General features: G+C 35.3%; 1 protein-coding gene across 1 annotated transcript; it reads left to right on the forward strand.

Annotated features, from left to right (window-relative positions):
• Positions 1-3,154: 3,154 nt before the first annotated feature.
• On the forward strand, positions 3,155-51,559 carry LOC107955617 (uncharacterized). The gene is made up of 6 exons (XM_041087301.1): positions 3,155-3,270; positions 48,581-48,602; positions 48,675-48,804; positions 48,892-49,001; positions 49,370-49,427; positions 50,185-51,559. The coding sequence occupies exons 1-6, from the start codon at positions 3,155-3,157 to the stop codon at positions 50,319-50,321; spliced, it is 573 nt and encodes a 190-aa protein (XP_040943235.1). The 3' UTR covers positions 50,322-51,559.
• The last annotated feature ends 20,530 nt before the right edge of the window (positions 51,560-72,089 follow it).

Here is a 72,089-nt window from a genome sequence, read left to right on the forward strand (position 1 = left end):
TATTGGGCATTTGGCCCGATGCCGATGATCCAGCCCTAACACTTCCGTGGCCTCAACCACGGCCTCTTGCACCCCTTCTAGCAATCATCGTTGATTTACGTATTATTTGGATTAGAAATTTTATGAAGTTCTTGTAAGAGTATGCCCAAATATCAATCATGAGATGGTTGTAATAACATACCTGATTCATCATGTTTTAATATAAGACGTTTCCATTATTAATCCAGTTTTTCTTTCTGTGTGTATAAATAAACTATTTTATAATAATGTCCTAAAGATCCTTAGTCAAGTATTATTGTTGACTAGGACAACAATAATGCATTGAGACTAACATGTAGTTGATTGATGATAAAGAGTTGTCATTGATATGGAGTGTCAAAATCAATGCATAAATATGTGTGTTAGAGAACAACATATTGGACTGACCCGCTATGAGTATGTTTCTTGGATTATTATGTAATTGTCACAACATTACTCATAGTGATTAATATGTATATGATCTTCAGACTTGAGATCATCTTTTTCCCAACATCGTAAGTTGTATATTTTGATAAAGTCAAATGTACACTGTAACTAGTTGTTCTATAAAGACTGATGTTGGATATACCACAATCTATGTAGAGGGATATGGTTGATCTATATAGAATAGGTCCCTCCTACATAATGGGAGTAATATCTTAGGCCACATGATTGAGTGAGACTAGAAATGCATAGCCATGCTTAAATAAGTTGATATGAGATGTCATACTTATTTGTATATCATAGTCTACTCAAGATATCAAGAAACATGAGATGGACTATGCAAGTGTGACTATTCCATGACTTGTGTTCATTCCAGAGATAAAAGACTTAAGGATTAATGCATGAAAGATAAATCACAAAAGGTTATGTCGAATCATGACTTCTTGTAACTTAGGTAGCAATATGCATTGTTATATGCCATTCATTGTATCTAACATTAGAATCATTCTAGCGTTACTGCTAACATTACAAGAGCCTAGAGGGTCACACCATATGGTTGAGATGATCAGAATAAAACATAGTTGGTATTGTTTTTGGTTGTCACATGAATTAAATTAATTATAGAATTAATTTAATTGGGACTCAAATATTGAACATATTATATGTACAAGAATGTTGTACACATAATGAGAACATAATTCTATCAATATATGAAGTTGGTTCGTATATAAATTTAAATAAATATAGTTTATCGAAATCTATTTTACAATTAATGTAATTATAATTTTCGGTTAAAACATCATTAAATTATTTATTTTAAAATATTCGATATAAATATACCAAATTTAAAAGGGGGTTATATATATAGATAATAACCCTAAAAAACCTAATTTTTTTTGAGTGGTCTAGCAGCCGTCAAAACAAAGAAATCTCTAAAACCATTTTGGAAACTTCTTCTATTGTTTGTCAACGAGGTGGAAAACGTAGAGGTCGGCATCTGAAAAGTTGTGACTTGGTTCGATAGTGGTTTGGAATTCTCATTGTCGAGGTGTCGCTGTCTGCTCAGATTGATGTTTCAGTAATTTCGAAACCATTTTCATTATTTTGAATTTCCCAATTTGTTCCTCGCACATGGATTCATGGTTGGATTGCCGAAATTTTATTTTTCAGCTGTGCCTTGGGGCCACCGCATTCCAGCAGTGGTATTAGAGCCACTTGTGTGATACGGACTCAGATTTAAATACTTGGGTGATACAATTGTATGCATGCTTTAATTTCATTACATTTTTTACTATTCAAATCGTCCAAGTATATTATGATATTTGTTCCTTTTGATAATTGATTAAATGTTAATCATGGTGTTATGGCCTATTCGTTTTATGTTAACTTTGACAAATCTGTAATGATGCAACGGTTGTATTTACAATGTTCAGTAAGAGTAAACAGGCTAGTGGAACAAGGGTTGTTCCAGTATGAAACCTCAATGATTAAAAGCCTGCGTGTCGTGCCTTATTATTATTCTTTTATATTTCTCTTCTCATCTTACTCCTTCGTATGTAAAACAAAGTTTCTGCATATTGTAATTTGCAAAAGTTTCTATGGGTTTGACGAGAAGGAAGATGGGCCAATCAGTGTGGATCAACAGCTTGTGAGACAGCTTTCACCTTTAGGTTTCCTTTTGGGTCTCCCATTGGCTTGGGATAAACCACCATAGTTTATGGGCTGTAACTATTGCATTTATTTATTGCTTTATTTATTCATGTATGAGATGCTATGGATGTCTGAAGCATGCAAATTAGGTAATAATAAGCCTCATTAATTGATGAGATTAATTAAAAGATTAAATGGACTGAAGTAGACATTAATTGGTGAGATGCAACATCTTTAATAAAATCCCTCTATTAAAATATTAAGTCCTCATGGCCTTCCAATTTTGCCTTCGTTAAGGCCTCGATCAATACTATGTAGGTCATGCCAAAGCAGAATACGAGTATTTATCTTGGTTAAACGCAAAGAATAAACAAGTGATATTTGCTGGTTAAAAATTGGTTAATGACTTAACTAGGTTACTCTAATAGGGTTAAAAAACTAGAGACAAGTAATTTGGATAAATCATAAGATGATTAGAACAAGAGTTGTTCACCAAATTGTAGGAGTTACATAAGATGTAATTAGCAAATGATCGCTTACCTAAATAACCATAATCTTGAGAGTAAAGCCAAAGCTGACTTAAGAAGAGGTGAAATATGGAACCTTAACCCACTAGAAATACTTTTAAGAAAGTTTTTCCAAAATTAATATATGAGGGTTATTAATTTTGAAATAAAATAGTGGGAACATGTTTAATAAAGTCCTTTTAATGATTGATATAAACATGGTAAATTTATTCACACGCATATTTTATTGTTATAGATATATTATGGCTGCAAATAATACACTCTCATTGCGATCGGTCCTTGAGAAGGACAAATTAAATGGTTTGAACTTTCTAGACTGGTTTCGTAACTTGAGGATTGTCTTCAAACAAGAACGGAAATTATATGTCATTGAACAACCACTTCCTATTGAACCATCCGGAAATGCCTCGAGAGCTGATAGAGATGCTCATAAGAATCATCTCAATGACATGGTAGACGTTGGATGTCTTATGCTTGCCACTATGAATCCTGAGCTTCAAAAGCAACATGAGGACATGGTTGCTTATGATATGATCGAGCACCTGAAGAACTTTATCAAGGGCAAGCACGGCAAGAGAGGTTCAATATCTCTAAGGCCCTATTCCAATGTAAGCTGGTTAAAGGAAGCCCAGTAAGACCTCATGTCCTTAAGATGATTGGCTATATTGAAAGCCTGTCTAAGCTTGGGTTTGCATTGGGCCAAGAGTTGGCCACTGATGTTATTCTGCAATTATTGCCGGATAGCTACAACCAGTTTGTCCTCAATTTCAATATGAATGAAATTGACAAGACTCTGCCACAGTTGCTCAGTATGTTACGAACTACTGAAGGCAACATGAAAATGGTTGGACCCAAGCCCATACTGATGGTCCGTAACAACAAAGGAAAGGGAAAGGCCAAAGTTCAAACAAAGCCTAAAAGGAAGGGTAGGCCCAAGCCTGGAAAAGGAAAGGTTGCACTGGAACCTAAAGGTGGGGTGTCTAAGGAAGGAAACTACTTTCATTATGGTGTGACTGGACATTGGAAGCGGAACTGCCCTATCTATCTTGAGGAAATCAAGAAGACCAAAACAAGCGGAACGTCTGCTTCAGGTATTTATTTTATTGATATTAATATATCAACTACTACTTCTTGGGTATTAGATACTAGTTGTGGTTCTCATATTTGTACTTCTGTACAGGGACTACAAAGGAGTAGGACTTTGGCTAGAGGAGATGTGGACCTGCGAGTTGGAAATAGAGCAAGAGTTACTGCATTAGCTGTGGGAACATGCATTTTATCTTTGCCTAGTGGATTTGATTTATGTTTAGAGGATTGTTATTTTGTGTCCAGTTGACTAAAAACATTATTTCAATTTCTTGTTTAGACAAAATTGGTTTTGAGATAATTATTAAGAATAATTGTTGTTCCTTTTATCTCAATAATGTTTTCTATGGTTCAGCACAATTGATAAATGGCCCCTATATTTTAGATCAAATGAATCCCATTTACAACATAAATACTAAAAGATCTAAAATAAATGACTCAAATCAAACTTATATTTGGCATTGTCGTTTGGGTCACATAAGTGAAAAATGCATATCCAAACTCCATAAAGATGGTCTCTTGGATTCATTTGTTTTTGAACAATTTGAAATATGTGAATCTTGCTTATTGGGAAAAATGACTAAATCTCCTTTTACTGGTAAAAGTGAACGAGCTAGTGATTTATTGGGCTTGATACATTCTGATGTATGTGGACCAGTAAATACACAGGCCAGAGGTGGTTTTCACTACTTCATTACTTTCACTGATGATTTCAGTAGATATGGGTATGTTTATCTCATGCGCCATAAGTCAAAGGCCCTTGAAAAGTTCAAGGAATTCAAAAATAAAGTACAAAATCAACTAGGCAAAACTATCAAGACACTTCGATCTGATCAAGGTGGAGAGTATTTGAGCCTAGAGTTTGATAATCTTTTGAAGAAATGTGGGATTGTCACACAACTTACTCCTCCTGGTACTCCTCAATGGAATGTAGTTTCTAAGAGAAGAAATCAAACTCTGTTAGACAACATTCGATCCCTGATGAGTCATACTGATCTATTGACTTCCTTTTGGGGAATGCACTTGAGACAGCTACTTTCACACTAAACCATGTTCCATCTAAATCAGTTCAAAAGACGCCATATAAGATGTGGACTGGGAAACGTCTCAATATGTCTTTTATGAAAATTTGGGGTTGCGAAGCTTATCTTAAATGTCAGACGTATACTAAGCTTGAACCCAAATCTGAAAAGTGTATTTTTATGGGGTATCCAAAAGAAACCAAAGGATATTATTTCTTTAATCCCATTAAGAACAAAGTGTTTTTTGCTCAGACTGGTGTCTTCCTAGAGAGAGAATTTCTTTCTAGAAATGAAAGTGAGAGAAAGATTGAACTTGAAGAAATTCGAGAATCACAAGATCCCAGAGATTGAAAAACAACAAATTCCATAAGAAATTGAGGAACAAGTAACTGCTGTAGAAACACAACTACCGTGCAAATCTTTAAGAGAACGGCATGCACCTAAGAAATATGGATTTCTCATTACAACGCATGGTGGCATTCTTATTTTAGATCAAGATGAGCCTAGGACTTATCAAGAAGCGGTGATGAGCCTAGACTCTGAGAAATGGCTTGAGGCCATGAGATCTGGATGGATTCCATGTATGAAAATCAAGTATGGACTTTGATTGACCAACCCGAAGGGGTTAAACCTATAGGGTGCAAGTGGGTTTTCAAAAGGAAAACTGACATGGATGGTAATGTACAAACATACAAGGGGCGATTAGTCGCTAAAGGGTTTCGCCAAATTTAAGGTGTTGACTATGATGAAACCTTTTCTCCTGTAGCTATGTTTAAATCCATCAGGATCTTGCTTGCCATAGCTTCATTTCATAATTATGAAATCTAGTAGATGGACGTCAAAACAGCTTTCCTTAATGGGAAACTTGAAGAGGATGTGTACATGACACAACTTGAAGGTTTTGTCAATCCAAAGGATGCTAGAAAGATATGTAAGCTACAAAGATCCATTTATGGATTAAAGTAAGCATCTCAAAGTTGGAATCTTCGTTTTAACGATGCAATCAAAGAGTTTGGTTTTATCAAAAATGAAGATGAGCCATGTGTTTACAAGAAAGTTAGTGGGAGCACTATCACATTCTTGGAACTATATGTGGATGACATACTTATCATGGGAAATGACATACCTACCTGGCAGTCTATTAAGACTTGGTTAGGAAGTTGTTTTTCTATAAAGGACTTGGGCAAAGCCACTTACATCTTAGGAGTCAAGATCTATAGAGATAGATCAAGACGACTACTAGGTCTAAGCCAAAGTACATATATAGATAAAGTACTGAAAAGGTTCAGTATGGAAGAATCTAAGAGAGGATTCCTACCTATGAGACATGGTATTTCACTCTCGAAGGAAATGTGTCCTTCAACTCTATAAGAGAGAGAACGCATGAGTAAAATTCCATATGCTTCCGCTATTGGATCTATCATGTATGCCATGTTATGTATCCATCCAGATGTTTCCTATGTATTAAGTATGACGAGCAGGTACTAAGTAGATCTCGGTGAAGGTCACTGGACCACAGTCATGAATATCCTTAAGTACTTAAGAAGAACTAAGGATATGTTCCTAATATATGGAAGTGAGGAAGAATTAAGTGTAAAAGGTTACACTGATGCTAGCTTCCAAACTAAGGGTTGTGCCTAGCATATCGATGCTATAGAACTTCGATGTGATAACAATGGAGCCATTGCACAAGCTAAAGAACCCAGATCTCACCAGCGATCCAAACATATACTTAGGCGCTACCATCTTATTCGAGAGATTATCGATCGAGGGGAAGTAGAGATATGCAAAGTACATACAGATGATAGCATTCCTGATCCCCTGACCAAGCCTCCGACACAGCAGAAGCATGATCGTCACACTAAGTCGCTTGGTATTAGATATATGAGTGATTGGTCTTAGTGCAAGTTGGAGATTGTAAGAGTATGCACAAAGAGCAATCATGAGATGGTTGTAATAACATACTTGATTTATCATGTTTTAATATAAGGCATTTCCATTATTATTTTAGTTTTTCTTTCTGTGTGTATAAATAAATTGTTTTATAATAATGTCCTGAGAATAATATGATTTTTCTTAAAAGATCCTTAGCCAAGTATTATTGTTGACTAGGACAACAATAATGCATTGAGACTAACATGTAGTTGATTGATAATAAAGAGTTGTCATTGATATGGAGTGTCAAAATCAATGCATGAATATGTGTGTTAGAGAATAAAATATTGGACTGACCCGCTATGAGTATGTTTCTTGGTTGAGATGATCGGAATAAAACATAGTTGGTATTGTTTTTGGTTGTCACATGAATTAAATTAATTATAGAATTAATTTAATTGGGCAATCAAATATCGAACATACTATATGTACAAGAATGGTGTACACATAATAAGAACATAATTCTATTAATATATGAAGTTGTTTCGTATATAAATTTAAATAAATATAGTTTACCGAAATCTTTGTTATAATTAATGTAATAATAATTTTCAGTTAAAACAACATTATATTTATTTATTTTAAAATATTCGATATAAATATACCAAATTTAAAAGGGGAGTTAAATATATAGATAATAACCCTAAAAGAAAACCTAGTTTTGTTTTTGAGTGGTCTAGCAGCAGTCAAAACAAATAAATTTCTAAAACCGTTTTGGGGACTTCTTCCATTCATTGTCAACTAGGTGGACTACGTAGAGGTTGGCATCTGAAAAGTTGCGACTTTGTTCGATAGTGGTTCAAAATTCTCGTTGCCGAGGCGTCGCTGTCTACTCAGATTGAAGTTTCAATAATTTCAAAACATTTTCATTATTTCGATTTTCCCGATTCGTTCCTCGCACATGGATCCATGGTTGGATTGCCAGAATTTTATTTTTCCACTGCGCCTTGGAGGCACTGGCATTCCAACAGTTTTAGCTAGTTTCAATAATTAAGCCGATGTTTTATGAAAGTATTAAAAAGAAAGTTGTTTTTGTAAATCCTCTACAGTTTCAAGGTCCTACGGGCTTGAGTTTCACTCCAATTAAAAGCCTCAGTATAATCATCTAAAGTAGCCCACTAACTATCTATAGTATATTAAATTAAACAAGCTTAATAATAAAAGAACTTACTTAGTTCGACATTGGAAACTCGGTGTGCCGCACAGCAAGATTTTTTTCCAAAACATTGTGATCCAATTTTTTTTTTAAAAAAAAACCCAAATAATAAGGCCCGCTTCATAGCCCAAGTTTTGCAACCCTGCTCTGATACCACTAAATGTAACACCCCAAGCCCAGCCCGGAAGTTATGACCAGATCCAACGTGTCACATTGAAGTGTTTTATCGAAAACCTTGTTTTCATTGAAAACCCTTCAAAAGAGAAAATTAAGTAACATTCAGTTTGTATTTAGTTTCAAAGCTTAGTAATGACAATGAAATAATACCTAGCGAATAGGTCTTATTGTAACACCCCTAACCTGTATCCGTCGCCGGACTAGGGTCATAAGGCATTACTGAACATAAGCACAGTTCTAAACATTCTCATATTATCACAAGTCATATTCTTATATACATGTAGAGCATATAATTAATTAAATATAAGCATATTACATATACAAATCACAAGTTAATCACTTTAATGATAAGTGAATACTAAAAAAAATTAAAGATTTTATTTCTTAATTTTATACATGCACAGGATTAACCAATTAAGTCATTTTACAAGGCATTATCAATTTCATAAATAATCAATAATATTTCACTAAACATTTAAGTAATATCAATTCCATCATTCAGCTTAGGTTAGACGTTTACCAAATGCACATCCGCATACAAATATATACATATATATGTTACTTATTAACTAACCATTTTACTATCAATACATTCCTAGCACATATTCAATATTTACCTTCATCAATTGTACCTATTTTACAAATCATATAAGCATGATATATGCATATGCATTTCCAAAACAAACCGAATCATAAGGACAAGTATTATTCGATTTTACACATATACCAACCATAGTATAAGTGCATTTATACATATACATTTATAAATTCAACTAACAAAGCATTTCTGATTAAATTAGCACATATCTTTTACCATAATAAACAATTCATAAATTATACATATCATCATTCCGAACCATAAGGAAACACCGAATATACCCTATGCATGTATCTTAATTGTCACCTAACTAGTAGGTGATATACGTAGCTCATTTAACAATCATTATATATCATGTAGCCGAAACACATAAACAACTTCATAAACATTATAATACCTTGGATATATATTTAACATAAGTTTAGTCCAAGACCAAATATTAACACATACCTTATCATATAAACTACCGCAATTCACATGAAAATATATATATGTGGCAAACTAATTATCAATTATAGTCAATATCTCTTACTATCATTTAACCAAATATATTAGTCAACTAAATGAGATAATTACTATCATTAAAAGTCATAACCGAAGCATTTCAACCAAAAGTAACATAAAAAATATACTTCATACTACCAGTATACCATGGCCGAATCATTCAAACCGCATCTAGCTCACCTGTAACATCCTGATTTTCGGGTTTTTCGCGATTCTTGATATTTTAAGTAAGTTTCTAAAATTTGGTATGTGATTATGGAATTCATAATTTGAGTATGTAAATAGGCTTATGGAAGGCCCATGTGTTGGCCAAAACACGGTAGAATTTTCAAAATTTGGACTTAAGAGTTAGGGGTTCTGGCTAGGTGACCTTATGTAAAGCTGTGGGAGAAATGTATCACAAAAAGAGCTGTAGTAAAGTGGCAAAGGTGACGCCACTAAGCTCCTAAAAAGGTGGCGTGTGGAGCATAGGGGAAGACATGGGATAGATTCCCTGTGTTGGCAAATAAGGTTATTTATTTTTATGAGCAGAAAGGGTAAGTGATGGAACCCAGGTGGATTCTGTTAGAGGAGTTTGAATTAGTCATGTGCATGGATTAAGGAGTGATAAGGGAAGAGATTTTAGGGATGATGGAGAGATAAGGGGGAGCGTATCTAGGAGAGATTTTAGGAGATTTGAAATGGGGGACGTAATGGCCGGCCAAGGGGGAAGGTTAGTGTAAATTCGGCTATTAGGTTTTAGGGTGGCATTTTCCTCTTTTGTTTTCTTTCTTTCTTCCCACTTGTGCCGATTTTTCTTAAGCAATTCCTCTCTTTTCTCTTCCATTATTTCGTCCATAAACTCTTTACCCCCATTCTTCCTCTCTTTCATTTATAGTAAAAGCCAAACTCATCCTTCTTTTCATTGTTAACCGAATAGCAACAAGCCAAATCCCGAAGGAGGCAAAAGAAGTCGATTTCTCCATAAAGGTATACAATTGTTCTTTTTTCCTTTTACCCAATTCATGTTATGTCAGAAGCCTTTCAACTCTTTTTTCAACACCCTTTTTGGTCCATAACCACTTCTTCTTCAGTAATCCAAACGCCGAAGGCACAGCATCCTGGGTGACTTGGTGGTCGATTCTTAGGATCCTTGTGGTGTGATTTTTGCTAGTGTTTTGAAGCCGGGACTGTGTTGAATCGGAGTTGACACAGGATTGGAACCGTTTGGGTAGGTGAACCTTGGTAAGTGCTCGTAGCTTTAATCAATTAGGTATTATGAAGGTTAAGAAAAGCCGAAACCCCTCTAGTTTAGGAAGGTGGCCGAATATGGGTATAGACTTTATGGGGTTCTTCTTTTAATATTTTTATGGTTTCTATAGTGGAGGAGCAGTAAGGCGTAGTGTCGATTTGGATTAGCTTGGATCACCGGAGTGGCTAGATCTCGTCATAAATCTCGGCAAAGGTAAGGTGCCTAAGGCCATTATGGATGGTGGCCGAATGTGTAAGTGTTAATATTAGATGGTTCTTGATTTGGTTCAATTATTGTTAGTTGATTTATTAACGGTTGATTATAGGAGAAATCGTGTAGGAGATCTCGTCGAGGAATATCACGAAACAGGTGTGTAATGAACCCTTTTTCATAGCTTAAAGCGATAAATGCCGAAAAGCCGAAATGCCAAAATTCTGGCATTTCGTGGACGTGTGAGCAAGCGAATGCTCATTAGTTAGGTAGATTTGTTGAGATGATAATCGAAAACATTGGAAACAGTAAGAGCATGATTTTTGGCTTTCACGGTAAGTTGGGCCTCGAGGGGCTGAAGTAGGGCCCAATGGGCTTTCGGGCCCATTTGGGTAAAATTGGTGGAAAATGAAAACCTGTTAAATTTCACATCCAGACTGATAAAACCGTTATGGAATATAGGCTAAATGGGCCTAGATGACAAAATCGGCTATGTAAGGCCGATTAGGGGTTTTAGGCCCAATAACTCGATTTCGCTAAAAATGGGCCAGAATCACTGTTTGCACCCATGAATTGTTAGTAACCGTTAATGAACATGGAAACCCTAATTTTTGGTAAAATTACAAGATTCCCTTTATAATATGAAAATGACCGTTTTGCCCTAGGTAAAACTGACCACTATACCCCTAGGGTTTATATATGAATTTAATACATGGGATTTTGATAAACATGGTATGTATGATATGCACATGACATGTATGATATGCACATGATATGTATGATATGCACATGATGTATTCATAAATGCATTGGGTTAGGTTTTTATATGGATGGAGGAAGTGCAAAAGGGCTTATGCCCCAATTATCAAAAGGGCTTATGCCCCAGTTATCAAAAGGGCTTATGCCCCAGTTATAAAAAGGGCTTATACCCCAGTTACTAAAAGGGCTTATGCCCCAGTTATTAAAAGGGCTTATGCCCCAGTTATTAAAAGGGCTTTTGCCCCAGTTATTAAAAGAGGCTAGGCCTCCAGTTATTTGATAAAGCAGCTATGCTGCTAGTGGAGAGTTATGGTTGGTTGGGTTGAGTTATTCCCCACATGGTGTGTTGGTTGGTACGGGTGGAGAGTAGCGAATGGTGGGTCGAGTAGTCTCCCCAAATGGGCTTGCATTCATTTGTTTTTCCTTTGACAATACGTGTGATATTGAAATAGGCCTATGGGCCATACCGTTTATAGTAAAGGCTTCGGCCCAGTTATATAATTTATGAAAAGGCTACGGCCCAGTATATACATATTGAGATTGGACTTGGGCTAAGGCCTAGCAGGCTGATATTGTTTTGGGCTCTGAAAGGGGCTTGTTGCACACTGAGTTTCCAAACTCACCCTCTTTCCTTAACCTTGCAGGTGAGCCTTGATGTGGGGACTTGGAGCCGGAGAGGATTCAGAGTGGCCACGGTGATCGCCTTTGGGCTTTTAAATAAGCATTGGTTTTTTTTTAATTTCCTTTAATTATTATTTATTCTTGGGTTGTAATAAGGCCATTTTAACTTTTCTTTTACTTCTTTTTGGGATTATTTTATTTTTAATAACTTGAAAATTGGTTGATAATTATTCAAATGGGCTAGACTTAGGACGTGATTTCAAAACGATACTTGATTTCAAAATATCACAACACCACGATTATTTGATTTATCAAAGAGGTCCACTTAAACAGATTTAAACTCGATAAAACAAAGTGTGGCAATGGTTGTGGGCATGTCTAGGATTGGATCCAACTGAAGAGCTTGGTACTTAAGCAGCCTTCATGGCTCACCTCCTTTGTCTCGGATACCTACTTGGTGCCCAGCTTCCGTTCACTTTGTTAACTCAACAAGATATATGGTTTTTTTTAAACACTAAAACGGAACATGGGTTTTCAACTCCAATGTGGCACGTCAGATTCGGCCATAACGTCTGGGCTGGGTTTGGGGTGTTACATTTAGTGGTACCAGAGCCTAGGTTGAAACAACTCGGTTGTGGACCGGGTCTGAAAATTTTTCGAAAACCTAAGCCTAAGAAGGGTATTTTTGGAAATGGTTTTTGAAAATTCTTTTCAAAGATGTTTTATAGAGTATACATGTTAAAATGGTACAAGTTTTTCTATTTTAAACAAGAGTGTCAAAATAAGGGTGCTTCCAAATCAAAATTTTTAAATTTTTACCTTCTATAAGCTAAAATATGGCTTTTTGAGTTTTAAATGGATTGGAGAAAGAAGTGGCACACTGAATCCCCGGCACCAAGTGTGTAAGTATATTTTCCTTACGATATATGGTAATGATATGATGCTATGAATAGAATTGAGACCCTACTATGATACTTTAGATAGGGTAGCGCTGTAAAATGGTAGGAATGAGACTATAGCTAGGCTACGGTGATACGAAAACAATTCTTGAACTGCTATATCTCCATAAGACACTTTGTTAATAAACAGTGGAACATTATACTAATATCATAAAACTCGTAATCAGATAATTCGATATGAGTACAAGAGGAGCTCGTGGACGAGGCCGCGGAAGGGTGCAAGCTGAATCTTCATCCTCAGGGCATAGGCCAGCTGTGGAGGCATCTATGCCACAAGCAACGAAGACTGGGTCTTATGATCGTGCTACGGGGGATGACGCTTTGTCTCAAGCCATGTTAAGGGTTTTGGAAAGGGTTGTTGGAGCTAGCACTGGGACAGTGAATAGGGGGTCCATATCGGAGCGGCTCAGGGCCAACGGAGCAGAAGTATTTAGGGGTGTATCTGGAGTAGCCCCAAATGTGGCAGAATATTGGCTAGAGGCAACAGAACGGATCATGGACGATCTAGACTACTCAGTGGAGTAGAAGCTGAAAGGAGTCGTGTCACTGCTACGTGACGAGGCATACCGATGGTGGATCACCATAAGGGAGAGTACCCCAATTGAGCAAGTAACCTGGGAATTGTTCAAAACTGCTTTTAAGGGGAGGTATGTTGGAGCTAGTTATGTGGATGCTCGTCGGAAGGAATTTTTGAATCTAACACAGGGTAATAAGACTGTAGCGGAGTATGAGGCAGAATTTTTTAGGCTGAGTCGATATGCCAACGGGATAGTGGCAACTGAATATGAGCGCAGTGTTCGATTTGAGGATGGCCTCTATGATGAGCTTAGGATATTGATATCTCCACAGAGGGAGCGAGGTTTTGCTGTATTGGTAGAGAAGGCTAAGATAGCCGAGGAGGTGAAGCTGACTGAGCTGCAGAATCGTGAGAAGGATTGACCCAGGTTTAAGAGGGATTTTAGACCCTCAAGTGCCACGGATCGAAATGTTAAAAGAGCAAGGATGGAGGAACCAGTTCGAGCAGTTCCAGTAAATACTTATAGACCGTAGGCTTGCAGGGACTGTGGTAAGGTGCATATGGGGGAGTGCTGGAAACGAACTGGAGCATGTTTTCGATGTGGGTCTAAGGAGCATAAGTTCAGGGAGTGTCCTCGGAGGATAGCTCAGGAGCTAGCTGCAGAGCAAAGGGATGTCCAACCACGGCGAGGAGGACCACCACCACAGAGGGGTCGTGGGCAAGGTAGAGGTGGTAATGGTAATGGACAAGGACGTGGGGCACCTGGCAGGGGTGCTGGACACGCTGAAGCTCGACAACCGGTGTTGGTTTATGCTGCACGACGTCGTGAGGAGGGTGACGCTCCTGATGTTATAACTGGTACATTCCTCATTCATAGCACGCCTTATGCTGCTTTGATTAATGTGGGTTCCACTCACTCGTATGTTGCTTGTGATGTATCTGGGGCTTTGGATGTGCTTCCTGAGGAGACTGTGAGTGGGGTATCGGTGATAAGCCCTTTCCGACATTCGGTTAAGGTAGATAAACTTTTTAGGGCAGTGCCTTTAATGACACAAGATAAAACTTTTGAAGGAGATTTGATGGAGCTACCATTTGGGGATTTTGATCTTATCTTGGGAATGGACTGGTTAACTAAACACAAGGCGACGTTGGATTGTGCTGCAAAGAGGATGGTACTAAGAACTGCCGAGGATGAGGAGATAATGGTCATAGGGGAACGAAGGGATTATTTGTCCAATGTTGTTTCGGCTTTAAGAGCCGAGAAGTTGATTCAGAAAGGTTGTGAGGCGTACTTGGCCTTTGTAAGTCAAACCGGACTTGAGGAAATAACGGTGGAGTCGGTTAGGACCATTAAGGAATTTGAGGATGTATTCCCAGATTAACTTCCTGGATTACCCCCCCGAACAGAGAAGTCGAGTTTGGAATCGACTTATTACCTAGAACAGCTCCTGTGTCCATTGCGCCTTATAGGATGGCACCAAAGGAGTTGGTAGAATTGAAAGCTCAGATACAAGAACTGTTGGATAGAGGGTTTATAAGACCAAGTGTTTCCCCGTGGGGTGCACCGGTACTGTTCGTAAAGAAGAAAGATGGGACTATGCGTATGTGTATTGACTATCGGCAGTTGAATAAACTGACTATCAAGAACAAGTATCCATTACCAAGAATCGACGATCTGTTCGACCAATTAAAAGGAGCCTCAGTATTTTCTAAGATCGACCTTCGGTCAGGATATCATCAATTAAGAGTTAAAGAAGTGGATATTTATAAGACGGCGTTCAGGATTCGATACGGTCATTACGAGTTTCTGGTAATGCCTTTTGGTTTGACTAATGCACCGGCAACATTCATGGATTTGATGAATCGGGTGTTCCAGCCATACTTGGATCGGTTCATAGTCGTTTTTATTGACGACATCTTGGTGTATTCGGAAACGGAAGAGAAGCATGATGAGCATCTTCGTGTAGTGCGGCAGGTGTTAAGGGAAAAGCAACTTTTAGTAAGTGCGAGTTTTGGCTGAAAGAAGTTACCTTCTTGGGGCATGTTATGTCTGCTGAGGGGATCAAGGTGGACCCTCGAAAGATTGAGGCAATTTTGGAATGGAAGCCACCAAAGTCGGTAACAGAGATCCGAAGTTTTCTGGGGTTGGCAGGTTATTATCAGAGATTCGTGGAAGGATTTTTTGTGTTGGCAGCACCGTTAACAAAAATTATAAGGAAGGGAGCACATTTTGTTTGGAAAAATAAGCAACAGGAGGCTTTTGAGAAGTTGAAGAAGGTTTTGACAGAAGCGCCAGTGTTGATTCAGCCAGAGTCTGGTAAGGATTTCACTGTGTACAGCGATGCGTCACATGTAGGTTTGGCTGCGTGTTGATGCAAGAGGGTAAAGTGGTCGCTTATGCTTCACGATAGCTTAAGCCGCACGAGGTGAACTACCCTATGCATGACTTGGAATTGGCAGCGGTAATCTTTGCACTTAAGATATGGAGGCATTACCTGTATGGGGAGAAATGCATCATCTATACGGATCACAAGAGTCTTAAGTACTTACTGACTCAAAAGGAGCTGAATCTTAGGCAACGAAGGTGGATAGAGTTGTTAAAGGACTATGACTGTTTGATTGAGTACCATCCAGGTAAGGCAAATGTCGTGGCTGATGCGCTAAGTCGAAGGGCTGTGGTGGAGTTGAAGGCGATGTTTGCTCGTCTAAGTTTGTATGACGACGGAAGTTTATTGGCTGAGTTACAAGTAAGACCGACTTAGGTAGAACAGATTAAGAAGCAACAGTTGGAAGACGAGTCATTGGTTCCTCGGTTTCAGCAAGTTGAAAAGGGGGAGAATCCAAATTTTGGGTTAAATAGTGAGGGAGTTCTTTGTTTTCGAGGGAGAATTTGTATGCCGAAGAACTCTGATTTGAGATTGATGATTTTGAAAGAGGCACATAATGGACCTTGTGCTATGCATCCAGGAGGGAGTTAGTTGTATCGAGACTTGCGAGAGCTATATATTGGTGGCCTGGGCTTAAGTGAGAAGTGACCGAATTTGTAAGGAGATGTTTGACATGTCAACAAGTGAAGGCCGAGCATCAACTACCTTCGGGATTGTTACAGCCGGTAAAGATACCACTTTGGAAGTGGGAAAGGGTAACTATGGACTTTGTGAGTGGGTTGCCGTTGACACCTTCTAAGAAGGATTCGGTTTGGGTGATTGTGGATAGGCTCACTAAATCTGCTCATTTCATACCTGTCTAAACTGATTACTCACTTCAGAAGTTGGCCAAGTTGTATGTGGCAGAGATAGTGCGGTTGCATGGTGTGCCAGTATCGATAATTTTGGATCGAGACCCAAGGTTTACATCTCGGTTTTGGCAGAAGTTGCATGAGGCATTGGGAACGCGATTGGATTTCAGTACAGCTTTTCACCCTCAGTCGGATGGGCAGTCAGAAAGGGTTATTCAGATTTTAGAGGATATGTTGAGGGGTTGTGCTATTGAGTTTAGGGGTAGCTGGGAGGACCACTTTCCATTGGCGGAGTTCGCGTATAACAACAGTTACCAAGCAAGTATTCAGATGGCTCCTTATGAGGCACTGTATGGGCGAAGGTTCCGTTCGCCTACTTGTTGGGCAGAAGTGGGGGAAAGGCAAATACTTGGGCCAGATTTGGTAGCAGATACTGAAGACAAGATTAAGGTGATCCAGAATCAGTTAAAGGAGGCAGCGGATCGACAAAAGTCTTATGCCGATCTGAAACATGAGGATATTGAATATGCTGTAGGGGACATGGTCTTTTTGAAAGTTTTGCCTTGGAAGAATATATTGAGATTTGGTAAGAAGGGTAAGTTGAGCCCACGGTTTATTGGGCCTTACCGAGTTATTAAGCGGATAGGGCCGGTGGCTTATCAGTTAGAGTTACCTCTAGAGCTGGATCGTATTCACGACGTTTTCCATCTGTCCATGCTAAGGCGATATCGTTCTGACCCAACTCATATCGTGCCAGTTGCAGAAATTGAAGTACGGTCGAATTTGACTTTCGAAGAGGAACCTGTGCAAATACTTGATCGCGATGTCAAGGTGTTGAGAAGGAGGCCAGTCCCATTAGTGAAGGTACTTTGGAGGAACCATAGCAAGGAAGAAGCTACTTGGGAGACCGAAGAGGCAATGCGTCAACAATACCCTCAACTGTTTGGATCAGGTAAATTTCGAGGACGAATTTTCTTTAAGGAGGGTAAAGTTGTAACATCCTGATTTTCGGGTTTTTTACGATTCTTGATATTTTAAGTAAGTTTCTAAAATTTGGTATGTGATTATGGATTTCATAATTTGAGTATGTAAATGGGCTTATGGAAGGCCCATGTGTTGGCCAAAACCTGGTAGAATTTTCAAAATTTGGACTTAAGAGTTAGGGTTTCTGGCTAGGTGACCTTATGTAAAGTTGTGGGAGAAATGTATCACAAAAAGAGCTTTAGTAAAGTGGCAAGGGTGACGCCACTAAGCTCCTAAAAAGGTGGCGTGTGGAGCATAGGGGAAGACATGGGATCGATTCCCTGTGTTGGCAAATAAGGTTATTTATTTTTATGAGCAGGAAGGGTAAGTGATGGAACCCAGGTGGGTTCTGTTGGAGGAGTTTTAATTAGTCAAGTGCATGGATTAAGGAGTGATAAGGGGAGAGATTTTAGGGATGATGGAGAGATAAGGGGGAGCGTATCTAGGAGAGATTTTAGGAGATTTGAAATGGGGGAAGTGATGGCCGGCCAAGGGGGAAGGTTAGTGTAAATTCGGCTATTGGGTTTTAGGGTGGCATTTTCCTCTTTTGTTTTCTTTCTTTCTTCCCACTTGTGCTGATTTTTCTTAAGCAATTCCTCTCTTTTCTCTTCCATTATTTCGTCCATAAACTCTTTACCCTCATTCTTCCTCTCTTTCATTTATAGTAAAAGCCGAACTCATCCTTATTTTCATTGCTAACCGAATAGCAACAAGCCAAATCCCGAAGGAGGCAAAGGAAGTCGATTTCTCCATAAAGGTATACACTTGTTCTTTTTTCCTTTTACCCAATTCATGTTATGTCAGAAGCCTTTCAACTCTCTTGTCAACACCCTTTTTGGTCCATAACCACTTCTTCTTCAGTGATCCAAAAGCCGAAAGCACAGCATCCTTGGGTGACTTGGTGGCCGATTCTTAGGATCCTTGTGGTGCGATTTTTGCTAGTGTTTTGAAACCGGGACTGCGTTGAATCAGATTTGACACAGGATTGGAACCGTTTGGGTAGGTGAACCTTGGTAAGTGCTCGTAGCTTTAATCAACTCGGTATTATGGAGGTTAAGAAAAGCCGAAACCCCTCTAGTTTAGGGAGGTGGCCGAATATGGGTATAGACTTAATGGGGTTCTTCTTTTAATATTTTTATGGTTTCTATAATGGAGGAGCGACAAGGCGTAGTGTCGATTTGGATTAGCTTGGATCACCGGAGTGGCTAGATCTCGTCATAAATCTCGGCAAAGGTAAGGTGCCGAAGGCCATTATGGATGGTGGCCGAATGTGTAAGTGTTAATATTATATGGTTCTTGATTTGGTTCAATTATTGTGAGCTGATTTATTAACGGTTGATTATAGGAGAAATCGTGTAGGAGATCTCGTCGAGGAATATCACGAAACAGGTGTATAAAGAACCCTTTTTCATAGCTTAAAGCGATAAATGCCGAAAACCCAAAATGCCGAAATTCTGGCATTTCGAGGACGTGTGAACAAGCGAACGCTCATTAGTTAGGTAGATTCGTTGAGATGATAATCGAAAACATTGGAAACAGTAAGAGCGTGATTTTTGGCTTTCACGGTAAGTTGGGCCTCGAGGGGCTGAAGTAGGGCCCAATGGGCTTTTGGGCCCATTTCGGTAAAATTGGTGGAAAATGAAAACCTGTTAAATTTCACATCGAGACTGATAAAACCGTTATGGAATATAGGCTAAATGGGCCTAGATGACAAAATCGGCTATGTAGGGCCCATTAGGGGTTTTAGGCCCAATAACTCGATTTCGCTAAAAATGGGCCAGAATCACTGTTTGTACCCATGAATTGTTAGTAACCGTTAATGAACATGGAAACCCTAATTTTTGGTAAAATTACAGGATTGCCCTTATAATATGAAAATGACCGTTTTGCCCTAGGTAAAAATGACCATTATACCCCTAGGGTTTATATATGAATTTAATACATGGGATTTTGATAAACATGGTATGTATGATATACACATGACATGTATGATATGCACATGATATGTATGATATGCACATGATGTATTCATAAATGCATTGGGTTGGGTTTTTATATGGATGGATGAAGTGCAAAAGGGCTTATACCCCAGTTATAAAAAGGGCTTATGCCCCAGTTACTAAAAGGGCTTATGCCCCAGTTATAAAAAGGGCTTATGCCCCAGTTACTAAAAGGGCTTATGCCCCAGTTATTAAAAGGGCTTATGCCCCAGTTATTAAAAGGGCTTTTGCCCCAGTTATTAAAAGAGGCTAGGCCTCCAGTTATTTGATAAAGCAACTATGCTGCCAGTGGAGAGTTATGGTTGGGTGGGTTGAGTTATTCTCCAGATGGTGTGTTGGTTGGTACGGGTGGAGAGTAGCGGATGGTGGGTTGAGTAGTCTCCCCAAATGGGCTTGCATTCATTTGTTTTTCCTTTGACGATACATGTGATATTGAAATGGGCCTATGGGCCATACCATTTACAGTAAAAGGCTTCAGCCCAGTTATATGATTTATGAAAAGGCTACCCAGTATATACATATTGAGATTGGACTTGGGCTAAGGCCCAACAGGCTGATATTGTTTTGGGCTCTGAAAGGGGCTTGTTGCACACTGAGTTTCCAAACTCACCCCCTTTCCTTAACCTTGTAGGTGAGCCTTGATGTGGGGACTTGGAGCCGGAGGGGATTCAGAGTGGCCAAAGTGATCGCCTTTGGGCTTTTAAATAAGCATTGGTTTTCTTTAAATTTCCTTTAATTATTATTTATTCTTGGGTTGTAATAAGGCCATTTTAACTTTTATTTTACTTCTTTTTGGGATTATTTTATTTTTAATAACTTTAAAATTGGTTGATAATTATTCAAATCGGCTAGACTTAGGACGTGATTTCAAAACGATACTTGATTTCAAAATATCACAACACCATGATTATTTGATTTATTATTTGATTTATCAAAGAGGTCCACTTAAACAAATTTAAACTCGATATAACAAAGTGTGGCAATGGTTGTGGGCATGTCTAGGATTGGATCCAACTGAATAGCTTGGTACTTAAGCAGCCTTCATGGCTCACCTCCTCTGTCTCGGATACCTAACTGGTGCCCAGCTTCCATTCATTTTGTTAACTCAACAAGATATATGGTTTTTTTTAAACACTAAAACGGAACATGGGTTTTCAACTCCAATGTGGCACGTCAGATTCGGCCATAATGTCTGGGCCGGGTTTGGGGTGTTACATCGCCAATCAACTTCAATGCACAAAAACACATATCAAAAATATTATTCAACCATAGCACCTAATATTATAACTAAAATGAACACAAACCATAATTTAACGTAACCGATTTCAAGCAAGGTAGTTAAGCCATTTTCGCATGGCTTTAATACATACTCAATCAAAACAATTAACTTTAAGACTAGCCTACATATGCCACATAACTGATTCTCAAAATATTATTTACTGAAATGATAACCATATAGTGTGATGTCATCTCCACCGACTTCCAACCCGAGCAGATCTCCAAAAATCTATAAACATAGGAAAAACACACAGAATAAGCTTTGAGAGCTTAGTAAGCTATAAGTAAATAAATAACTCATTGTCAATATCGATTTAATTACCAAACCAATTTATACTATCATAATCACATTTAAATTTAAACTTATAATTTCATATAATACATATACTTTCACTTTTACCAAATATCCATACAACGAATATTAATATATATCATTCAAATTTCAAAGCCACATTATCAATAATTAACTGAATATATATATAAACTCATATACATATATTCATGAATCACTTATAATTATTCTTTCTTTATATCATTTAGGCAGTATATAATCATTTATATAAGTTTGCACATAGGCCACAATATGATATCACTATACATAACCTTTGAACGAATGTACTATAACTATTATCAACGTAACATTCAATTTCAAAACCATAATACCATTATATAATCGAATATACACACCCACAAACATATATTCTTGAATCAAACTTTAATATCTCATACTTACACTTATCGTGTAACCAAATATACATGTATCTATGCCAAAATGTCATACACTATGAAAATCATATTATTAATGTATAAAGTCAAATCTTTAAACACTTGTTTACATAAACTGATGTCTCAAACCTTCATACCACATAATTATGCTTAACTCTGGCCGAATATATTTCACAATTGCTCACAAATTTCAGACTAACATCATACATATGTTTGTATCACATATCAAATAATCAGCTTACCTTATTTTCAAGTAAACAAAAAGTTAACTCATACCTGATCATTTAGCTCGTTTAACGTATTCAATTACCACATCAGCATAAAGTATCTTAGGCATAAACTTATAATAATTCATCGACATAAAGCCTGCTAGGCCTAAGCCTGAATCTCACACTGGCACAAGGCCTGCTAGACTCAAAGTCTGATTTTATACACCGGCAATAAGCCTGCTAGGCATAAGCCCGATTTAATTCACCAGCACAAGGCTTGCTAGGCTCAAAGCCCAAATATCACTATTATAAAGTTGTCTTATAAACAATTCATATATCAAAAATTCCAGATATTCCATATAGTTCATACGGACTTTCAAATGTTATAACTCAGTCAAAACGAATGCATGAACATAGTTACCATGCTTATACACATTTGGAATTAGCATATATTAATACATATATTTCATTTCAGCATATATACTTTGTATTTAATTAAAATTAAGTACGTTTATTTGCTTATAAACTTACCTTGGACAACGGTAATTGGGACGAGACAACTATGGACAACTTTGGTTTTTCCCCGGTCCAAATCTGATTTCTACATTTCTTGATCTAATTCAATACAAATTCAACTTATTTAATCAGATATTCAATCTAATTCATCCAAAAACACATAAATAGGCTAATTACAATTTTTCCCCTGACATTTCACATTTTTTGCAATTTAGTCCCTATTTCACAAAACACAAAATACACATAATTTCACTAAACTCTAGTATAGCCGAATTTTGCTAAGGTTCATAGCAGCCGACTTCTTTCATTTATTTCACATTTTGACCCCTTGATTTACAAAATCCACAATTTAATCCCAAATTTGGATTTTTATCAAAAACCACTTAATTAAACATAATAATCTATCAACAAATATTTATTTTCCATCATCAAACAATAAAAACATCAAGCTATCATCAATGGAAAATCTCCAATTCGATCAAATCCGAAAATTGAAGCATGGGTTTACTAGTATTCGAAGCAATGATCACAAAAACATAGAAATTATCAAAAACTGAACAAAATTCACTAACCAAATCAAGCTAACCATGGCCGAACGTTCAACAAGCTTTCATCCTTTCCTTTCTTTTGATTTTCGGCAAAAACAAAGGTGATAATGGCTTTATTTTCATTCATTTGATTTATTTTATTAACTTATTTTTCTAATTTACAAAACTAACCTTTAAAAATAATCCATTTAACAACTTTGCCAAACCATTAATTCCACTAACTTTATAATGGTCCAATTCATCATAAGGACCTCACCTTTATTTAATCAAAGCAAATAGGCACTTTTAACAAATGGCTAGCCACTTTTACATTTTACGCAATTAAGTTTTTTTTTTCAAATTAAGCACACAAATGATAAAATTTCCACACGAAACTTTCACATATATCAATTCACATATTATAAGCACGGAAAATAATATTAAAATATTTTTCTAACTCGAATTCGTGGTCCCAAAACCACCAGTCCGATTAGGGTCTAAATCGGGCTATTAAACTTATTACAATCCGGACTGAAATAACTTAAAATACAAGAAATTATATGCTTAAGAAAACAGGTTCATGTCATCTTACTAGCTGGCCACCTCGGAGTCCCTTCAACCATCAAACCACCTACTGAGGATCACCTGAGAAAAATAAAAGAGGGGGTGTGTAACAGCCCGATTTTGGGCCTAGTCAGAACAGTGGTTTCAGAACCACTATTCTGAGGCCTGAGAAAATTATTTTTATATTATTTAATGTGATATGACATGTTTATAAAGGTGCATGAAAATTTTGGTAAATTAATTTTAGCAATTTCTAGTCCAATTTCGAAAAAGGACTAAATCGCGTAAAAGGTAAAAGTTGTATTTTAGTACCCAAATGTGTCTAATAGCTAGAGTATTAAAATTGGGGGCATTTAAAGTGGAATTAGACCCCTAAATATGGCTTGGCCGGCCATGGAACAAGAAATTTCAAATGGTCAATGTATTTGGTAAGGTGATGTCATATTAGGTGATAAAATGGTACCCTAAGGACTTAGCTTTAGCTTTTTCATTTTCTTACTTCTTCTTTGACCGAAAATACCATCAAAGAAAAGGGTTTTGAAGCTTTGAACTTTCATCAAAGAAATTCCCTTGAAAGTAAGTGATTTTAATGCTCTTTCTTGAAGATTTTTACATTTTTGGAACCCTTAAAGCATGGGCTTTCATAATAAGGGACTATTTTGCAAAATGATTAAGAGTCTAGGGTTTTTCCATGAAAGCATATGTATTTTTTCTGAGTTTTTATGGAAGAAAATGAGTCTTGGTAGTGTTATAAACACTTTTTGTGAAGGAAGATTGCATGAAAACTCCTAAAAAGGGGATTTTTACAAAGTAGTATAATAAGTGTAAGTGTATGAAATAGTTGATATTGTGAGTTGCTATAGTTATGAAAATGGTTCATCTAGTCTTAAAGAGTAAATAAATTGAATAAAAATCATTTTTCGAGCCTAGGGGTAATTTGGTAATTTTGGTAAAATATAGGGGCAAAATTGTAAAAATTATCCAAGTGTGTCGATGGACTAATTTGATTAGTACATTGTTTTAATTAGCTAAATGTTATGTTTTAGATGTTGAAAAATGCGATTTCAGCCTAGAACGGGGAAAAATCAATTTATAGACGATTACGTCTGTTTCACCTTTGTGGTATCGAGGTAAGTTCGTATGTAAATAATACCATGCTATACATGTATTTAAATGTTATCATCACATTAATTGTACCAATATTAATGTGTATGTCATTAATATAAATATGATGAGACAAAGCCTTGATAAGGGAGGAAAAATCCCGTTTGAACCTTAGGAATAAAATAGGATACGAGTGACATGTCACTAGGAATTATGAGTCTAGATGACTAGCTCGAGAGTGAGCATTTAAATGTCATGAGATATGAGGTAGCTTTAGCTACAGTTGAGGCACTTATGTGCAAAGGTTTTTCCAAGTATCCAATTAATATTCCAAGTGTTCAACGGGTAATTCGAGGAAAGAGTTGATGATGGTCCCAATGAGGTAAGTCATTGGTGAGTATGCACTTGAGTTGTGTTACGAGTTGTGCAGGTATGTACACTAAGCCTATGAGAATGCCTTTGTATGTGATGATCTATGATGCATAAATATGTGTTCTTACCATGATGGATGAAATGATGTTGTATTAAATTTGTGAACAATGATCATGAATGAGTAACTTAGCCTTGACAGATTTGAGTTACTGCGGTAGTGTAACTTTGAAAATACACTAAAAATAGTGGAAAAATGAGTTAGAAGCTGAATAAAATACAGAAATAAATATTATTGAGTCTAGTTTCTTATAAAAGAAACCGTGTAAGCAAAAGAATTTCCTATAATGGGATATTTGAAGTTGCGTGGGACAGTGTCAAAATGACTTTGAAATCCCCTATTCTGATTTGAGAAAATCATTATAACTTGTACAAAAATGGTTATGAGTTATGATTTATATTCTTAGAATATCTAATGAGTCTAGTTTCAAGAGAAATAGACGAGAACAATATTCAAGTCCTATGCTATGAGATAATTGAACTTTAGTACAAAAGGGTTTGAACTATCAGACATTGAATCAGGGGTAAATTTCAGAAATAAAATGTACTAATTGGCAAAACCAAAAATTCTGTAAAATATATGGTAGAACGGTACGTGAGTCTAGTTTCAATAAAAATTAACGAAACTTAATTTGGAGTTTCGTAGCTCCAGATATAAATAATTTAGTGACTGTTTCTCAGGAAGACAGCTTGTCGTGAATTTGAGAATATGTTGTAAACATTGATAAAACATGTTAATGAATTGCTTATTGTTTTCATATGAACTTACTAAGCATAAAGCTTACCCCCCCCTTTCTTTCCCATGTTCCCTAGGGTTTCTAGGTTAGCTCGGGTTGGAGGCGTCAGAGATATTATCACACTGTCGAGTTAACGCTATCGGCGTAAGTAAATCCTAGTGTTTTGAGTCTATGGCATGTATAAGGTTTTAATGTTGAGTATGTGATATTATGATACAGCCAAAGGCATTGGCTTGTTCTTAAGTTAGTATATAGACATGTGAATGGGCCTTTGTCGGCTAATGACGTTATGGGCTTATATGATTATTCTTTTGCGTGTATGTTATTATCTCTTGTGATGTGGCTTACAGCATGTATGCCTAGAGATTGAATTGAGATTCATTGATGAGTTAGTAACTGATGCAAGATTAAGTGATTGGTAAATAGTTAATAATACCTCATAAATGGTTTGTGGATATGACTATGCATGCCTAGTGATGCACATGAGGTTTGTGACGTAATGATACTTATGACAAGTATGTGGTACTGATGTGAGTAAATTCTATGATATTTATTGCATAAGAAATTGACATGAGCATAACATGTTTGTAGATGTTTAAGATCTCATTTATGTCATGTTGTATATTATTGGATAAGTATGTGTGCATAAGTTGTGAGGGTGACAAATGGCTTGGAAAATAGCCTTGTAATTGTCTACACAGGTAGACACACGGGCGCGTGTCTAGACCGTGTGTGACACACGGTCTGCCCCCAGGGCATGTGCCATGGCCTTGTTTTAAAGTCAGTTTTGCACACGGGCTAAGGGCACGGGCGTGTGTGACTACACGGCCTATATCCACACGGGCGTGTGGAGCCTTAAAGCATAAAATTTTTCAAGTTTTTCTTAAGTTCTCGTTTTAGTCCCGAACCGCCTCTAATCATGTTTTTGGGCCTCGTGAGCCCGTTTAAGAGACAAAATGAATGTGAAATGAAAAGTTTTAAATTGATAAAATAGTTACGACCTGATTTTTGTGTGATTGGTTGAGTTTAAGTCAGGTAACACCTCGAACCCTGTCCCAGCGTCGGATACGAGCGAGGGGTGTTACAGGGTGAGTTTTCAAAAACTCAGTGTGTACAACCCTCGGAAAATAGTAAAGCATGCAATAGTAAATCTTTTTGGGCCTGAGCCCCACTCAATATCAGAACAGATGTAAAGCAATCAAATATGCACGAATCCTACCCATCCAATCACTACACACCATCTCCATCCCCCGATTCACACCATGTGGGGATATAAATATCGACCCACCCATCCGATACACTCCAATGGTAGCCCGGTTGCGGTACTACCTAACGTTGCAGCAAGCTGCTTCTCATATATTGGGCTTAAAAAGCCATCGGTGGATCCACGGTCGTCAATCAACCACGCGATCGTTATATTCTTCCTCCGTTCCATAATTCCCAACCCATATGCAACCTAATCAGACTGTCATATGAATGCAGCAGGTATACATGTAACATCCATAAATCTTACATTCCACACATAGGGATATTTTAGTCATTTTTGCCCTTAGGGTCATTTCGGTAATTTTCTCTTTATTATGGGTTTATTACTTACCTTGGCCCGTTAACAAGTCCTCGTTGGCTAAAGTGAATAGATACTATGCACTAGGTAGGATTCTAGAGAAGAGGAGGTGAGTCATTAAGACCGCTTAAGTACCAAGCTCTCCCTAGATCCAATCCTAGACATACATATACCCATTGGCACACCTTAACCTTATGACTCGTCCACGATCGCAATTAATTAATTATTTAATTTTTATGTTTGATTGAGTAGTTACCAAAAACTAGGTTCACAACCCCTTACTAAACACTAACAGATCCACACTTATTCATTTAGCCCCTGTAACACCCTTAACCCGTAACCGACATCGGATTAGGGTTACAAGGCATTACCAGACAGACAGAACATTTCGGACCAATTCAGTATCACAGATATCATATATCAATAACACAGAAGCATTCAACACCAATTCATTCATCACAGTGGTCTACGAGACCTAAAACATACATTTAAGGAAAGGTCGAAACTAAACCGAACCTATTCAGAATTTTCAGAACTTAACCAATTCTTCCAAACTGTTAAAGTCACACGCCCGTGTGAATAGGCCGTGCGGCACACATGGGCACTAGACACGCCCATATAAGCCAACCGTGCCAAAAATAGGTCTTATACTGACTTTTTCACACGGCCAATAGGCACACCCGTGTACTACGGCAGTCTGATACTTAGCTAGCTACTGAATTTAGCCCACGGCCATATGCCATGCCCGTGTGTCAAGACCGTGTGATTTTTAGGTGAATATTGTTTTTCTTACACGGCCACAAGGCATGCCCGTGTCCCCTGACCGTGTGGCACCAAGTAGGCTTGGTTTAAGCCAAATTTGCCACCCCTTTTTGAGTCCAATCCTACAAGCAATATTATAAAACATTCATACCAAAATTTCCAACCAATTTCATGCTTAAAACATGCTTCATTATAACTATTTCATCATCATTCAACAACTCATTCAAACCATACCAAAACTTAACACAAACAAGCCATTTGATAGCCAACTTTCATTATATAACCTATATTTACAATTCAAAAATTAATACATAAACCTTCTAGCCTATACATGCCATACTTTAAAATATGTACACTTTTAAAAGTACCAAAATGAGATCGATAGTGTGGTGACGATCCTCGACTATCCCCGAGCCTTCAATAGCTACGATAACTGTTAAACAGACAGTAATCACATAGAGCAAGCTACAAAGAGCTTAGTAAGCCAAATACAATTGGTATAATTACTAAAGCATATAAGTACCATTCAACCATCGAGATTCATAACCATTTCATAAAATAATTCATAAACTTAACCATGCTCCTTTGTTTGCATATATGTCATGCTTCATTTCCATACATATTTCACAAAGACAGAGTTTTTCATATTTAGAAAATTTAGTATGATACAAACGTACCTGCATAGGTTATACAATTCATATACTCAATCTCAGATTTCGTACGCTATAATCAGACGGGTCAGAAATGATACAGATGCTCATAATCAAGTACAATGTCGACGTCTCAGACCTGGTCTTACATGTAATTCAATATCGATGCCTCTGTCCTAGACAGGGTCTTACATGAAATCAGATAAGAAGTCGATGTCCCAGACATGGTCTTATACGTAAATCTCAATCGAGGCTTGTGTCCCAGACACGGTCTTACACGATGTCACAGATAGATGTCAACTTTGCTTAGGAACATACAGAGATTTTCAGATATTAACATATTATCATACTTTACTCCAAAGATATACATCAGGCACTCAAGGCCATCCAATACAGATTACATTTTATAAGTGCAGAATTTTATTTCAATTAACACTTAATTGTAATTTGACTTACCTCGGACGAATTTCAGATAAAACGAGTCGACTATTCAACTATTTTGGACTTCCCCCGATCTAAGTCCGATTTCTTTGTTCTTGATCTAATACAATACAAATTCAACCATTCAATCATTCATTTCATTCAATTTAATCCATATACACATATTTAGGGTATTTTACATTTTAGCCCTTACATTTTCACACTTTGACAATTTAGTCCATTTTCCACAAAATCACAATTACATAAAATTTGCTTGTACACAAGCTTATCCGAATTTTCATGACTCTCATACAAGTCCATACAATATGTTTAATTCAAAATTTAGTCCTTCAAAACCTCATTTTCACAATTTAGCTCAATTAGCTCTATTTCATCAAAATTCAAAGACAAAGCTTGATAATCTCACACATATGTTTCATAATCCATATAAAAACATCACAAAGCTCATATAATCATCAATGGCACATTTCATAATCTTCAACAAAAACAAAAATTCAGACATGGGTTTTGAAGAACACGAAGCAACGATCACAGAAACGTAGAAATTATCAAAAACAGAAAAAAAATTCTAACCTTAATCAAGCTTGGACAAGGCCGAACCTAGCTTGTTTTTTTTCTTTCTTTTTCCTTTGAATTTTTGGCCAAATATGAACTAATATGCATGGACATTTCATGTTTATTTTATTCAAAATATACATTAATATGCATTTTCCAAATTTTCCCTTTAATTAACAATTAAAAATTCCATCCACTAGTGTCCATACTTGTCCATGCATTAGTATAATGGTCCAATTGACATGCAAGGACCTTCATTTTAAAAGCCAAGCCAAATAGGCGCTTTAGCATCTAACATTCAACTTTTATACTTTACGCGATTTAATCCTTTTTCATAATTAATCACAGAAACAGACAAGTTAAATCACAGAAATTTCACAGATGTAAATTCACATATCACAGACACAGAAAATAATATTAAAATATTTTTTAGACTCAGGTTTGTGATCTCGAAACCACTATTCCGACTAGCGTCAAAACCAGACTATTACAGCCCCTTTAGGCCCAATCTCATTCATATGGCCCATCGGCCCCAATCATATTCATATGGCCCATCAGGCCCAATCACATTCATGGTCATGCAATCATATGATTTTTCATCGCATAGTATCAAATTTCCAATTTTGTCTATTATGGGCCCTACAGCCCATCGGGCCCATTTAGACCATTCTGGCCCGGTTGGCCAATACCCGGCCTAATTCCATGGAATCGCTCATCGGGCCTCTAATAACCTATCGATTTTCCCCCTTACGAGTGTCCGCGCAGTCACAAGACTATTGTAGCCAAACTTCCAGCTTTTCGACATTTCGACTTTTTGGCATTTCGGGATTTGCCAGTCTATTGTGTATGTGCAGTGGATGTACACACCTGGTACTAAAATGTGTCGTGATCTCCTTAGCCACGAACCTACAAACAATATCACTCAACGATTAATCACACACTTATCAAATATGATCACCAAAAATCGAAAATCTCACCTTTGCCTTACCTTGAACGACAAGCTTTAACAGCCCTTCCTTGATCACTAATCACGAGTATTTCTTAAATCTGCATCAATCTTAATCATTAATAACTAAACAACAAGTGACTCGCAATCATCTTAAGTCACTCTTAAATCATCCATTACAATTCGACCAACCTTAACCAATAAAAGAGGAATACTTACCCAAAACCCCAAAACGCCTAAGGAGTAATTCGACAGAGATCTGAAATCCGAGATTTGATACTAATCCCCTAAAAAAACTGATTTAGAAAGAGTGAGGGAGAGAAGAAATCGGTACTAGGAAGACCAACTAAAAGAAAGTAAAGCACTTACACAAGAACCGGTCGGCCAACGTTGAAGAAAAAGTGGCGGCACAACAGGATTTTGGTCAAAAGATATTCGGTTTTAGAGAAAGTAACTAGGAGCAAGAAAGAAAAGAGTTTGATGAGAACGAAGAGAAGAAATTGGCACAAAATAAAAGAGAAAGAATAAGGGATTTTGGCTTTTATTTATTTGGAGAGAAAAGTGTTTTCAGTAAAATAAAAAGGGAGAATTCGGCATTAGCCTAGAATCCCTAAAATCGGCACCTATATATACTATAGCTGAATTTACCTATCCCTAAATTCCCAATTCGGCTCCACTTCTCTACACCCCTCATCTCCTAACTTTTCTCCCTGATAACTCCTTAACCTTTCCTTAAATTTCTCCTCTGATCACTCCCTTCAAAGTTCAAATCCAACGCCACTACTGGCCATTTATTGAGCAAAAATAAATCCTTCTTTTGAGCAAAGAGGGATTCGAACCCCAAACCTCCTTGCCATGCATGTGACGCCACCTCTAAGCCCCACATGTGACGCTACTTGCCACTCCAATACAAGGCTCCTTGTGTCCAACTCCTCCTTCATTTATTTAAAAACCAAACTACTTGCCATCAAGGTTCTTTTAATTATCAAACTATAATTTCCTTCACCCTAAAGTTCGAACTCAAAACTTAACCAAGGCCTATTATCACATAAACAACACTTGACTAGGAATATTAAGCTCACCTTTTATCAAAACCAAAGAGAAAAAAAAAAGTTCAAGATTTTTGGGGCGTTACAGTTTCAAAGTGATCTTCCCAAGAATTATTGGACAAGAACAGATTGGGTTGCAGGAAGGAGCATTACAGACAACATCATTATTGTGTAGGAAGTGATTCACTCCATGAAGATTAAACACAAGAATAAGAATTGGCTGGCTATTAAAATTGATCTTGAAAAGGCCTATGATCGAGTGCGTTGGGACTTCATTTGTGCATCCCTTTAAGCCACATGTATTTCTAAATTTCTTTGAAATGTTATCATGTCTGCTATCACTAACTCTACTATACAGATCTTGTGGAATGGAACTCCAACATAGAAATTTAGACCAGCACGAGGTGTTCAATAAGGATGTCCATTGTCCCCTTATCTTTTCGTCTTATGTATGGAGTGTTTGGGGCATAGTATTCACTCAGCTATTAACTCTGGATTTTGGAATCCGGTCCATCTATCTTGCTCTAGTCCTTCTGTATCACCCCTCACCCATATTCAACGCTGGAATAGGATTATAGAGCATTACCGAACTTATCACACATTTAAACATACATTTCACATACAATTTAATCAATTCAAATACAATTCAATCACAACCAATCATATTGTCCCAAATACGAGCCTACAAGGCCCTAAACATGCGTTGGGAGTGATTCAGGACTAAACTGTTAACTTTGGAAACTCTTAGAACACTTAGAAAATTTTTCTCAAAAACAGGGGCACACACCGTGTCATAGGTCATGTGGATATTCGAAATGGAAGCACAAGGCCGTGTCTCATCCCGTGTTCTACCCTATGTAACTCTCTGAATTTTGGGTCACACAGCCAACACAAACGTCCGTGTGGCTAGCCCGTGTGCCCTAAAAATGGTCATACACGCCCATGCGTCAGGCCGTGTGTTAGACCGTGCCAAACCTGTAGGGTATACTGACTTATGTCACACTGCCATGTCATACGCCCATGTGTGAGGCCGTGTGGAGCATACTGACTTGATTTTAATTTCAACACCAGGGGACACACGGCCGTGTAACATAACTGTGTGTCACACACGGCTGAGACACACCCCCGTGTCTCTGCTTGTATGGACTAAAATAGGCTATTTACCAAGCCAAACTTATGCACACCTACGCCAAATTCAAATGGCACAAAATATAGCATATAATAGGCATTCAATCAACCTCTCTTAGGCATATTTCATACCATTTCCAACACCAACCAATACAAAACATATTAATATCACAATATGCCATCTAAATTTATACCAAACTTGTAACACCCCGAACCCGAGACCGTCACCGGAGTCGAACACGAGGTGTTAACAGACTTTAAACCACTTATAAAAAAATTTCCCAGACACTGCCAATCTGCGTACTAGTCGCTTAAAAAATCATATCTTGAGTTCAGAGACTCGGAATCTAGTTCTGTAAATTTCCCTGAAACTAGACTCATATGCCCATCTACATATTTTTTTCTAGAATTTTTGGTTGCGTCAATTAGTACAGTTTATTAGTCAAAGTCTCCCATGTTACAGGGATCGACTACACTGACCTTTGCGCATTACGACTTGGATATCTCCCTGTACAGGGCTTCAATACTGATGTCGTTTGTTTCTATAGAAACTAGACTCAAATAGGAATCTATACATATATGGCATGACTCCTAATTATCTCCGGTTAATTTATAATGAATTTCCAAAGTCGAAACAGGGAATCCAGAAACCGTTCTGGCCCTGTCTTACGAGAACCTGAATATCTCTTAACATACTATCCATATGATCATTTCGTTACTTTCCTATGAAAATAGATTCATCATGGTTCGTTTACATACTTTATTCACTATTTAATTCCCTTCCTACTATTTTTAGTGATTTTCCAAATCTACATCACTGCTGCTGTCAGCATCTGCCTTTAAGGTAGACTTTACCTATTTCATAGTTTCCATGATTCAACTAGCCCTTTTAGCATAAATAGCACAAATTATGATAGTGATTAACCATTCCCATGGCCAATCCTTGTTAAGCATATCCACACCTCTCAATAACCATATCCATACCAAATGATTATAACATTATACTCAAACATATATAAGCCATTTTCGCATGGCTATCCAAAATTATACAAGTCCAAAGGGTCCATGACCCCCAACAAAAAGGGTAGTCCTATACATGCCATTTCGAAGTTCAACCAAAATTGTACCAAAAGGGGGGGCTTTGATAGTGTGGGTGACTTCGACTTCAAAATCCCGAGTCCGATAGCTGGAGAACCAAAATCTATAAAACAGAGAATCAAGGAGACGGAGTAAGCAATTTATGCTTAGTAAGTTTTGAGCAAGGGATTCCAGCACAACAAAAGTATAGCATTCATGTAGCTAAACGGATAATTTCATATGCACAATTTTTCAATATCATACTTACTTCACATTACCAACCCTTTTATTCATACACAAAGATCAACTTAGCCAAAGGCCGGTAGCTCATTTATCAACTGAGCGAATACTTATTTGTAAGGGCTCAACTAATTCAAAGCACATACGAAACATACCTTAATGTTGGGATGTTTCAAGCGTATTAACTGAATTTTTACAGCAAGATCATTCATTCCCAAATCACGTACCTTCGGAATTTAACCGGATATAGCTACTCGTTCAAATGCCTTCGGGACATAGCCCGGTTATAGTAACTCTCACAAATGCCTTCGGGACTTAACCCGGATTTAGTAACTCGCACAAATGCCTTCGGGACTTAACCCGAATTTAGTAACTCGCACAAATGCCTTCGGATCTTAGTCCGGATATGGTCACCTAGCACAAAGCCTTCGGGACTTAGCCCGGAAATCATTCAAATAACCATGCACATTTAACAATAAATCATGGCACATTCGTATTTCGTTTTCGTTAGCGAAACTCAAACACAAGACACTTATCATTCTTGCAATTTCGGCTCAATAGCCACACACAAAGAGCATGATTTTGATTTGCTTAAAACATGATCTAATCAAATCATAATTTAAGCTCTTTTACTCAAGAACTTACCTCGGATGTTGTCGAACGATTCCGATAGCTATTCGACCACTTTTTCCTTCCCTTTATCGGATTTAGTTCCCTTTTGCTCTTGAGCTTAATTAAACAAATAAATTGATTTAATCATTTGAGCATCGAAAAGAGGAACACAAGGCACTTAGCCCATATTTATACATTAGACATTAAAGTCACATATGTACGGAAATCATGAATCAAACTCAACATTTTAGCTAATTTTCCCCCTTGGCCGAATTTTCTAAGCCAAGACAAAAGCATCAATATGCTTGCCTCTAACCGAATACATGCAACACCAATCTCCTTCCTATGGCCGAATATGCATGTCTATGTTGGGGCCGATTGCAACACTTAATACATTCTACAAGTATGGTCACTTGTATTGACTAAACACCATTTTGTTTCAAGTTCAAAACTTGGCTAATACACACATATATACACTAGTAAAGCATCCTCTCCCTTTCCATCAATTTAACACATGCATTACTCATTAATATACAAAAATTATATTCGGCCTTAGCACACAACTTGCTAGCCGATTTTTCTCCATCTAGCAACCAATGCACATATGTGCTCACTCAAAAATGCTAAAAAGAAGATTCAAGAATCATCAATCCACCATCACATGCATCATTAACAAGCTTCATATTTAGCATGCAATGGCATTAACACAAAATCCACCTAGGCTGAATATCATCCCCATGACATAGCAAAGATTTGAACCATGGGCTAATTAGAACTCAAGCTAGCAACTAAAAACATGCATGAATCTCATGGCACAACCTCAAACATACCTTGATCTAGATACAAGTATGGCCAAACCTCCTCCTAATCCTCTTCCAAACCAAACATGAAGCAAGAACTCCTTCCTCCTTCCTTAGAATTTTCGGCCAAAAGAAGATGAAAAAGGATGAACAAAATTTTTCTTTTCTTTTCTTTTACTCACGGCAATGGGGGGGCATGGATGAGACCATTCTTTTTTTTTTCATCACTCCTCCCTTTCATTATTTAATTACCATGCTCATTATTTTATTGTTTCCACCCATGATGCACCAACACAACATGTCTATGACATGTCTTGCCCATCACACTTGGTCTACCATACTTGTCATGGCCGGCCACTACTAATAGAGGGGGGGAAATTGACATGCAAGTCCCCTTTTTCAACATGCACTAATAGGTCCTTATGCTTTGACCTATCACATTTCAAAATTTTCTCACATAAGTCCTATTTACTAAAACTCACATGCAATCGACTAAATCGAAGCTTGAAATTTTCACACATTCATAATTACATATTTTAGACAATAAATATCACATTCGAACATTTCGGTGACTCGGTTTAGCGGTCCCGAAACCACTTCCCGACTAGGGTCAATTTTGGGCTGTCACAAAACTCAAATGTGCATTAATGCCTAGATTCACTAGCATACCGATATTCATAATTCAACCATTTGCTATCCATTATACTAATTATCCACAAGCATCACATATCCAACATTCAATAACATCACACAAGCCATATAAACACATATATATAGATACATGATTCAATCACCTAAAATAAGCCAACTTATATGGTAATATACAAAAACCAACCTTAGAACATTTACAAGCCAATTCAAATGGCTACATTCATCATCAACTTATAAACCAAAATGACCAAAGTCCCTATACATGCCATATACTCAAAACATAAGCTCAAAAAGTACCAAATTGATAGTAGAATAGTGTGACAAAATCTTCGACGATCCCCGAATCGGAGCTAGCCTACTTTCACTATAAAACACAGAAAAATAAATAAAGTACGCTTTATAGCTTAGTAAGCTCATTGAAAATAAGTATAAATGCCAATTCAATCACAATTTAAAGAACAAATAATACATTCAATTTAACAATTTTCACATTACCATGATTATTGATATCATGAATAAATGCATCAACTTACTTACTTTACAATTAACTTATCGATTATCACTTACTTGAGAAACTTATTACAAGTACCTGAGCTGATCCATATCATTGTTTTTATCCTCGAAACATAATCTTTTCTCGTTGAACCATTCGAAATAAATTTTGGATACTCGGAAGTCTCGCACACTAAGTGCCAATATCATGGCCCGAAGCCAAATCAATGTAACTCGCACCAAAAGTGCACATATCTAGCCGAAGCTATCTCATATCACAAATATGCTGACTCTCGAGCTATCAACGAGCCTGCTCATACAAGCTACGGGTCAAGACGTAGCAACACGGTGCTGCTCACATAAGCTGTCAAGTAACCACAACATATCCCAGTATACTCAGCCACCGGTAGGACATACAGGACTAGCACCCGAATCACATAATCACAATAACTCCTAATGACTTGTTATTCATATCTTAATATATTCCTAAGGTTCAACTGGGATTTCTAATGCCGAATCTTCATCGAAACATTGTTGAACATGTCCATAGTCTTGTATTCATAGTTTATGCAATATCAAAGCATTTAAAATACATTTATAATGAAACTTATTACATACGAACTTACATCGGATGTAAAAACAGCTAAACTAGTCCATTAGTCAAGAATTTTGTTTTTCCCTTGATCTAGATCCAAGTTTTGCTTTTCTTGATCTATATGTAATCAAAATTAACTTATTTAATTATCGCTCTATTCAATTTAGTCTAAAATTCACATTAAGGAACTTTTACACATTTGCCCCTAATGTTTCACATTTTTACAATTTAATCCTTATTTCATAAAAACACAAATTCATGCAGTTTAACCACAACCCATGCTAGAAAAATTATTATTATGTCCCTAACAGCCTATATTTTCCATTTATTTCACATTTTAACCAAAGTTTCCACATTTCAGAATTTAATCCCTAATTTGCATTTTCACTAAAAATCACTTAACAAAACTTGTATAACTAACATCAAACATTCATAATCTATCATTAAAAATCAAAATAATCATGTTTATATCAATGGAAACATCTAAAATCTTTAACAGTTTTGCAAAATAGTCCTTGGGCTAGCTAGACTAAGCTACAACGATCTCAAAAACACAAAAATCATTAAAAATGGGACAAAAATCGTACCTAATTGAGCATACAAAGCTTGGTCGAATATCAAGCCCTAAAAATGGCTATTCTTCATGTTAGAAATGGCTAAGGAATAAGATGAATGAAATTAATGGCTTTTGTTTTATTTAATTAACCATTAATTACTAAATGACAAGATTAACCTTATTATTAACTCAAATTTTCAATTATGTCAAGCCATTATCCTCCACTATCTAATTAATGGTCTATTTACCACATAAGGACTTTAAATTTAAGGTTATATTGCTATTTGACACCTTTACCTATTAGAATTCAAGTTTTACGCTTTACGCAATTTATTCCTTTTTATCAAATTAAGCACTCAAATGACAAAATTTCTTAACGAAAATTTCACACTATCATACTTTCATACTGTAGAAATTAAAATAACAATAAATTAAATATTTTTACTTTATATTTGTGGTCCCAAAACCACTATTCCAATTTGATTACAAATGGGCTGCTACACCTTCCCAATCTTACCTTTTCTTTGCAGATAATTTGATCAATTTTGGACATGTAGAAGAAAGTCAAGCTAGGGTTCTTAAAAGGGTGCTAGATAACTTCTATGATTATTCTGGGCATAAGATCAAAGCCCAGAAGACCAATATTTGTTTTTTAAGGCGTTAGTGACACCTTAAGGGAGAGCTTGTGTTCTATTCTTGGCTTTCGTAAAATACAAAATTTAGGAATCCATTTGGGATTGCCTTTTTGTCATGATAGAGTTACTAACAATACCTTCTGATTTGTTATGGATAAGGTTCGGAGTAAATTGCAAAGTTGGGATGCTAAGTCTCTATTAGAGTTGGGATGCTAAGTCTTTATCTTTAGCTGGTAAGGTAACTCTTGCTCAATTAGTATTGTTGGCAGTCCCAAGTTATTTCATGCAATTGATGATGATCCCAAAGGGGCTTTGTGACGAAATTGAACAGATGGCTAGACAATTTGTTTAGGGGTCTTCAAATAGTGGGAAAAAAGTGGCTCTGATCAATTGGGATAATATTTGCAAACTGAAGGAACATGGTGGTATTGGATTCTAAAATCTGTAGGATCATAATACGTCGTTCATGATGAAGTTATGGATTTAATCTTGTGTCGAAATCTAAGGCTCTTTGGGTTAAGGTCCTTCGAGGCAAGTATGGGGTTTCTAGGGGATTACCTGAGATAATATCCCATGGTAGATGTTCTTTCTTGTGGAGAGCCCTTGTGAAAGCTTGGCCGCTTATACGAGAGAATTTTCTTTGGTGAGTAGGACATAAGAGATTTATTAAATGTTAGCGTGACCCTTGGGTGCCGAATATAATTCCTCTAGTTAACTGGATTTCCAGACACTCTAGTTTGGATTTGGACTCCTTGTTAAATGACATGGTTACTGATGATAGTGTTTGGAATCTTGATCTTTTTCGGCTTTGGCTACCAAAAGAGGTGATAAACAAGATAGTAGGGATCCCCCACCCCACTTGGCAGCAAGGAATGATAGAATTCTTTAGGGGGCATTTTGACGGGGTCCTTTTCTATTAAGAGTGCATATTGAAACCTTCGAGATAGTTCTTGGAATCTGAAGGAGGCAAGGTGGTGATTACCATGGAAATTTCAAAGTCCTCAATGAGTTCGTTTCTTTCTTTGGCTCATTTTCAAATAGTGGCTATTAACTAATACGAAGAGAGTCTGAAAGGGTTTTAGACATAGTACGACCTGTGGTGTTTGTGGGCATAGTTCTGAAGATGTGTTACATGCTGTCAGAGACTATCAAGCAACGATGAGTGTTTGCAATCATTTAATTGCTCTTAAAAGGCATGATAGCTTTCATTGTAGGAATTTGCAAGAATAGCTTAATGACAACCCTCAGAATCATGGGGATAATTATGTGAGGGATGTGGATTGGCAATGCTTCTTCAAAATTATCATTAGGCATATTTGGAAAAATTGAAACATCTTTATTTTTCAAGCCACTTCCTAGAGTAGCAGCGATATAATTAAGAATTTCTACAATTGGGAAAAATAGTATTTATTGGCAACCAAAGGGCATGTGATTGAAACAAGTATAGCAATTCCTTACTCAAGTTTGGTTGGAAATTGAGTTCGTTTAGACACTGATGGTTCAGTAAATCATGACACTGGATTCACTGATAAAAGGAGGAACTGTGCGTGATCATAATGGAAAGTGGTTATTTGGTTTTAATAGGAACTTGGGGAGTTGTTCAGTGTTTAATGCGAAATTATGGCGTATCTTGGATAGGTTAACACTTTTAATTGACCGAGGATATGAAAAAAGTGTTTATTTAGTTAGATAGTCTTGAAGCAGTTAAGATAATTAATGAAAGATCTTCGGAGGGTTCCAACTCGACATTGGTTACGAGAATTCATCACTTGCTATCACGATTTTCCTATTGGAGTATTTGGCACATTTCTAGTGAATTCAACTAGGACGTGGATAGTTTAGTTAAGATGACTCACAAGAGAAGGCTTGGGTTGCAACTTCTAGAGAATTCCCCTTTTGGAGAGGGACTTTATGTAACACCCCTAACCCGTATCCAACACTGGAATAGGGTTACAGAGCATTACCAAAAATTTCAAAACATTTTCAAATAATTCATGATATTTACTGTTCATAGCAAAACTGTCTACTTGAGTCATAGTCACTAAATTATTTATATCTAGAGCTACAGAACTCCAAATTAAGATCTGCTAATTTTTCTTGAAACTAGACTCACATATATTCTTACCATAAAATTTCCAAAATTTATGGATTAGCCAATAAGTACAATCTTAGTCTTCAAAGTTACCCCTGTCCTGTTGTTTGACAGCTTCGACCTTTCTTTACTAAAAATTAATTATCTCCTCATATGGAATTCGGATGATGTTCCCGTTTGTTTCTTTTGAAATTATACTCATTAAGTATTTTTAATAATATAAATTATAACCCATAATTATTTTTTTACAATTTTTAATGATTTTCCCAAATCAAAACAGGGGATTCCGAAATTATTCTGACTCAATCTCAAAAAATTCAATTATCTCATAAAATAAGATTCTTTCACTTACACCGTTTCTTCTATGTAAAACTAGACTCAGTAGGCTTTAATTTCATATTTTATTCAACCTCTAAGTCGATTTACAAAATTTTTGGTAATTTTTCAAAGTTGGACTACTACTGCTATCCAAAACCATCCTAGTGAAAAATATTGATAAATAAGTTTATAACACCTTCACTTCCTTTCAATTAAACCCTATACATGCCATATAAACCTTAAAATGCACAATAAAATTTACTGAAGTAATCTAGACAGTGTGCCCTGATGTGTTGATCTGATCCACCAATTTCACGTCAATCTACGAAGAACATTTAACACACAGGAGTAAGCTTATGAAAGCTTAGTAAGTTATGGGCATAGAAAATAATTCTTACTGAAAATTTTATAACAATTATACAATATCTAAATTCACTAACTCCACCTTTCAATCACAAAATTAGTGATAAGTTCACTTGCTTGAATTCAATGTCACTTATTAACCAACTTTTAATCTCTCGGGCCCCTTTATCATTTACCTTTCTTAATCAAATTAGGGAACGATTACGAAATTGAGTACTTCGTTATCACAATTCCATAGTAAAACTATAGTCTTGCACATAGTCACATATCACACACTGAAGCCATAGCCCAGCCATGGTCTTACACGGATCACATATCACACTGATGCTATATCCCAGATATGGTCTTACACAGAAGCACATATCATACCGATGTCATATCCCAGATATGGTCTTATACGGAAGCTCATATCACACCGATGCCATAGCCTAGCTATGGTCTTATACGGAAATCACATATCACATGTTGCCATGGTCCAACCATGGTCTTTACTGTCAATTCGTCTTAGTCACTGAACGAAAGTACTAAATCCGTCGTTCCATCTAATTTGTACGTTCCATCTAATTTGTACTTTTACTCAAACATTATTTCACAATTATCACAATTTAATAGCATTCATATGCAATAATATACCATAACATTCATGAAATTTTCATATCAAAAAATTGAATTTAGCCATATGAACTTACCTGGGCAAATTCGCAAAAGTCAACAAGTTCAGGGACTAATCAGCTATTTTCTCTTTTCCACGATTCACTTCGGGTTCTTGATCTATAATTTTAAAATCATTAATTTATTAGCGTTCAATTAAATTTTACTCTAATTTACAGTTTATACCCTTTAATTCCCAAAATTACACTTTTTCCCCAAACTTTACAATTTTTACAATTTAGTGCCTGCTCAATTAACCCATCAATTGAGCTAATTTTTCTCAATTAACACTTTATTTATTCATTCTAAGCTACTACACAACCTTTAAAAATCATAATTTCAGTACCAAACCTTAATTCACAACTTTTTCACAATTAGGTCCTAAAATCAATTTCTATCAAAATCACTTAATAAAATCATCACATAATAAAATAAGAACTTCAATTCCATAATAATTCACCATAATCATACAGAAATTATTCTTGGTAACTTTTAAAGTCACCCATAAAATCAAAAACTAATGAATTAGATAGTTGGACCTAATTGTAAAAGTCACAAAAACATAAAAATTACTAAGAAAAAAGTAAAAATTAAACTCACATATGTCAAAATATGAAAAAACAGCAACTTCCAAACCTCTCATGGCATTTTTGCTGAAGAAAAATGATGATATATCTAGATTTTTCAATTTTGTCTTTATTTTATATGTTTTAATTTGCAAAATTTCCAATTTTGCCCTTGTTTCTCCTTGTCTTTTTGCTGATTTTCTTGCCCAAACCATCCGGCCCATATAATTTGGGTCTAATTGCCTTTCAAATCCCTCCTTATTAGTCACTTAAGCTATTTAATCACTTTACCAAACTTTGCACTATTTTCAATTTAGTCCTTTTTAATTAATTGACTAACCAAACGTTAAAATTTTCTAACTAAACTTTAATACTAACTTAATAACACTCCATAAATATTTATAACTTGGTTTATAAATCTGAGGTCTCGATACCTCATTTTCAACTCGATTTTACCTAATTAATTCTTTTAAATCACAAAATTCACTAATTAAAAAAATACTTCTATAATCACACTTGACTCATAGGTATAATTTATTAAATTTTCAAACTTACTTGTCGGATTTAGTAATCCCTAAATCACTGTTTTCGACACCACTGAAAATTGGACTGTTACGCTTTAAGTTCTTGTAACTAGTTTTTCCTACTTTTGTTACCAATAAAAAAAAGAAATTAATGTTAACTTATTTAAAATTTAAATATTATAATAATAATAAATCGAAATCATAATTAAATTTTTTTAAACATATTTAATGTACAATTTAATTTTACTTCATGTAATTAATGCAACACAACATTATTCAAAATAATAATTAATTAACATAATTAATATATATAAAAATTATGTCACGTGTATTACACATGAACATGTTGCAAATCAATATTTTCTACTATTCAGTTTTTATTATTTTAATTCATGAAAATTTAATATAAATAAAATAAATAATTAAACATTAAAAAATTTAGAACTATATAAGTAAATTATAATATTAAATTAAAAATAAAAACAGATAAAACAACATGTAACAATTTTAATAACTCATGATAAGTAACAAAATATTTATACTAAAATAATAAACACATTAAACATATTCATGATTAAAAATTTTTGTTGAAAAAGTTTCACGTACACCATACAAATAATAACAACAACAACAACAATAATGATAATAATAATAATAATTTAAAGAAGAAAGAATAAAGAAAGTGTGTATTTCATACAATATAAATAACTTTACAAAAGATTAAAAAAAGTAATATCATAATATTATATTACCTTATCATCGATTAAAATTAGGAGTGCTCAAACGGTCGATTTGGTTAATACTCTAACTGAATTACCATTAACCGAATTTCTCAAAATGTAAAATTTTTTTACCGTTAATAGAATCATGGTTTTTTTTTTCAAATACATTAACCAAATCAAAATATTTGGTTAATTAGGTTAACCAACCGAATTAATCGAAATATAATTTTTTTTGGTCTTTTGATTAAAATAAGTATAAAAAATATAAAAAATACATTTTTAATGTATATTTTCCTTTTTTTAATAGTTTAAAAAACTTTAAATGGAGGTGAAAATATCAAATAAAACATTAGAAATACTACTTAAATCTTGAAAGTTAACAACCAAACAAAAAGTTAACAAACGTATATAATATATTATTTATTTTGGTTAATTCAATTAATTACCCAATTTCGAACCGAATTAAAAGATACCAAAATTTTAAAAAATCATTAACCGACCTCTGATCCAACTAAATTCGACCACAGACCGATTAACTGAATTAGATTGATTCGGTCAATTAATTCGGTTTTAACCAAACTATAAACACCCCTAATTAAAATGATCTTCCAACTCTCTTCGAATAATCATAACTTTAATGTTGCATTCATTTGGAGATACTTCTAACTTATCAATACTATGAATCTCTATTTTCTTCTTAGTTTCCAAGGGTGATTTTAGTTAGATGCTATTTGATTGAATAAGTTTAACTATTGGATGCTATTTATAGAACTAAATATAAATTTAAATGGATATATACTTTACTATTAGTTAAGTGATAATTAATCTAAATCAATCTTTGTTTTTTGCTTACACATCTTTTCAAATTATCACTCTATTTTATATCAATAAAATTTTACAACTTTTTTTAATAGAACTACTATATATAAACCATATATATAGAAGTGTTCATGGGTTAGGCTGAGCTTAAGCATGATATTAAATGTTTGCCCAAGCCTGACCTAAAATATGAGTCTAAAATTTTGCCTAAGCTCAACCCGAAATATGAATCTAAAATTTTACTCAAATTCTTTCATATTTGTAAATGACTAACCCAAGTCCGTTTTAGGCCCACCCATATTTTTTAAATTTTTCAAAAATATATTTATATTAATTTAATTTAATATTTAATAAATTTATATGTATTTTATTTATTAAAAATATATAGCCATAGTAACAACTTTTAATGTTTACATTATACTAATATTATATATTACTAAATATTTATATTTTGTGTGTTATAAGTTATACAATATATAAAAATATTATAATATGAAATATTACAAGTTTGAAAACGGGCTGAGCCCGAGCCTTGAATGTTCAAGCCTGATCCATAAACAAATCTACATACATGTGCTATTTTATATAACTAATAAATCTAAATTATATTATTATCATACATTGTTATAATTTTAATAGAACTACCATAATATCTAGAATAACTAATTATTCTAGATTATATTATAATTATAATCACAACTCTTTTTATAAAAAAATATTTTATTTTATTTTATTTTATTTTATTTTTTAATTACTAAATTTAAAATTAGATTATAGTTAGTTTTTAGTATAATTTAAATAAATCTATAATATCATATCATATCACAATTTTTTTTACCTAATCTATACCATTTTCGAACTAATAAATCTAATTTTATTATAGTTATCGGAATTTTTTTTTATTATAACTATCATATACTAATTCATTTTAAAACTTCTTCTTATTCTATTATATAGCTCAAAAAAATCTTAATACATAAAATAATTCTCACAACTTTTTTATTATAATATATGTTTTCAACTAATAAAATTAAATTTATTTTAATTATAAAAAAATATTTTAATATAATTTAATATGATTTTTTTAAATTTATTTTAATTATTTTTAAATGTAAATAAATGATATTCTTGTTGGTTCAAAAGTTTTTCCAAAATTGTGCTTTTATATAAATTATAGATTATAGATATGCTAATAACAAAAGTAATCTAATCGTGTATGTTTGTTTTACTATTAATATCACTTAATTAAACCTTATATCCATGTTTAATTAAATTTAATATTTTAAATTGATTATCACTTAATTAGTGTTATATCTAAATTAAATTAAAAATTAAAAATTTTATAATTCTTCAAACAACAATTAAGTTTTGAGCTAAAACCTAAATAAATTTTTTTTCTCCAGCTCCAAATGGAAAAATACAATAATGGACCGGATTATAACTCAAAATTAGGTTCACGGCCCAATCTATATTAAGCTTAACCCGCAAATATAGAATATAATATACAGAGAGAGAGTGATAAAATATTGAAGCAGGCCAATGATGCAACACCCCCGACCGAATACATGAATCAAGAACAACATTACAATTCAGAATTTTTGTAAAAAGAAAAACAGTTCAAAGTTTCAAAAAAAAAATAAAAGATCTGTGACAAAATGTAATGATGAATTGGTATTATTAAATACCTTTTAATATACTTTCAGTCTCTTTTTTTTCAAAGATTCTTTTATAAAGTACGTTATATAGAGAGAAGAGTTTGACATTAAAATCTCTACTTTATGAAGCAAAGCAGGATTAATCTAATAATGGTCATTTAGGTCTTATAAAGATAACTACTTTATGAGGCCTTTGTGGCTAAGCCCAAGCAGACAGCCCAAAGGTTGAGCTTTCATTCTTTCAATGAGACAATGACTAAATAAAAATCATGTTCATTTTTTGTTTTGGGTGGTTTTTATTTATCTAAGTTCTACATTGATGTTTCACTAAAAGCTCATTTTATTATTGTTTTTGGTCGATTATATTAAGATTTTTTTAAAAAATTAATGAGTTACAAGTTGGATAAAATGTGATTGTTCCATATGGATGGAGATGACATTAGGTGTGAGTTGAGTGATTGTTGCTATCTCCAATCAAATCAGTTTAAATAAATTTTTTATATTATTTTTATAAGATTAAATAAAATAAATTAACAATCAAGTGTTAGGTGCGATAGTAAGATAAATTGCATTTCTAAAAAGAGAATATAAATTCGAATTTTGTTGACAATATTATTAAGAGAAATAGCTATAAACTCGGAACATAGACCGTAAAATGAATATGGATGATGTCAATAAATTATTAAATTACAATGTAATAGCCAATTTTGGCCCAAATCATCCAAACAAAATAAAACCCAAATAAATAATAAAGGATCCAGCACATTAATAGTCCACTTACAAATCAACCCAATCACTAACCCAAACCCAGACCAATATCAGACAGCCCAAACAATTAAAACCCAACAAACCCAACAAGCCCAAACCAATCCTAGCCCAAAAACTAAACACCTTCAGCCCAGGGAAACCCTAGGTGTGCCACACCTAGGTCGGTCTGCCCTTAGGCCACCTCGCACGCCGCCTCCTCAAATGCCACCCCCTCCATACGCCTAGCACCTCTCTAACACTTGCAAAATAAAGATCCACACGCAAGACAGAGAGCAATACACAAGCAGTAGAAGAAACCAAGCAAAAAACGACAAAAAATATAAAGTGGATAGTCATCTTAATCGGCTATAAAAGCTCGATTCTTCACATTTGTAATTTTTTATGCGCACGAGTAAATCAAAAAGAAAAAAGCAGAAATTTAACAATGTTGATTTTTTATTTTATTTTAGTTGTTCTTTTCGTTTCCTGTTTTCCTTTTATTTTTATTTATTTATTTTTTTGAACAAATCTATTTCTAAAAAGAGGCATAAAATAAATAAAAGGAAAGAGAAGAAGGTCTCATCGGAATCACCCGTGGTTACGTTACCGGAGGTCTCTCTTCCGTCGTTGGGATCGAAAGGGGGTGAGGATCTCTTCTTTTAGTTCTTTTCGGGTCAAGAAGGCTAGACCTTCGAACTCCTTTTGAAACAGGGCTAAAAGGCCCATTTTGGCGCATCGTCGGCCACCGAATACCGTGGCGGTACAGCGGTCAAACAACGGAAATGAAGGGTTTTCATAACCCTAGCAAAGAGTTGAGAGAAAATGGGGGGTTCTTTGAGTTTTTTAAAAAAAAAAACTGGTAAAAAATGAAATTTTAAAAAAATTTTGACTTAAGTAATAAGAAGTAAACAACGCCATTTTGATATGTGGGTTCAGAGGCCAAAACAACGTTGTCTTCACCTCTGACCCATGACTTGACCCATTTCCCTTGAGGATCCGCGTGTTTTTGTGGTGAATGGGATAATTGCGTGTGAAGTTCCTCCGCTTTTGCGACGTCTTGTAATGTGGCCATTGTTTGCTTTTTTATTTTTTTTAAATTTTTGTCGCGTGTTTTTGTGTTCGTTTCAGTATGGTCCATCACGAAACGCAGCGCATGAGGGCTAGGGATATTTCCCAATCAATCCCTCATTTGTTTCAGCGTGTTTCATCTAGGTCCTCAACAGCCTATTTTCTGTTATTTATAATTTATACCCTAAATTTTAATTCTATTTCAACCTAATCCTTACACTATGTTTGGTTCAATAGAATTGCTATTCCATTACTACACGGTTCAAAACTCTAAAGGAAAACAGTCGTTTGGTTGGCTGAATGCTTAAAACGTCGAATGGGGATTACAGGTTCATTCTAAAAATCGCTGAATAGCCATTCAGGGGAGGAGGTGTCGAATGGCTATTCCAACCTCTCCATCGAATGACCCTTCTTTTCTCCTCCAAAAATACCTTTTCTTAGATTAAATTTTCTCAACGGTTTCAAATTTTGTTTTCTTTTGGTTATTCGACAATCTTAAGTTCAAATCAATCTAAAAGAAAGCAGATCAACTTGAAGCCCAAATCAACTGGATTTTGTTGTAAGTTCAATTCAACTAGGGTTTGTTTTGCATTTTGATTGATGATTTTTTTTTCTGATGATTTGTCCAAGGGGAATTAAAATAGATTCTGCAACTGTTCACGAGGAGATCAATTCATTATTCGAGTCAACTCCTCCTCTCAAAGATTCAGCTAAAATCATAGACAAATTGAATCAAGTCATCCAATTTGATTTTCCTTCAGGTACAGTACCTGAAGCTAATCGATTCTGCACACATTTTCCCCTGCCGGATATTTGTTTGTATATGTATACCATTTCGTATTTTTCAGGAGAGGGAAAAGGGAGAAGGGTAGAGGAGCTGCTAAAACGATGCCCAAATCTTAAGAAAATTATTATTTTTAGGGTTATTTCAAAAGCCAAGCCACACAAGGAATGCGAGGTATTTGCCAAATTCACATCATCTATTATTCAACTCATGAGGAAATACTTACATGTAGAGGTGCAATTTGAATGAGTAAAGTTCTCTCAATTGAATTTCTAAACTCAAGTCTTGTATCAGTTGTGAATTATATGAGCAGATATGCAGGTAGATTTTACAGTTGTAAATTAACACATAACTCATTTAGCTTAAATTCTTGTGGAGCCTTTACACTAGTGAATATGCATGTTCTATTTGCTTTTGGTTATGGATTTTAGATTTATTATTACCAGTTAGTGCTTATGCAATTTTATCATGGATTATCTGCGGTTCAACCCCCCATAGTGATTTACTAAATCATAATAAATTCTAATGATATTTACATTTAGGTGTATTCATCTAGCAACAATCAATCTGCTCAATTTGCTAATTCGTGGAAAAGAATTGGTATGCTCTTTTGCTGAAAGTTTGGGATCTAGTAAGAATATTTATTTACTCATTACAATGTAGATGTGACAGTTCTTAGTTATCTATGACATATGGTAAAGATATTGATTGTAGTATGATTACTTATATTCATTTTCAACTCAGATATTAAATTAATAATTTACTATGATACTTTTGAGTTCTGATTAAGGGCTTCTTTGATCTCTATATTTCTATGAATAGGTGTTAGAAAATAAGATATTTCATTGAAAATAAATATTAGAATTCAGTAGTGTAATTTGTGTTGGTTGATGTTTTCTCACATAGTAGAATTGTTTAGAAGTTGAAATCACCGTCATATCCTTTTAATATTTTAATGAATTTATGTCTTCCCTTCATATTCAACTGCTTTATTGAATGGGGTTGCAAACATTGGCATGGTAGAACTTGGTGAGGTTCAAGTTCCGGCCTACCTTTCTGAGAGAAAGCCAATAGGCCGGTTCTTCTTCAGGAATGGTTAGTGGTACTCTTATAACCTGCTAAAATATAACTTTGCTCCCTATTACTGTTTTTGGTGTTAATTTTTAAGACAATTTACTGGAATATAGAGGGAGTTCCCTGATTGGTAGAAATTGTTAGATGAACATAACTTCGCTTGATTTTCTTCAATGAAGACTGAACTTATTTATATTAAAGTTGTCAGTTGCATTAATATTAGCAGTGTGTATGCCTTATACCTAGCAATCTGGAATGACAAAGTCATGGTTTTGTGATGAAGATGATATAATCCCCACTATTGTGTTGCCAATTATGCCAATTATTGAGCGAAATGTTGGTGCCATGAAGCAGCCAAATGATGGAGGAATTCAGATTGTATTCTCTGAATGGAAGCAATTTATGTTTCTTTCTGCATGAACTAGCTAAGTTCTCTTCGACATACTTTTCTTCTCCCCCCAAGTAGATGATATACCACTCACAACTGGAAACTGCTATTTTTTCATTTATCCTTTTGAAACTTTAACTTCAGCATGACCAAGCACTTCTACCTTCAGTTTAACTTAATAATAATGTATATAATTTTTCCTTCAGTGGTTGCTTTCCCATAGGGTGTAAAACTTCAGACTGTCTTATCCAGTAAGATACATTTGAGGTTTGAATTCAAAAGAGAAAAAGGATAAATACTACTAAAGGATAAGTAAAATACATGAAGCACTGGTTTTTTTATATAGTGAAAAGCAATATCTTTGTTTTTATGTTTACATAATGCATTTTTCTATATCTCCAATTACTGTAATTAAATGTCTTCTATACTTGTTACAATTTTTTTTTTCTGTAGTGCTGATATCTTAAATTGACACTATTGTATAGGTTTGAGGGAGAGCTCTCTGTTGATGCAGTAATAGGGCCGTACTTAACTTGCCTCTATCTTTTACTATTTGGACACTCTTTTAGCCAACTTGTATCTATATCTTATGTTATAGTTTGGGGGAAAGATGCCGAAATGAATACCGCTCTGCCATGATTGAATTCTAATGCCTTTGTTTATCTAATGAACAATGCAAATTTATTTCACCATTGATTCAACATTCTATGTTTCATTCACATTTATGTTATATCTTACATTACGGATTGGGGGAAAGATGTCAAGGTGAATACTGTTCTGCCATGATTGAATTCAAACACTTGTTGATTTCTCATTATATATGTTCTTTTCTTTTCTTTTTCGATTTGTATCTTATCTCATTTTAGAGGCTACTTGAAAGATATTCAAGTGACTACTTTTCTGCTTTGATTCACTATTGTATGTTATTCTGTTGGCTTGTATTGACCCTGACCTTGAATTGTTATTATTACTATTTTCTTTTCAGAGAAGTGTATGCTGTAGCCATCGTTGGTCCTTTTCCTATTGCTGTAACTAATTTATTGGATTTAACAAATGGGTAGCTTAGGAGACAGAGTTTCCATTGATTGCAACTGCAAAAGCTTTACAAATTTTCAAGAAGAGGAACCAATGGTTGCATGTTATTCAAGTATATTCAATCTATTGGTATTCTTGCTTTGTATTTTCCAGCTTCTAAAATACATTCAGTCATTGATGCAGGGAAGCTTTATATGTTCAATAATTTTCCATTAATATATATTATCTTAAAATAGCCTTGTATTATCATATTTGATTCTATAGAATACTCTCGGTCAGTATTTTAAAGGAACCTTAATGCTATTCTTTGTGAATAGATACTTTCAATCAATGTTCTTTGTGAAGTTTGGCACATGTAAAAATGAAGTTGTATGAGAGTTTGTGATTACAAATATTAAATCTATATTATTCATTTTTACTTTTACATGAAATTCTTATATTATACACGTCTAGCAGCATAAATAAATTAATGAAAATATGTTAAAAATATATATACACAACATAACAATTTCATTAGTTCTTTTGTTGTATTTCAACATCTGTCTATGAGTAAAAATATTTGAGACAATATATTCTTTAAATTACTCTTTTAAATTATTCTTTAAGTAACATAGAGATTATGATATATATGCTAAATTATTTGTTTTGCTAATAATATTCTAACACATTAAATATGCATTATATTTTAAAAATAATAAAGTAGGTTGTATATTATTTTTTGTAATATTATATATTATTTTTATTAATTTATATTTTAATAATTGCTATATTAAGAATATTATTAAATTATATATTATTATTGTTAAATTATAATTAATAATAAATTTATTAAAATAGGATTAAATTATGTATTATTATTTTTATTAAATTATATTTAATAATAATCCTATTAAAATTTAATAACAATAATCATCCTTTTAACAAAATTTCTGCTAAGGGTACTCTGGTCATTTCAGCTTCTTTTCTTATGCTATTACAACTCTATTCCATTCAACCAAACACAAGAATATTATTACAGTTTTATTTCATTCCATTCAACCAAACAATTAATTTGCTATTACAGTTCTATTCTATTACAACTCTATTCCATTATAGTTCTATTACATTACAACCCTATTCCATTACACTGAACCAAACATGGCCTTAGTCTGTTTAATTGATTTATTTATTTCCTTCTTCATTTTTGTTTAAAAAAATTGTTATTATTATTCATTTTAAGTTTCTATATTATTTATTTCAAATCATTTTATCTCTATTTTTTTACATATTATATATATTTAAACTATTACTCATTTTGAATTCTGCATATATTATTTATTTCAAACTATTATACATTATTTATTTTGAAAATTATTTATATACTTTAAACGTTTTTTATTCAATATAGATCACTTCGTTTTATTCCAAACAAAATAAATGCACATTGTTAAATATTGTACTAGCTATTATTCAAAAAAAAAGATAAATTTTCAAAATAAGGCAATATTTCACGTTTTGGGAAATTTGAGAAATTGTACCCTAACTTACGGGTTTTCGATTTTCCCGTTAAACCTAAATAGCTAAATATCCTTTTAGATTTCAAAACACATGAAGTTTCAATAAAATCAAAGGCAAACTCGTTCTCGAGAATTTAAACGTTACATCCTAACTTACAGGATGTGGCATTTTGTTACATCGGGATAAGTAGGCCCTTAATGCTCGTTTCATTTAATTCGAGCTTGTTTTTATGAACGTTAATAAAAAAAAGGGATCGTATTTTAAAAACCTTTTCAAAATTTCAACTATCGGCATTAAGACATTAATCGATTAGGTACCAATTTTGGGCGTGACGAGGGTGCTAATCCTTCATTGCACGTAACTAACTCCCAAACCCGTTTTCTTAATTTTCGTAGACCAAAAATTATTGTTTTAGTAAATCAAATATTTTATTAAAACGACCAAATTTCTAGGTTTTCCGATCACAATTAAATAAAAAAGGATTGGTGGTGACTCCACTCTCGTTTTTTTCGTTTTCATTTAAAAACCAAAAGTCGACGCCTTCTTTCAAAAAAATGGTTTCGACAGCTTGGCGAGGGGAATTTGAGAGTCAAGCCATAAATTGATTAATTTTTTTTCCTTCGTCGAAAATTAAAAATTCGTTTTAAATTTACGATCCCTTCATTGCATTTCATTTTTTATGGTTTTCATCATTTTGTATGATTGGCTTATGGTTCGAGTTTCTTAGTATACTTTTGCGCATCATATTGCATAATTGGACGATTTTACCCTTTTAAGTGGAAATGAGAAGCTATTCCTTCGTGAGGTCTTCACCTCTATATAGGATAGTGGATCGCTTTTGGGATACATCCGTAACTACGTGTTCGTGAGATTTTCATCTCCTTATAGCCGTAGGAAAATATATTCCCCTGAATTGAACTCGGTCCATATGAGCCTATAATGGGTGAGAATAGAGGAATCTGGCGGTTCAGGTACCTTTACTTTAGAACCAAACTGCATGTAATGATCCCTAAGAGCCTACCCTAGGTAGAACCACGCCAAACCCTAGTGGTTACCCGAATAGGTGCTTGATTATTTTCTGTTTGCTTTGAGTTTTATTTTTTGTACATAATACTGACTTGTTGTATTTTATTTTTATTACATGGCATCTCATCATAAAAAGGTGTTGATTCACATTCAATTACTAGATAGAAAAGGTTAGCATGAAAAAGGGGTTTCTTGATAGAGTGGAGGATAACGCGACCGTTCGAGTGTGGTTTGAGAGGACGCAGCAAGAGAAAGGTGATAGTTTGATAGAGGGATATGGAACAGTTGGAATGATGAGATCAAGAATCTATTTTACCATAATTATGGAAACTTGCCTTATTTACTCGAGGTTAAAGTAGACAAGCGCTTATTCCGAGCTCTCGCCCAGTACTAGAATCCCGCCTACAGTTGCTTCACTTTTGGAAGGGTTGATTTGGTACCTACTGTGGAAGAGTATGTGGCCTTACTTCGTTTCCCAATGATTAAAATTGACAAGGCCTATTCCAGAACTGCTGACGTCCTGACCTTTGAAAGAAAATTGATGAATATCACCGGGATGAGCGAGCAATGGGTTGCAGCCCGGGTCAAGCAAAAGGGAGATAGTAAGTGTATTCCTTAGAATAACTTGAAAGATCTGATTCTAGCACACCCGGATATGAAGAAGAGGGTTGATGTTTTTGCTTTGAGCATCTACGGTTTGGTCATCTTTCCCAAGGCATTAGGACACGTAGATGAAGCAGTCTTAGACTTGTTTGATCGACTTGATAAAGGGGTCACACCGGTCCCTGCGATTTTGGCTGAAACATTTAGATCATTGAATGCTTGCAGAAGAGCGAGCGAGGGAAGATTCATAGGATATGCGCAACTTTTGCTGTCATGGTTCTGTAGCCACTTTTGGAAGGTAAAAAAGGTTTCATATCGGTTTTTTCTAAGAACTACTCCCCATTGAAGGAATTAGTGGCTACACCGAGATGGGACAACATCTCCGGAGAGAAATGGATGGCAATTCTCTAGAATTTACAAGTTGAAGATGTTGAATCGAGGGCTCCATGGATGATCCCCGATGAGATCTTATATCGGTGCGGTGACTTCAACTGGGTCCCTCTGCTTGGGATATAGAGAGCCATTGGATACGTTCCACTACTCGTGTTAAGGCAATATCGATCGAGGTAGTTTATACCGGTGACACAAGTATTGACACAATGTGAGTTCTCTTATAAAGACAGCAATTATAAGAAAAAGGTTCATAAAGAATGAAAGGATTCACTACGGGTCTGATGACGACCCCCGAGTATGAATGGTGGTGGGGTAAAAGAGTCAACTAAAACATCCCTATACCGAATCAAGGGAACGCTCGGTCGATAGAAGAGCATTTACGAGTCATCCCGTCCAAGTTAGAGATCATCAAGCAAGACTTTGAGAAAAAGAGCACGGAATTGGGAAAAAAGATAGAGTAGTTAGAAGAGGAGAATATGAAGTTGGGATTAGACGTGGATATCCATAAGCTAGAGGCCGAGAAATTGAGGAAGGGAAAGAACAAGGCCGAGGAAGATTTGGATAGTCTGAAAACTTATTACAAGAACCTGTATATGTCGATAAGAACTGCCGGTTTGGGTAAAACGTCGGAACAGTGGCGTCAAGAAATTAAAGAAGAAAATACTAGAGCTGATCATTGAGAGAAGAAGTTTTAAGATGTTCGGGTGCGGGAGGACGCTTTGAAAAAGAGTTTGTTGGAAAGCCAAAGAGAAAAAGAGAAGTTAAGAGCTCAGGTGGCCGAATTGGAAAAATCACTATATCAACATCGTAGCCGTAACTCCATAATTGAGTTGAAGGCCAGTCTAAGCAAGATTGAAGATTTGAAAAGAAAAATAGAGGAACTTGAGACTGCACTACGAGATAGAAAAATTTGAGTGGAACTCATTGAGGCAAACAATGAACATTGCAAATAACAGCTTCACCGCTCTCAAGATCAAATCAGAGAAAGAGATTATGTCATGGGCGAAGTTATGGCTCAAGTACCAGAAGTGGCTGATCATTTACAAAACCTAGCGGTTCAGTCGATGTACTAAGTGTAAAATATGAGTCAGAATCAAATCGAGGTCGAGAGTTAGCTTGGCTTCTTAGAAAGGTTAAGGCTTTGGGTATTAAGGCAAAGTCGTATATGTAATCCATCTTATGTAAAGAAATCTGTTTTCTGGCAAGGTTGTTCTAATGAAATTGAATTAGAATCAACGCCTCTTTTGCATTTCATTTCATTCATTTGCATTTCATCATATGCATTAAGTTTCATAAAAAGACCCTAATTAAACAAAATTATTTTAGTTAATCTGGAAACCAACAAGAGTCAACCAACCGAATACCACTACAATACCCGTCGCAAAACCAAAGCAATGGATCAGAGATTATAAAGATTAGAACAAATGCAAAGGGATATGCAAGAGCAATTACAAGCACAGATGCAAGAACAATTAGCTAAAATCCAACAAGACATGAGGGAACAAATGCAAGAATCCCAAGATAGTATGATAAGCCAATTGGCGCAGTTGCTGGCTAGAGAACATGAAAAAGGGAAGAGCACCCCAGGGAACGATAATGAAGACCCTGTCTATCCTCTGAGCTTTGCTCCGACAAACATCCAACCATAACTAGATGTGCACCCACGAAGGGTACCCTTTATCATCAGGCCCCAGCAATATCAAGCTGGTACCTCGGCACCGATGAATTTTTCAACAGGCTCGGGCTCCAATTCGGAGGATAATCCAACCAATCCCGTTGTCCCTGACCTTGATAACGTGGCAGAAATGGAAAAGGCAGGAGTAGATCTGCCAAAACAACTCGAGTACCAGTGCAAATGGCTTGAAGAGAAATTCAAAACAATGGAGACCGCTGACTACCATTGCGAGGTTGATGCCAAAGATTTGAGCTTAGTCCTAGAGGTGATCTTCCCACCAAAATTCAAAACTCCGGAGTTCAAAAAGTACAACGGGACTAGCTGCCCCGAGCTCACATTACAATGTTTTGTTGAAGGATGACATGATATGTTAATAACGATCAGTTATTAATTTACTATTTCCAGGACAGTCAGGTCGAGTTTGGGGCCAAATGGTACAACCAGCTAAGCCGTGCCCAAATTCATTCATGGAAAGATTTGGCACAAGCTTTCATGAAGCAATATGGCCACGTGACAGACATAGCACCTGACCGAATCACGTTACAAAACCTAGAAAAGAAACCAAATAAGAGCTTAAGGCAGTACGCCCAAAGATGGAGAGAGGTAGCGATGCAAGTCCAACCACCTATTCTAGAGAAGGAAACAACCATGCTTTTTATCAATACTCTGAAGGCTCCATTCATCAACCATATACTGGGAAGCGCTACTAAGAGCTTTACAGATATAGTGATGTCTGGAGAGATGATAAAAAACATGATAAGATGTGAAAAGATAAACACGGGGGAGAGCGCTAAGAGATCAGCCCCGAGGAAGAAAGAAAATGAGATAAATAATGCGAGCATGTATAACAAGGGCTATGCAAAGCCAATCACTGTAAGCCAGCCGATGGCATTTACTACTAGTCATCAGGGCCCCTTGAAGCAAGAATCCAATGCAAGGCTAAATACGAAAAGACTTCAATTTATGCCCATCCTAATGGCGTATAGGGAGCTCTACCAAAGTCTATTCGATGCGCATGTGGTATCACCATTCTATCTGAAACCCATGCAACCCCCATTCCCCAAATAGTACGACGCGAATGCTCATTGTGAATACCAAGCAGGAATCACAGGGCACTCAATCGAGAACTGCATTGCGTTTAAAAAGTTGATAGAAAGATTCATCAAAATGGGTATCGTAAAGTTTGATGACCCATCAGGACCTAACGTTGCAGAAAATTCGTTGCCCGATCATGCTGATAAAGGGATAAACGTGATAGTCGAGAGCGTGGGCAAAAGAATCAAGGCTGACGTTGCAGAAGTGAAAACCCCACTGAGTTGGGTTTGGAATCAGATGATAGAAGGAGGTTTAGTCACAAAAGATTTAGGGGAGAAGCCCGAAGGAGCAAAGTACTACTGTGAATTCCACAACGAAGGAGATTGACCTAGATAAAGTCAAGGCCATACAAGAATTACCTCCGCCACGCACTCAAAAAAAAGTTTGAGGTTTCCTAGAAAGACTAAATTACATCACTCAATTCATTTCACAACTAACGGAGAAATGTGACCCGATAATTCGCCTCCTTAGGAAGCACAACCCAGGTGTATGGGATGAGGAGTGCCAGAAAACTTTTGATAAGGTCAAGTATTACTTGTCCAATGCCCCAGTACTGATGCCACATTGCCCGGATAAACCACTGGTACTGTACTTGGCAGTGTTAGAAAACTCCATGGGATGTGTGCTAGGCCAACATGACAAGTCAGGAAGAAAAGAAAAAGCGATGTACTATCTCAGCAAGAAATTCACTAAATGTGAGACAAGATATTCGTCGATCGAGAAGTTGTGTTGTGCTTTTATTTGGACAACCCAAAGACTGAGACAATACATGTTGTACTACACAACTTGGCTCATCTCAAAACTAGATCCTCTAAAGTACACGATGGAGTCAAATACTTTGAACGAAAGATTAGCTCGTTGGCAAATTTTGCTTTCTGAGTTTGACATAGTCTACGTGAACCAAAAGGCTGTAAAAGGGAGTGTAATAGCAGATTTTCTGGCCAGTAGAGCTCTAGAAAATTATGAGCCTTTGAGATTTGATTTCCCGAATGAGGATCTAATGTAAGTTGCAACCAGTGAAGAAGACTCTCAAGAAGGCCATCCTTGGAAACTGAATTTTGATAGAGCTCAAACGCCGTGGGCAACGGAATCGGGGCAGTTCTAGTATTCCCAAATGGAGATCAGTATCCCTTTACTCGTAAATTGGATTTTGATTGCACGAATAATATGATAGAATACGAAGCATGCATCATGGGTATCTGTGCAGCCATAGAATGCAAGATCAAGGTATTAGAGGTATACAGGGATTCTGCATTAGTGATCTATCAACTCAAAGGTGAATGGGAGACAAGTGACCCCAAGTTGATCAATTATCAAAAGCTGGTTCTGGAGTTAATTGAGGAGTTTGGCGATATCACTCTCTTCTACCTCCCACGAGATGAAAACTAGATGGCTGATGCCTTGGCTACTTTAGCTTCTATGATCAAAGTGAACAAGCAAGAGGATGTGAAGCCTATCCAAATGCGTATTTATGAGGCTCCAACTCATTGCTACAACATCAACGAATAAGAAGAAAAAGGCGATCACCCTTGGTATCAAGATATATTGAGATGTGTGAGGAATCGTGAATACCAGACCAAGCGACTAAGAATGATAAAAGGACATTGAGAAGGCTGGCTAGTGACTATGAATTAGATGGAGAGATCCTATATAAAAGAAGGAAGGATCAAGTGCTCCTAAGATGTGTGGACGCTGTCGAGGCTAAGCAAATCTTGGAAGAGGTCCATGAGGGTGTCTGCGGAGCACATGCTCATGGTTTCACAATGGCCAGACAAATCATAAGATTCAGATATTATTGGTCTACTATGGAAGGGGATCGCATCAACTATGCCAAGAAGTGCCATAAATACCAAATTTATGGAGATAAGATTCATGTACCACCTTCACTTCTTCATGTCATGACTTCTCCATGGCCTTTTTTCATGTGAGGCATGGATGTCATTGGGCTGATCTCGCCGAAAGTATCTAATGGGCATCGATTCACCTTTGTGGTCATTGATTACTTCACCAAGTGGGTAGAGGCCACTTCTTACGCCAACGTCACAAAGTCGACAGTCAGCAAGTTCTTAAAGAAAGAAATCATATGTCGATATGGGATGCCTGAGAGGATCATATCAAACAATGCACTGAACTTGAACAACAGCATGATAGCGGAGGTCTGTAGCCAATTCAAGATCAAACACCATAACTCGTCACCATATCGCCCAAAGATGAATGGTGCGGTGGAAGTGGCCAATAAGAACATCAAGAAGATTGTGGGGAAAATGACTGAGACTTATAAATATTGGCATGAGAAATTACCTTTCGCCCTCTACGCCTATCAAACGTCAGTCAGAACCTCTACCGAGGCAACACCTTTCTCTTTGGTTTATGGAATGGAGGCGGTTCTGCCTATTGAGGTTGAGATTCCCTCTCTACAAGTTCTATCAGAACTAAAGTTGGATGAAGCAGAATGGATCCAGTCTCGGTATGATCAGCTGAACTTAATTGAAGAAAAGAGACTAAAGACTATCCGTCATGGTCAAATGTACTAAAAGAGAATGATGCAGGCTTATAATAAGAAGGTTCACCTTAGATAATTCCATTAAGGAGACCTTGTTTTGAAAAAGATCCTCCCCATACAAAAGGACTTCAGAGAAAAATGGATGTCAAATTGGGAGGGACCTTATATGGTGAAGAAGACCTTCTCTAGAGGAGCGCTGATTTTGACAAAGATAGATGGCAAAAACTTGCCTAATTCAGTGAATTCGGATTCAGGTAAGAGGTACTCCATCTAAAAAAAAATAGAGAGGCCAAGGCGAAAACCCGCAAAAGGGCGCTTTGAGACCAAAGGGGTTTTGAGTTGAAAACCCAAGAATGGGAAATTCAAATTTTGATCGAAGATAGGGCATGCGGTCGTCTTGTCTTCTCTAATTTAACAAAAAGGAAGGATGCTACATCTTGGGGCATCAAAAAAGTACTCTAGGTCCTTTAAACACATATCAAGTTCAAAGGGTCCTCAAGAAGCTTTATTCAAAGAAGCTCATGCTATGATATATAAGGAACCTATTTTTCATTCTATTCATTTTGTATCTCAGCAAATTTGCTATCTTGATTACTTTATTCATTTCGAGCTTTGCTCTCAATAAATTTCCATCTTGTCTATTGCGATAATCTTTGTCAAGCATTTTTCATTGAAATAACGATTAACGGACTAATAATATTCAAAGAAAAAGGAGTTCTACATATTACTCTGAAATGCTTCTAAATAGTAAAAGGACCTGAAACAGGACCAATTAGTTTGAACTAACCCAAATTTAAGGGTTAAAAACATTGGGGAAAGAATAGCCCAAATTGTGATTGTTCTTCGAGTTTTCTGCCAGAGATACCAGTTGAAGAAAAGATAGAGTAATACGTCATTGATAAAACTTCGATTAAACAACGAGCAATGTCAACATAAGCATCGAAAGAAGATCATGCTAAAAATGACATTTTTGCATTCATGTAAACATCATCCATACACATCTAGTTAGGAGCATTTGATCCATTCTGATCATGACATCCTAATTATTTAGCATAAATAGGCCCGTGAAATAAATTCAACAAGTCATGTTCCCCAAAGAATGACATAACAGACCAAAGAAATCAAAAATCCTATACAGCTGAAGTTGCAGTAGGTCGAATCAAATCTACCATGGCGAATCTTTTCTCCCTGAAGTTGTAGTGGAGCAGATTGAAGCCGCGAACCTTATCTACCTGAAGTTTCAGTGGAGCAGGCTAAAGATAGCAAATCTTATTTCTCTGAAGTTGCAGTGGAACAGATTAAAGCTACGAGTTACAAGTCCTATACCTCTGAAGTTGTAATAGGTCAGATCAAATCGACCATGGTGAATCTTATCTCTCTAAAGTTGCAGAAGAGCAGATTAAAGCCACAAACAACAAATCTCATCTCCCTAAAGTTGCAGTGGAGCAAGTTGAAGTTACAAGTCTTATATCTCTGAAGTTGCAGTAAAATAGATTAAAGCTATGAATCCTATACCTCTGAAGTTGCAGCAGGTTGGATCAAATCTACCATGGCGAATCTTATCTCCCTGAAGTTACAGTAAAGCAGATTGAAGCCCCAAACCTTATCTCCCTGAAGTTGCAGTGAAGTAAATTGAAGATAGCAAATATTATTTCCCTGAAGTTGCAGTAGAATAGACTAAAGGTACAGATTACAAATCTTATCTCCCTGAAGTTGCAGTGGAGTGGATTAAAGCAACAATTCTTATACCCCTGAAGATACAGTAGGATGGAATGAGGCTACTCAAAGAAAAGAAGCACCAAAGAAGTAAAGATTCAGCAAGACTAGGCAAAATTGGCCCTTTTGAAGTCTTTGCTCCATTCTTGTTACATGATAATAAGCAAAGAGGGGCAGCTGTAATAGCCAATTTTGGCTCAAATCACCCAAACAAAATAAAACCCAAATAAATAATAAAGGGTCCAGCACATTAATAGTCCACTTACAAATCAACCCAATCACTAACCCAGACCCAGACCAATATCAAATAGCCTAAACAATTAAAACCCAACAAACCCAACAACCCAAACCAACCCTAACGTAAAAACTAAACACCTTCAGCCAAGGGAAACCCTAGGTGCACCGTACCTAGGTCGGCCTACCCTTAGGCCACCTCCAGCGCCGCCTCCTAGAACGCTACCCCCCTCCATGCGCTTGGCACCTCTCTTACACCTGCAAAACAAAGATCCAAACGCAAGACAGAGAGCAATACACAGGCAGTAGAAGAAATCAAACAAAAAACGACAAAATATGAAGTGGATAGTCATATTAATTGGCTATAAAAGCCCGATTCTTCCCATTTGTAATTTTTTACGCGCACGAGCAAATCAAAAAGAAAAAACAGAAGTTTAACAAGGTTGATTTTTTATTTTATTTTGGTTGTTCTTTTCATTTCCTGTTTTCCTTTTCCTTTTATTTATTTATTTATTTTGAACAAATCTATTTCTAAAAAGTGGCATAAAATAAATAAAAGGAAAAATAAGAGGGTCTCACCAGAATCGCCCATGGTTACGTCGTCGTCGGCATCGAAAGGGGGTTAGGATCTCTTCTTTCGGTTCTTTTCGGGTCAAGAAGGCTAGACTTTCGAACTCCTTTTGAAACAGGGCTAAAATGTCCATTTTGGCGTATCGCCGGCCATCGGATACGGTGGCCGTGTAGCGGTCAGATGGCGACAATGAAGGGTTTTCATAACCCTAGCAGAGAGTTGAGAGAAAATGGGGGGGTTCTTTGAGTTTTTTTTTTAAAATGGTAAAAATGAAATTTTAAAAAAAATTTGACTTATGTAATAAGAAGTAAACGACGCCGTTTTGATATGTGGGTTCAGAGGCCAAAACGACGTCATTTTGGCCTCTGACCCATGACCCGACCCATTTCCTTTGAGGATTCGCGTGTTTTTGCGGTGAATGGGATAATTGCGTGCGCAGTCCCTTCGCTTTTGCGACGTCTTGCAATGTGGCCCTTGTTTGCTTCTTTTATTTTTTTTAATTTTTTGCCGCATGTTTTGTGTTCGTTTCAATATGATCCATCTCGAAACGCAGCGCATGAGGGCTGGGGATATTTCCCAATCAGTCCCTATTTGTTTCAGCGTGTTTCATCTAGGTCCTCGACAACCTATTTTCTGTTATTTATAATTTATACCCTAAATTTTAATTCTATTTCAACCTAATCCTTAGTCTGTTTAATTGATTTATTTATTTCCTTTTTGTTTTTTTAAAAACCTGTTATTATTATTCATTTTAAGTTTCTATATTATTTATTTCAAATCATTTTATCTTTATTTTTTTTTACATATTATATATATTTAAACTATTACTCATTTTGAATTCTACATAAATTATTTATTTCAAACTATTTTACCTTATTTATTTTGAAAATTATTTATATACTTTAAACTTTTATATATTATTTATTTTGGATTATTCATATACATATATTTTTCTATTTAGACGGTTTTTATACATTATTTATTTCAAATTTATTTTTCATATTATTTATTCTAAATATTTTTATACGTTATTTATGTTAAACCATTATATATATATTACCTATTTTAAGTTTTTATATGTTATTCTGTTATACTATTTTATATGTAAACTATTTTAAATTCTTTTATTATTTATTATAAACCTTTTATCAATATTTATTTTAAGATTTCATATATTACCTATATTAAATTGTTTTATATATTTTTTATATATTATTTACTTTAAATTTATTTTTCACATATTATTTATTTTAGACTTTCTATGTTTTCTTTTAAATTGTTATATGTATTATTCATTTTAAGTTGCATTATTTTATTTTAAATTGTTTTGTGTATTAATTATTTTAGATTTTATTATATTATTCCCTTTAAATTATTTTTTATAATATTTATTTTAAAACTTATTTTTATGTATTACTTATTTAAAATTGTTTCATTATTTATTTTAAATGACTTTATGTTATTTATTTCATTCTTTTGATTATTATTGTGGGTATCTAAATAATATGTGTTGTGTGATTTTTGCCATTGTGTATTATAATTCGTTCATTCATATTTTCATATTATTGTCATTTGCTTGTATAATATTGTATTCGTGTTGTATTATTCCATGCTCTATGTTATATTTTTGTTTTATCTAGTTTAAATCATATCGTACATTAAGCTCCAACGTTTTTTATTCAATATAGATCGTTTCATTTTATTCAAAAAAAAAAATAAATGCACATTGTTAAATATTGTACTCGCTATTATTAAAAAAAAGATAAATTTTCAAAATAAGGCAATATTTCTCGTTTTTAGAAATTCGAGAAATTGTACCCTAACTTACGGGGTTTCGATTTTCTCGTTAAACCTAAATAGCCAAATATCCTTTTAGATTTTAAAACACATGAAGTTTCAATAAAATCAAAGGCAAACTCGTTCCTGAGAATTCAAACGTTGCATCCTAACTTACGGGATGTGGCATTTTGTTACATTGGGATAAGTAGGCCCTTGATGCTCGTTTCACTTAATTCGAGCTTGTTTTTATGAACGTTAATAAAAAAGGGATCGTATTTTTAAAACCTTTTCAAATTTTCAACTCTTTGCATTAAGACATTAATCGATTAGCTATCAATTTTGGGCGTGACGAGGGTGCTAATCCTTCCTTGCACGTAACCGACTCCCGAACCCGTTTTCTTAATTTTCGTAGACCAAAAATCGTTGTTTTTGTAAATCAAATATTTTATTAAAACGACCAAATTTCTAGGTGTTCCGATCACACCTAAATAAAAAAAGATTGGTGGCGACTCCACTCCCATTTTTTTCGTTTTCATTTTAAAACCAAAAGTCAACGCCATCTTTCAAAAAAATGGTTTTGACATACCATATCTAATTAAAATACATAAAATAGTTAAAATCTTATAACAAAAGAAGCAAACACTACTCAGACTGGTGGCTTCGTCCTTTGCTATATTAGAGAAAAATATGCAATAGTCCTTTCAGAGGTTGATCAAGAATTATCAACTCAATTTTTAGATCTTACCCATTTTTGTCAAAAATCGGCACATCTAGTAAGATCCCTTTTAATGTGTAGAAAAAAGAAGAAGTTCCCAACCTTGCCTACATAAAGTTTGAATCTGTCGCACCTGTATAAAAATGTGAGGATCAACATGGCTGTTATGCACCACAATAATCAGCAACGCATGATTGCATTGGACCTTTGTAAGATTTTTTTAGCTCATTATTGTGGGCTTAATTAAGTTTAAACTAATGTGGCCTAATTTAAAGGGATAAAAATTTTACTTTTAATAGAAGTTAAATTTTATCCATCTATTTCGTTTTTTGATAGACACATCGAATTAAAAGTTGATTATTATAAATTGATTTTGCTCTTACTTATTAGGGCTATACATGCAAAAACTATAACTGTCATCACTTAAGACTTATGTGATAAGGAAAAAAGGTCAAGAAAGAGAGAGAAATCGATTTATTAGGTGAACTTCAAGGCTAGTGACTAACTCCAATTCTATATTAGGTACGTCTCAAATTTGTGAAAATTATACTATTCTAAAAATTTTAAAATAATTTTTTATATAATTTTAAGGATTTGATTTACATAATATTTAGATCTAAAGATTTTAGATATAGTATCAGAGTTTAGGTTAAAGATTATATCATCTTTCATTAGTATAACCAATTTTATTATACTTATTGTAATAATGAGCCCGAATTGTGAATATGCAAATATAATTTGCTTTAATGATTTCGATTCAAGGAAGCTTGCTTTAAATATGCCAAGTGGATATATATTTTTTTCTTTCTTTCATTATTAACATCGTATAAGCATCAGGCGATTGAAAGATGTTAACGATTTTTATTTTTAATTTATGGACATGTGCGTCTAATTCTATTATTTAATTAAATAATTATCAACCATGATTTGGGTCTCTTTTTCTATTGATTGTTGTTATTAAATTGATGAAATTAATGTTTGACCATCAGCATATTTTTTTCTTCTTTCTTTTATGGTTTATGTATATTGTTGTTTGATGTTTTTAAATTGTTTAAATTAATGTTGGCCATCGATTGAATATTTTATGCATGATTAGGCTTGTTTGATGTTGTATTTATATGATATATTTATTATGTCATGATGTATTTAATTTGTTAATCACTAAAGTGGCTAAATTAGAAAGCTTTATAAATGTCAATTAAATAATGTATCTAAATTGTTAATATACATACGATTAATCAATTAAATGCTTATGATGAAAAATTGGGTAGTTGATTTTTAGTACTTATTAAAACTTCAGAATTTACTCACAGGTAAATTTTTTATTCTATGAATAATGAAAATTATGGTGACAAATTAATATTTTTATTACATATATATTTGAATTTCCAAAGCGAACGTGTATATTTGATGAAAAATATTTATTTGTCTATTAAGAATATTAGCATTTATTTATGATAGTATATTGTAGTATCTACCCAAAGGAAAGTCGGGGTATACTTAGATTGTTTGTGTATCTGAATCCAATATTTGAGCATTTATATATATATTTGCTTTTATGTAGTAGTTTGCAGCTATTTCTTTTCATTCACAAGCTTTACCTGTTATTTTATTTAATGGGTTAAACTTCTCTAAATGGAGTGAACAAGTCAAGTCTCATTTAGGTGTTTTGGACTTGACTTGACGCTATTAAAAGATAAACCTTCTACTATTATTGATTCAAGCAATGAGGAAGTAATGTTATACAACATACAATGGGAACGATCAAACATATTGAGTCTTATATTTTTTGCAAATGACTATTGCCAACAATATTAAGACCATAATATCACAAACTGAAAATGCAAAAAAAAAAAATCTTATGTTTGTGGAAGAATGTTTCCATTCTGCGGATAAGTTATTCACTAATACTTTAATGACACAACTCATGACCATGAAATATGATGGGTCAAGGGGAGTCCAAAACCATATCATCAAGATGAGCAATATTGCAGCAAGGCTAAAAACCCTAGGGATGATGGTAGATGACTCTTTTTTAGTGCAGTTCAAACCAAACTCGCTATCTTCGAATTATGGGTCATTTCGAATTAACTATGACACCATTAAGATTAGTGAGATGCTAATGAATTGGCTAGTAAGCTATTTCAAGAGGAAGCAAGGTAAAAGAGTCAATGAAGTAATTCCATCAACCTTGTGGGTCAAAGAGCTAGCAAAGGATTTAAGGTGAAAACCAACAAGTTTAAGAAGGAAAAAGAACAAATGGTAGATAAGTTTCATTTTTGTAAGAAAATAGGACACTACAAGAAAGATTTCTAGAAACACAAAGCTTGGTTTGAAAAGAAAGATAATTTTTATGTTTTTGTATGTTTCGAATCAAATTTAATTGAAGTTCCTAATAATACTTGGTGGTTTGATTCCGATGCTACTGCTCATGTATCCAACATGATGCAGGGATTCTTTTCGATCCAAACCACAAACCCAACTGAATATTTCTTATTATGGAGAACTGTTTGAAGGCTCCAATTGAAGGCATAGGGACTTATCATTTGGTTTTGGATATTGGTTATCACTTAGACCTATTTCAAACTCTTTATGTACTTTCAATTTCTAGGAACCTATAACACCCTATACTTGGTCCAATCGCCGGACCTGAGCTATAGGATGCTACATTAGTAAACCAGAACATTCACAACCAATTTATTCTATAATAATCAATACTCAATAAATATAAGTTACTTCCATGTTAAACATGCATTACAATTAAAACCAAGTCTTAATCAGGTTTACGAAAACGCTTGAACAAGTTCGGAACTAAATTGAGACCAACTGAAACATTTACAAAATAACATGTATAAATGCAAAACAGGGGTCACATAGCCGTGTGACTAGGCCATGTAACAGCCTGAGGCCGCGTGATAGCCTGAGGCCGTGTGGTGTAAGGCCACACGCCCGTATCCTCAAATTGTGTAACAATTTGTGCCCGTGTAACTCAGGGTCACACGGCTGTGTAACTCACTATGGTTGTGTGAACTAAAAATCACCCTGAATGGTAGCACACATAGCCATGTCAATCACCCGTGTTTGACACACGGCCGTGTGGTTGCTCGTGTGCAGCATAAATGACCTATTTGAGCAAGCTTTCATACCATTTCCTCAAGTGATCTATAATATCAAATTATGTTATTCAAATAAACACCAAAATTAATACATTTCAAAGCCAAAACACTAACCAAAATTAATACATTTCAAAGCCAAAACACTAACTCACATAATCATTTAAACATACAACCAATATGCTCTCATTAGCACTACAATTCACTAAACTCAAATCAAATACAATTCATACTAAAGCTTTTAACAATTTCATACCAAAACACTCAACTATTTTATACCACAAGCTAGGTTACATACATATCATAATTTAAGGTTGCCTTTCACATTTGTTAATACCATTTATCTTTGACTTAAGCTACCATTTGCACATACTTCTATATTAAAACTCAACAAATGCCAAAAACACAAGCACTTACTAATTCATATGCATAACACCATTCAAACTTTGCCATTTCATGCCACCATTTAAATCATATGCATATTATCTTACTAAACACCAAACTTAGCTTTCACCATATATCAAATATCAAAATAAAAACATAAACTGATATATAAAGCTACTATACCAAATTTCTGTAACACCCCTTACCCATATTTGATGCCGGGACAGGGTACGAGGCATTACCGAACATACATCATTAGCGGTCTGGGACTAAACCGAGAACTCATGAAAATTTTTAGAAATTGAAATTTCAAGAAAATTTCTAGGTTAAAGTTACACACGCCCGAGTAGAGGCATTACACACGCCCGTGTGCTTGGGGACATGCCCATGTCCCACACCCATGTGGAATTATTGGATTTATTTTTCCAATTCGAACCTACAGGGATTTTCACACGGCTGAGCACACGCCTGTATCCTTGGCCCCTGTTCCTCACACGGCCTGGGACACGCCCATGTGGTAGCCCGTGTGATTTTAGCAAGCATTCTGTTTATGATGTCATCATAAAAATTTGAGGCACACGCCTATGGCCAGAGGCTGTGTCCTCCACATGGTTGAGACACACGGCCGTGTCTCTGCCCGTGTGTTTACTATCATGCATGTTAACCTAAAATTCAAGGTGCTGGGGAATCACAGCCGAATGACATGCCCATGGGGTTGACCGTGTGTCACACACGGTCTAGACACATGCCCACACGGTCTAGACACATGTCTGTGTGGCTACCCGTGTGGACCATTTGGAGGCTACTCTAAAAGTCATTGGTCACCTTTAAACAATTATACACTTCCATATGTTCAATGGCATATCCCATGATATATTTGGACACTTAAACATGCAATATTATAACATCACTATGACCCCTTTTCATACTAGTCCATTAGTATTCATACAACCTTATCTTTTAGTCATCCCACACCAATTTCATGGTTTACCATATTCCTTATTATCAATCCATCATGAGTGCTAAATCATGCAACCACATCTAGCATATAAATAGTCGTCCATCAAACCAACACATACGCATCTTAGGATGTATGTAAAGGTAAACTTAGGGATACATCTCAATTATTAATATGGATCAAATCTCATGGCCACATACAAAAATAATCAATGCCCAAATGAGTCATTACACTTGGCTACTTCAACATGACACATATACACAAAATAGACAAGTTTCCTATACATGCCATGACCAATATAATTAAACCCTTTTATACCCAAAATCCTTGAAGATAGTGTGATCCGAGCTCTGACGTCTCCCGATCCTTTGAGCTAGCTTGACATATCTAAAGAGAAGGGAAAAGAGAGGAGGGTAAGCTATAAAGCTTAGTAAGTACACATACAAATAATCTACATTTTTACAACTATTGATAATCTAAGCATAATTACTTATCAATTATGATACTTTTCATCATGTCATATGTACATGCTTATCCAAATACACATATTTCCTAATATCATCATATGCTAAATCCTCATAGGGTTTTAGTACATACCTGTGCCGTCTTGCACACAAATGGCTTACTGAAATTTTACTTTCGGAATTCATATTATGTTACCTGTTGAACACTTGGAATATGATCTGGACACACGGAAGAAATGCATATGTAACGCCCCAATTTTTGGGCCTGGAAGTATTGGGCCTTGAGTTTGGGTTTGGGTGGAAAACGGCCCGAATAATTTGGATGTTATTATTATTATTTCGTATGTTTAGTTTAGTAATTAAATAAATTACGAAGGGTTTATGGTGTGGGAAAAAAGGCCTAAGAGTAAATTTAATTCGAGGCAATTCCTGAATTTTAATTTTGGGAGAGAGGGTTCTGGCGATATGGGCTTTTAAAGTTGAGGTGGTAAAATAGGACACAAAAAGATCTGTGGTAAAGTGGCATGTGGTGCCACCTAGGTGTTTAGGGAGTGAAGTGTGGATGTTTAGGGGGAGCTAGAGTTCAAGTCACAAGGTAAGTGTATTGTTACTTTTATTTTTTTTGTGTGTGCATGTGCCGGGTATGTGATAGAGCTTAAGTGGAAATTTGGCTAGGGCTTTAGGAAGGTTGGGCCGTGGGTCTGAATGGCCATTAGGGCAACCTTTATTTTCTTTTTGTTTTTCCAAATTAGGGTTAGCCACCTAGAGTCTTCCCTTTCATTCTATTCTCTTCTCAGTATCTCAAAAAGCTAAAAAACGCAAAGTTAGATCTCCTGAGTGCTGAATTCTTCCTTCTCTTCTCCTCTCTTCTTCTATTTTCTTTTTCTCCTTCATTTCTTCTCTAGCCAAAACATTCCTACCATTCTACTCACCTCCTCTGTCAATCCCATCCTCCACAAAACCTCCATAGCCATTGCCATAAAAGCCGAAATCCCGAAAACTCACTTCTTGTGCCGATTTCTCCAAGCCAAAATCCTTCAGTTATTTTTGTTCTTTTTGATCAACTTTGATCTTCTCTAAACCCTTAGTATCTATCGGCAACATTACTTCAAAGTTATAGCCTCAAATCGTCATCTTCTTCATCACTTAAAAAGCCGAAATACCATAGATTTAGGGACTTATAGACGAAACTTCAGATCCCTTGGATTCGAGTTCTACTATTGTTTAGAGGATAGATCTGCATCAGATCTGCGTAGAAATCGAAGAGGAATAAGTGGTAAATGCTCATCACCTCAGATCTAGTCTTATTTTACAATTTAGAAAAGCTGAAGTCCCTAAAATCTAGGGAGGCTGTCGATTTGGGCATAGGGCTTTAAAGGTCTTTAACCGACGATTTCTTTTGGTGATTAGTTTCTTTTAGAGGTTTGATCGAAGGCTTGGATCTTTGGAACAACTAGACTTAGATCTAGTCATCGGTTTTCGGTAAAAAGGTAAGATTCTAAAGGCTTTAGGGGCATGGTTCGAATATGGGTTACTGAATATTGGGATTGGTTGTTGTGGGTTGCAATCTAAGAATTGTGGTAATCAATTGTAGGACATCGTAAGGGATCTCAGTAGCAGTCTTCGCGAAACAGGTGTGTATCGAACACCCTCTCATAGTTCAATTCGGCAAAAGCCGAAATGCCGAAATTTCGGCATTTCGTGGGCTTGTGAGTGTGCGAGTGCTCACAAGACGTTTAGAAATCATTAGATCTGAAATCGCAAAGTGGTAAGTTAGTCGTGTGTGAAATTTCGTGCACTTCGGTAATTGGGCCTCGATAGGCTAAAACTGGGCCCAATGGGCTTACGGGCCCATACGGGTATTAATAATGAAAATATTTATTATAAAAAAGGCAATAAGTATGTTCTGTTAGACTGTAGAACCAAAACTGCTTAAACCGGTAAACTGGTCATAAAACTTGAATTAAATGGGCTTAAATTGCTAATGGACACAACAAGGCCCATTAGGGGGTCTTAGGGCCCAATGGCTAAAATTGTGA

The sequence above is a fragment of the Gossypium hirsutum genome, chromosome A01 (assembly GCF_007990345.1).
Source record: "Gossypium hirsutum isolate 1008001.06 chromosome A01, Gossypium_hirsutum_v2.1, whole genome shotgun sequence".
NCBI lineage: Eukaryota > Viridiplantae > Streptophyta > Magnoliopsida > Malvales > Malvaceae > Gossypium > Gossypium hirsutum.

What these genes read in the sequence shown, in the direction of transcription:
- LOC107955617 (XM_041087301.1), top strand. Translation starts at nt 3,155, where the DNA reads ATGGTTGCTTATGATATGATCGAGCACCTGAAGAACTTTATCAAGGGC. An exon ending in AGCTGGTTAAAGGAAGCCCA is followed by an intron (nt 3,271 to 48,580) that starts GTAAGACCTCAT and finishes ATCAACTTGAAG; the next exon opens with CCCAAATCAACTGGATTTTG. An exon ending in CAAATCAACTGGATTTTGTT is followed by an intron (nt 48,603 to 48,674) that starts GTAAGTTCAATT and finishes ATTTGTCCAAGG; the next exon opens with GGAATTAAAATAGATTCTGC.